This window comes from Monodon monoceros, unplaced genomic scaffold (genome assembly GCF_005190385.1).
Source record: "Monodon monoceros isolate NGI ecotype Baffin Bay Population unplaced genomic scaffold, NGI_Narwhal_1 Super_Scaffold_16, whole genome shotgun sequence".
Classification (NCBI taxonomy): domain Eukaryota; kingdom Metazoa; phylum Chordata; class Mammalia; order Artiodactyla; family Monodontidae; genus Monodon; species Monodon monoceros.
This window is the reverse complement of record NW_021703772.1, coordinates 82,734,490-82,806,578: the sequence shown is the minus strand read 5'-3', so window position 1 is coordinate 82,806,578 and position 72,089 is coordinate 82,734,490.

The window sequence follows — 72,089 nt, the reverse complement described above, 5'->3', positions numbered from 1 at the left end:
ACAGATGTAAGAATAAGCACAAAGTTTGGGTTTCTTGCCATTTAGGAAGCAATCAGCATTTTTTGTTGTGTTATTTTTCATTCCTTCAGATCCATAACACACACACACACACACGTGCACACACACACGCACGCACACACACCTTTAAATCCTAAGTTTGTGTAGCATGGGTATTCTGGGTTCATCTTTCTAAAATTATTTTATCTTTTATTTTTTTCATTTTATAAATACTTGATCATTGTAATTGCATACTCTAGAGCACACACACTTGTTCCAGTCTGAATAACACACGTTCACTTCCAAATAATAAAAGCTGTGAACTTGTCAATATGACAGTAGTACTAATATCAATCCAATAAAAAAGACAATATTTCAAAAAATAAAAATACTTTTAAAGAAATGAGGAAGAAGCAAAAGCCAGGAATACCAATATAATAAGATAAGAAAGGGAAAGTTTGAAATTTAATGATCATTTGGTTTTAGAATCAAACATTCTAATATTTACTTTTAATCATTTAGTTATTTTTTATTCAAATGTGAAAAGAAGGCATTTGGTTGGATCAAAATCAGATATCCCTCTATATCTTCTACTCTAAATTATTTTGCAGATTCTGCTCTTTTTCAATTCTGAGTAGAGAAAATAATTGTGGAGGGAGAATTTTGGGAGAGAAGCTAAACTTTATCTTGAATGGTGAAAGTTTTTCTTGGATGTCACAGGCACTATTATCAACCCAGTTTGAGTTTGATTTATGCTATAGATTGTCTTGTCCAATACTGGCGATAAGTTCAGACTGATGGTGCCATTACTTCTGATCTCAGTTGTGAGCCCAGTGGAAAGGTGAAAAGGAGCTAAACAAACAAAAGCTCAGATTCTCAGGGAAGAGCAAAGTTAACTGGTTCATATAAGGACTGAAAAACCTGACCCTGGAATTAATGACAACATCAGTTTTTCTTTTACTATATTAAAGAAAATCTCTCTGTGTCCCGAGAAACACCTGTGTCATATGAGTTATAAATGGGTGTTCTGGAAGACAGTAAAAGATTCCATGAGTTCAGAAATCTCTGGATACATTATATCTCTCTTTGAAATTCACATTCAATTCTACATTAACACAGCAAGTATCCTAAGAAAAGCTGCTCCAAAGAACCCTGGTTTAGAGAGAGTTTCCAGACTTAATTGGCCAATATCAATATCTAACTGGATATTTGAGCACACTAGCTTGAAGGAGAAGTATTAACAGAAGATGTTAAAATGATAGTATTGAAAGTTAATAATATAAAGAATGGTTTTCAACGCCCCCAGTTGTAAACAGGTTCTAAGGAAAAGACTACTTTCCTTCCACCAGTTCTAATCTTCCATTTGGCATTACATAGGAGAGCATAAGCAGTTACCACAAAATAAGGGAAACCGATACGGCTGTCTCTGCAGGTCCTTGACAAATGATTTCAGATGGAAAAAAACAGCCACAGATCAATTTGTTGTCATAGGCTAAAGTATGAAAAATGATTTTATTATAAAAACTGAAATTTGTATCCAACTTCTTAAATACTCCTATTTCCATACTTTTATATTTCTTCCTGTGGGTTTCCACCATTATACCCATTATTAAGCTTTCTTCACGGGAAAGGAAGGTTTAACTGCCATTAAAATCTTAATGTGAAGAAATCTGCGCTTGTACATTAACCCTTTTACATATTATTGCAAAATAAAATTTTCTATCCATATTAAAGGAATTTTAGGCAGCCATTAAAACTTAGAGAGGGTCTTAAATTAGAAAATTGTAACATGTATGGGTTTACTATAAATCTTATTTATTTTTATTTTATAATTTCCTCTTATAAACTTATTCCTTATGCTTTTATAATCTAAAAGAAATAGATTTATCCCATGGTTAAGGATTTTCACGGTGGGGTGTGTACAGTTCCTATATGTAAAAATACATACTCTCATGAAGTAATATTGACAATAAATGAACAAAGTTTTGTAATAAATAGATTTTACCAAGTGAGAAAACTTGCCTAGACAAGCTTTGGCAGTTCTATTCAAATATGTGTGTGAGTGACACAGATGTCTCCGTTCACCTCACCCGATTACTCCACAGCAAATTGTCAGGTGGATGTGCAACAGGACACCAAGATTACCTTTTGTTTTTATTTTCAGCTAGCACTAGTATACTTGGAATTTTTCATTCACTGTTTTTGCAAAATCCACTCAGAATGTGAGAGGAAGAAATGTATCAGATGTAAAGATGGATGCAGGACAAATGCAAAGGCAGAGGATTAACCGAATAGCCTGGAACATAAAAGACCACAAACAGAAGTATGGCCCCCAGATGAGAAGTCTGCCCAACAGTTTATTCCCTATAATGATTCACCTTCATCTCTCATCGACTTTCTCTGAATAATCACACCAGAACCATAAAGAAAAAAGTACGTTAGAAACAAGAAGCATGATCAAAGGGAGAAGGCAGGTACTAAAAAGAATGAGCAAAAGAAATGTGTTAGATGCTCACTATCCCACAGCATCGTCTGTTTGGGGAAAGCTGCACTCAGGGAAATTACAACTTGGACTCACACCTGGGAGAAGCAGGGTGGTGAAGGCTAAGTGTAGGCCGAGCTAGTCCTGGGCAACATTGTAAAGTGGGAAATGTGTACTTTTTACTCTTGTCTTTCAATGCAAGAAACAGAAAACCCAATCAAGACAGACTCTATTAACAAAAAGGAACTTTACTGGTTCATCTAACCGGAGTTTAGGGCCAGAACATACCTCATTCAGAAGCCAAACAGTGGTCAGGAGGCTATTTCTGTATTTTTGTTGCCTTCACTCCACATCCTTGATGTTGGCTCTCATGTCAGGTATGTTCTCACCTTGTGGTCCCAAGATGGCTGCCAGCAACTGCTGGGGCTGCGTGCTTCCTTGATGGGGTCTGTCAAGGAAGAGAGGAATCTAAGTCCTACCATTCTCAGCAAAATCCTCTGGTTCACTCTGATTGTACCAACTTAGAATACAAACCAGTATCCTTGGATGAGGGCAATATACTGCAATGAGCTGACCGACTTATGTCTGAGTTATATACCTATTCCTAAACCATTTACCATGATCGTAAGAATGGCTTGCTCAGATTATCCTAATGCAATTAAGGTCCACCTCTGGAAATAGGATTGAGTTCAGTCCTACCCAAATGACTAACAGTGAGGGCAATTATGTGTGTGTGTGTGTGTGTGTTGGCGGGGGTGGGTGGAACATTGCTAAGAGAAACATAGACTCTGTGCCAGGAAGGATCAGACCCAGTGTTAGGCAGCAAACCAGGGCTGCCCGTTATAGCACTCCTTTCCTAGATCCTAAGTCCTTGATCCCAGAAGCCCGTTTAATGAGGCCTTACATTTAGTTAGCCCCTTGATGAATATGAATTGACTCAATTCAGAAATAGCTCAGAACTCACTTGAAGGCCTACCTGAAGAAACCTTTTTGAGGGGAGAAAAACTCCTTTGGAAACTTATATGCCTATATATGCATATGTATATATACATCATATATACTTAGGATGTGCTCATCAAAAATGTAGTATATAGTATCTAAAAATAAATAACAAGTTATAACATGATCACTATAAATGTAAAACAATAAATTGGTTAAAATCTGGTTGTACTAGTTCTTTATTGCTGCCTTAACAAGTCACCACAATCTTAGCAGCTTGAAACACCACCCATTCATTAGCACATAGTGTCTACAGGTCAGAATTGCGGCATAGCGCAACTGGATTCTCTGTTTAAGATCTCATCAACATAAAATCAGGGCATCAGCAGGGGTTGTGTTTTTCTTCTGGAGCTCAGGATTGCCTTCCAAGCTCATTGGTCGTTGACAGAATCCAGTTCCTTGTGGCTGTAGGATTGAAGTTGCCATTTCCTTGACACGTGGCTTACTTCATCTTGAAGCTAATGGGGTACACTGAATCCATCTTATGCCTTGAATCTCTGGGCTTTCCTCTTCTGCTCTTAAGGGCTCATGTGATTATGTTGCATCCACTTGGATAATCCAGTATAACCTCGTACTTTAAAGTCAGCTATTTAGTAAACTTAATTACGTTTGCAAACATCCATTTGCCATATAACACAATCACAGGTACGACATCAGAGGGTGAAGATGGGGAGGGGGGCAAAATTCTGTTTCCCACACTGGATGTTTCATTTTCCACACTGGTGGTAAAATTAAGTGAAAGTTGAGGAAGCACACATAGGGAGGAATCTAAGTGTGGGTTCTTCAACTCTCGCAGTTTGGTGAATAACATCCTTACATCTATTGATATATGTAGATATATATGTAAATTACAGAAAGATAAAAGGTGCTGAGACTTTTCATTTGTTCTGATTTAGACTTCTAAAAACTCTGTTCTGCAGACTAGGAATCAGTAATAAGGACACCTTTGAAAGAATCTGCCTGCATTTATCTCGTGTTTCTTTTTTGTCAGACAGTACAAAGAAATTAAGGTTTTTCTTCTTTGCTATACATATAATACTCAGAAGTGAAAGCTTAATTAACTTGTCAGAATTGTGGCATCTCTTTTCTTGAACTGCTGTACCCACCTTCCCAAAAGATTTGAAAAAGGAAGAATAAACCTCCCAAACACCTTAGCGGGAGCACTGCACATCCACAGCAATCTTGCCCTCTAATATGGCTTCCTGTCATTACAAGTGGTGTTTTCATCCATCTGGGTGAACATACACTTTCACATTTGTCAAGAAATGTCTGTGGTGCAAGAACACCAACTGTTTCATAAGGTAGGGCCCATCAGGTTGCAAAGAGGAAGCAAAGCAGAGCAGCTAATTACCATGTACCAAATTCATCTTTTTCAGGAAGACAAAAAAAAAAAAATTAAAAGAAGCAAAGTAGTTGACAATTCCACTGTTGCCTCTGAGTTAATTTTCACTTTCTCACAGTTGGCTTCTTAGTATTCTACTGTCTCAGAAAATTATGTTCCCAGAAGCACCTCAAATATCAGACCAGATTCTCTCAATGTGTAAGCCTTCCTCTGGGCCTAAACAATTTACCTTTGAAAGCTGCATAAACTCCTTCCAGAGGCTAATAGACTGAGTATAAATTGTTTCTTTACCTTACTATGGGTAATTCTAGGGACTTGAGTTACTTCTATAATGAAAAAGATTGACAACCTCTTTTTCAATCTTTGACATTCACTTTCTTAAGCCTCCCATTGACCCACAGCAGAACTTAGCTTTTCTAGGAACTGCTTCTCTGATACAACCAGATACCTCCCTGATTACTGCAGAAAGTAGTAATCAGTGGGGTACGGGAGTCCCACAGATTTGATTTTTCCAGTATTTATGTGCCTGTGTTTCTGAATTATTTGGTATGTCACCTGTGCCAGTGGGTTCCATCTTCCCAAGTGAACCACGATGTGCACAGGAACAGAGACCACACTTTATATTACTGATGATTGTCAATTAATGTTATTGGTTTGATCATGTATGGCATCATTAAAAAAGATTAATAATTCCAACATCTCTGCCATATATGAGTCTAGTTCTGATGCTCGCTCTGTCTTTTCAAACTGTGTTTTTTGCCTTTTGATTTGTTTTATAATTTTTCCTGATAGCTGGGCACAATGCACCAGGTAAAGGGAACTGCTGTAGAAAGGTCTTCAATAATGTAGTGGTGAGGTGTGGGGAAGGGGAAGCATTCTGTAGTCCACAAACAGGCTTCAGTCTTTTGGTGACTCTCCACCTCTGGACTGTGAAGTTCACTTGTGCTTCTCAGTCTACTCTGCCCCCCTCTCCCAGATGGGTCAGGATGGCTAGAGTTGGCTGAAGTTGGGTATTTCTCTCTCCCTGGGTCACTTAGGCTCTGCTAAAACTCCAGCACATTGGGCTCTGGTTAATTAGCTTCTCCTGAGGGCAGGCCTTGTTAAGTAGAACAGACAGAGTATTCTGGAGTATTTCAAAATGGTTCCTTTCCCCTCTCCTCTACAGGAAGCATGAGGGGATTTTTCTCATATTTACTATGAGAACCTGGTCAAGCTTCAGGAGGTAAAATTCACAAAAGTGTGAGAGTCCTCAACGACTGATTCCACCAGGAATCTTTAGCTCTAAGACTTGCCTATTCTGAGCCTCCAGCAATTCATCAATTATAGTTCAGGTTTTTCCTACTCAGGATACTGGATCCTGTTCCAGTAGGTTATGATTCTCTATATTCACCTATCTCTCCAAATTGGGGGGTAAGGCAGGAAGTGGTTTGCCCTGTGACCTCACTTCTCTGATATTTCTAAAGAGAAGTATTTATTTTGCAATTTATCCAGCTTTTTACTTGTTAGGACAGAGTGGCAACTTCCAGCCTCTTACATGCTGGACTAGAAACCAGAAGTCCTCAGCTTCTGGTTTTTAGCTTTCTACTTAACAAACATTTACCACATGTCAGGTGCTGTTCTAAGAGTTTTACAAATATTCAGTCACTTAATCCTCCTACCAACCCTATGAGGCAGGTATTATTATTATCTCCATTTTATAGTTGAGGAAACTAGTCACAGAAGTCATAGGTCTAGTAAGGGTGGAGCTGGGATTTCACATCCTTTACTTGTAAAAGATAAAATCATCAAGTTATAATTTCTCAGGCCCTCTGCAATAAATTAGTGAGAGAACTGAAGAAAAGTACTTCCTCATCATGAATTCATATCTTTTGAGTATCTACTGGGTTTGAGTTATTCCTGTATAATCTCTTGGCTTTTACTTTTGTAACAGAGAAGAACAAACTTGACGCCATATTGGATCTATTTCTTTAGCTCTAACTCTTGTGCTCTGGTGCCTGTGCTTAGTCATGCTGGCTCTGCACCTTTGTAAAAGAATGCTGCCTATGGCCTGAAATATACATGATAACCCATTCTCAAGGCTCTGACCTTTAAATGTACAACACTTTCCCATTCATATAGCAATAAAAAAGCTGCAGAACAGAAAAATAACAATGGTCTTGTTGGAAGTTATAGGAACATTGTGACCAGAACTAAGCAGGCACCTAGCTGTAAGAACAAAGGATTCTTGTACCAAGAAGTTTGCAACAAACAGCCACACCCTCTCCCCTTTTAGTATAAAAGACAGCTGAATTCTAAGATGGTTCTTTGGGACACTGGTTCACCATCTTCTCGGTCTGCTGGCTTTCTGAATAAAGTCACTATTCCTTGCCCCAACAACCCTTCTCTCAATTTATTGGCCTGTCGTGTGGCGAGCAGTATGAGCTTGGACTCAGTAACACTTTTTCCAGCTAAACCACAGTCAACCTTGTTTGGCAAGTTTCATCACTTGTCTTCCAGACTGTTCAGTGAGCCTACACTCTCCTTTAGAAACTAAACTCTCATGTAAAGATGGCTTAGTTACTTGTCTGCCTTTGCACTAGAGGGAAATTTATGGTTTATCAGATGTGTAAGATACCACTTTCCAAAGGATAGCTCCTTAGAGCCAAGTTTTATCATCATTCCAGATGCAGGCGGATAAAATATGCCTTAAAGAGGGAAAGAAAATGAGTGTCAAAAAAACTGGTCAGAGGTAGATGTCTCGGCAGAAAAAAAAATTAGTTAATTGATAAATTAATTTGGGTTTACATTTCAACTGTGGAAAAAGAAAATCTTGGCTAACTTAAAAAGGGCCAACCCTCTGCAGAAGCTCTTCCACTCACAAACAGGTTAGACTGTGAAAGGCTTTCTGTGATTTCATGTGTCAGGTTCCAAGAGCTACCATACACTGGGATAGCTTATTATCTGTTGGTGGAATGCAAAGTTGACACTTTTTTTTCTTTTTAAATTTAGCCTGTCATTTATCTCTGTATAATTTTAAGTGAAAGTTTCATAAGTAGAAAGCTTCAACATAAATAAATATCTATCACTTTTATCATTTACCTTTGCCACAACAATGCTGCATAATAAACAAACAAATCTCAGGGGCATCCAACAGCATTTAGTTTGCTCACAAATCTGTGAGTCATCTGGGTGCTTCTAAATTGGCTTATCGGAGCTGAGTTTGCATGTGACCGTGATCAGCTGAAATCTGGCTAGGAGCTGGCCTGTCTCAAAGGCCTCAGTTTGGATGACTTAACTTTGTTCCACTTGGTCTCTTGTCCTAGAGCAGGCAGGTCTGGGCTGATTCTCAAGGTAAATGCAAAAGTCCAGGAGAAAGAGCAGAAGCATACATGGCTTCTGGAGGCCTGAAGACAGAACTGGCACATTATCATTTCTTCCACATTCTGTTAGTCAGAGCAAACTATACGGCCATCCCAGGTAAGGCCATCCCAGGCTGAAGGGGTAGAGAAGGAGATTCCATCTTCTGACGAGAGGAGCTGCAAAGTCACTTTGCCGGGGGTGAAGGTATGAGAGTGAGGGGAATAATTGTGTCTGTCCGTTGCCAACTCAAGCTTGTACTGCTTGCTGTATGACAGGCCAATAAATTGAGAGAAGAGCTGATGGGGCAAGGAACAGTGACTTTATTTAGAAAGCCAGCAGACAGAGAAGATGGTGAACTAGTTTCCCAAAGAACCATCTTAGAATTCAGACATCTTTTATACTAAAAGGGGAGAGGGTGTGGCTGGCTCCTGAGAACTTCTTGGTGCTGGAACACTTTGTTCTTACAGCTGCCAGCTTAGATCTGGTTCCTATAAACCTCCAACTAGATAAATGTTATTTTCTGTTCTGCAGCTTTTTATTGTTATATGAATGGAAAAGTATGATACCTTTAAAGGTCAGAGCCTTGAGAATGGGCTGTTATGTATATTTCAGGTTATAGGCAACATTCTTTTCCAAAGGTGCAGAGCCAGCATGACTAAGCACAGGCACCAGAGCACAAGGGTTAGAGCTAAAGGAGTAGTTTCAATATGGAGTCTTCCCTGTTACACATTTTTGCAGTTTGTCTGCCATACCAATCTTGTGAGTAATGTTCCAACATGCCTGAAGCAATTCAAAGACATTTACCTTTACCATATCAGATAAAGTAAAACAGATTTAATTCAAGCAAATAATTTCTGGGAACTAGAGAAAAAAAACCATAATAAATACACTAGTATGTCTTGTTCAGTGGACAACACTAGCCTGATTTTCTCTCTTTTCCAAATATAAATAACTTTCAAAAGCTCACGAAGTTCAACCAAGATTTCTTACATAAGAGAAAAATACATCTGTTTGTGCCTTGCTTATTTGTTTTTGAAGGTAATGTAACAATATTATCATGTAGAGAAAAGAAAAAAGATGTTTTCTTAGATGGTACTCATTATTTTTTCTAAGCAAACCTAGTAATACCTAAGCCCATCTCAGCTTTTAGTGAGCCCTGGGACTAAGCACATAGTCCTGTCTGCCTGTAAACTCCAGGGCTACTCTATGGAATTGCAGGCTCACCGACCCCTATTCTTTGTACCCTGTTGAGAAATTCTATTCCCTATTCTCACTCTGAAAGGTGCATAAAAATCTGAAATTACTGAGTCCCACATTTATTTCTACACATGTAACTAATTAGATTTGGCTTAAAGAAAAAAAAATAGTACATCAGGACAATGGGCTGGAAGTATTTTATCCAGACATTTTCTGAAACATGTGAATATTTGGGATCAAGATAGTTTTGAGAAAGCATCCTTTGTTGCTAACAAACATGCTCCCTGAAGAAGAAAACCTTTCACTGGAGACTAAGCATAGTCTCACTTCAATTGTAATTGAGAAAGACATAATCTTTCAAGTCACTGGGGCTCTCATTTAGTACTACAAAGTAATTTATGAAACAAGTTTTGCCTTTAAAATGTCAGCATGGTGCTATATGGTCTTATGCAGAACCCTGTCCTTATAAACAAGAGTGAAATGTGACCTAGCCACACTGGGTGTGGTGTGTTCCTTAAGGACAGTGTTTCATCCCAGATTCCCAATAAAAAGTTCCTTTAGGGAAATGAGTGTGAGCAGAAAGTACCTTTCTTTAAAATATACTATAGTGAAAAGCTTTCTTATGCATGGCAAGTAGAGAGCTATGCCAGTTAGACAAAGACTCTGATTCAGAGAGGGAATTCACATTGCCCCAGGTGGTCTCCTGCTTCCAGTTTACCTACTTTTAACTCCTCAGACATATATTTGAAATAAAGGACAGTGATAAATCACCCACATTAGTATTGACAGAATCCCTCTAGGGAGACTTCTAACTTTTTTCTAAAACTGCAGGAGGAATAAATAACAATTCAAGCGGTGACCAGCACAGTCTAAATGGTTTCTTCCTGTTGCTTTGATAACCATGTCGAAAGCTAACAGTGTGCACTATAAGACAGGGTGGCCTGTTGGTTAAGCACAAGTTGGAGGCTCTTTCAATGACTGGTTTTGAGACTGAACAAGTCACTAACTGCCTCAACTCAGGAATCTCTAAATGGAGGCAATGAGGCCCCCCCTACCTATCCCAGATGAACCATGAAATAAACAAATAAACATTTAAATGTTACTAAAGGTGCTGTGAAAGTTTAAAGATCACTGTAATCATTAGATGAGGGGCAGAACAGCGTGGTAGAGAAAGCACTGGATTAGAAATCAGGTGACCTGGTTTCTAATCCCAGCTCTGCTCCAAATTGGCTGGATATCCTTGGGCAAGTCATTTTCACATTCTGGGCCATAGTATCCTCATTGGGCAACCACATGAGATTGTGGCAAGATCAAAATGAGAAACTGGGAAACAGAGTGAGTAAGGCAGTTTTTGCCCTGGAGGAGTTCACTTCCAGTGGGAGAGATGGAGATGTAAAGAGATGAAGATGATATAAGTGATGGATTATAGGAGAAAATATGCACTCTGCTTGGAGAGCATGGAGGAGGAGTGATTCACGTTGCCTGAGGGACTTAGGTGAGTTCCACAGAGAAGGTGACATTTTAGCTGAGTCTTGAAGGATGAGTAGGTGTTTCCCAGATAGCAAGGAGGGAAGAGACAGGAGGTGGGGAGATGGGGCTGGAAAGGTTGAGCTGTGAAGGACTTTTCATGGCATGCTAATGAGTTTGGACACAATGGGACAGGTGACAGCACAAATGTCTGTTGATTGCATGGAGTAGCTGCCTAAAATTTGATATTGTTAATGGATCATTCTTAAGTCTGCCTTTTTATCAACACATGTGAAGAGTACAAGGAGCGGGCTTCCCTGGTGGCGCAGTGGTTGAGAGTCCGCCTGCCGATGCAGGGGACACGGGTTCGTGCCCCGGTCCCGGAAGATCCCACGTGCCGCGGAGCGGCTGGGCCCATGAGCCGTGGCCGCTGAGCCTGCGCGTCCGGAGCCTATGCTCCGCAACAGGAGAGGCCACAACAGTGAGAGGCCTGCGTACCGCAAAAAAAAAGAAAAAAAAAAGTACAAGGAGCATTTTAGAGCCATCCCGGCTATCAGGTTCTGGAAGCCTTTTCTCCTCTCTTTAATGGATCACCTCTTTTGCCTGCACAGTTTCCATATCCTAACAGCAAAACATAAAACCTTAGGTCTGTATGTATGTGTGAGATCAGGGGGAGATAAGGCAGAGGATGGGCTCTCGAGAGCTCCAACACAGTGCTCAGCATCTTGGGGTTCTTGTTAGTGAATCAGCTCTGACCCTCAGCTCCAGTTATGTCTTGTGTTAAGATCCTACCCCCTCGCCACTCCTTTAATCTGATTTCTCATGACCAGGTTCTCATCCTGACTTTCTGTAGTATGCACTTCACAGCCTTTTGGAATTTGGGTTTTTTTCTCATTCCTTATTAGCTACTCTGGTCCGAGAGCTTGCTTTCTCCTGATAGACACCCTTGAAAATAGCCACTGAGTCATCTGATTAAATGCAGAAATATTAACCTCTCTAAGATTTCTGTTCCTGGTCATTACTGTGCTCCATCCACTTGTCACGTCAATCTCGCACTCCCTGTTGGACCTCTGTGACCTGGGCTGCTAACTGACAGTCTTTTGCTGCACTCCTTAAATATTGTTCTACGTTCTAGACTAGACTTTGTTCTCATACCTCCAGGTGGGTTTATCCCTATAACCTGCTTCACTCCACCAGCTAGGTCTGCTTCCAGGTCTCTCCAGGACCCTGCAGTGGCTACCTTCCTCCATTCCAGCCAGCCATGACCTGCCAGACCAGAGCACAAGATATCTCACACACTGCAGAACAAATACAAACAAAACTATCTCATAATGGTGAGAAGTCTTCCAGACCCAGGCACTCAAGACCCCTAATAAAACTGAAAATATTTCCCAACAGGAAAATTGGTATAAATAATTATTACCACAAATACATCTGCCAATACCCGTGTACCATTTTAGTTTTTCTGTCATAGTTAATCCATCACCTACCAAGGTCTTGAGGGCAAGAAACACAGAATAAGATCTCTTGAGGGGCCTATAATAATCTTGCAAGTTGTATACATGTCATTATATTTATTTCACAAGGGGAGAAACTGAGACAGAAACTAATTTGTCCAAGTAAAGCAACCAGTCAGTAAATGAAAAAGCTTTAATCCATACCCCATTCCTCCATTCATTCTTTGTTTTGTGTGTCTAACAACTTTTACTGATGGCTATATGAAGCCTCACTATAGCACAGTAAAATAAACAACTCAATGTAAGACATCACTGTTCCTATTATCCATGGAGAATTTCTTCCTGATCTTGTCTTTCCATAGTTTCTGGTCTCGTGATGTTTCTTAGGAAGCTCTACTCTCAAAACTCTTCCTCATGCCCTCTCCTTTTCTTTCAGAGTAGCTGGCCCCTCAATCCAATGATACTTTATAAATAGGTTGATTTCAGTAGAAGTGTCAGAAAACATGAGAGGAAAGTGAGAAACGCCTCCAGCGTGGCACATGCTGAGACCATAGGCCACATGTTGTGGGGCATGCGTTAGGAGTATAGGTGAGGACACGGAAAAGTAAACAAACTACTCATGTTTCACAACTATGTTGAGAATCAGTGTCCCACTATCTGGGAGGGTGGATGGATAAATGAATAACAAAACTGACTGTAGCAACACTGTGCAAAAGGAAGGACAGGGTACTAGATTAGATTCTGTCACTAGAATAATCTAGATGGATGGGAACAAAGAATACTGTAAACTGTCTTTCAGTATATCTGCCTGGTTAAACCCTACATTGTTTGAAACTTCTGGTGTTTGAACCACTTTTTGCCTGCCTGGTATCACTGAAGAAAATTACAAAGTCATTCTGTTCGGAGCTGTTACAGTGATGTGAGTCTCATCTTCAGTGCTTTCTTTTCCTAGCCCTTGGTCTTTCACTTTCCTATTACTGTATTGTAGACTATCACCACTCCCTGAAAGCTCCCTTCTGCACTCCTGCCTCATCAGTCTTGGCAGAAGATCTTGTTTTCTACACCAAGTATACAGTGTTATGCGTGAACTGCATCAAAGTTCCTCCATTCACCCCCACTGGATTCAATGGTATATTTGCCACTTCCATCTCAGAGAAAGTCTTGTCTCTGCTCCTTTCCAAGGCTAACACTTCATGTGTACTCAAGATTTCAGTCCCTCCATATCATCTGAAAACTTGATTTTCAATAAGTCCTTCTTTTTGTAGTTTCCCTCTCCACCCATTCATTCTCCTCAACCAACAAACATTTTCAGGTATCCTTCACCCCCAAAACAATTTGCTTATTTCTTGTTTCCCTTTTAGCAGTCATGCTCTCCTTTCACTTTCCTTTAGCACTATTTTTTGAAAGAGAAATTTACATTCTCAGCCTTTAATTCATTATTTTCCATTTGTTCCTCAGCTTGGTTTCTGTTCCCACTATTGTGCCATTAAAGCTGCTCTGATGATGTCATCAAATAATTTAAACTCAGGTAGGATCTGAGGCCTGCTTAGAACTTTTCTTCTTGCTTTAAATCAGTGGTTCACAAATGTAAGAGTGTGCATAAAAATGATTATGGTGCTTATAAAAATAAAGAAAAAGGAAAAAAACAATTCTGGACTTCTCTAGAGAAATTCTCACACTTCATAAGGAGTAATTACAGTGGTTTTATTAATCTCCTATGGATACTAGGAGAAGAGTAAACACAAAATTCCTGAACTATTTCTCTGAACTCTAATCCATATTTCCAGCTGCCAGTTAAACACTGCCACCTGATTATCACTCAGGCATCATGAACTCAAATTCCAAATCTGAACTCATTACCTCCCCTGCTAATCAGATACCTACACTTTTAATCTCTGCCTTCACTGAAAATGTCACTCTCCACCCATTTGCCCCAACAAGAAGCCTTAATCATCCTATACTTCTCCTTTGATTGCAAAACCTCATCTTCTCGCTTCACCATAAGCAGTGTGATATAGGTTATGCTTTGTATCAAATAAAGAATTGAAAGCACCTAACTTAGCACCTGGACTAATGCTAGTTCCGCCTTCTCAACCCAGTCACACTGAGCTACTTGCTACCTGCTTTCCAAGTCCACATCTCTTTGCATATATGGTTCTACCTGTCTAGGGAGTTTTTTCCTAACTGACCTTTAGGTAACTTTTCCAGAAAACCCAACTTAAACACTGTTACGCATTCTAAGATCTCACCATATAATTCTATGATAGTACTTACACTTCACTAAATTATAGCTACTTATTTATCTTTCCACCCTTTGGACCAAGAGAAACAGACTACATACTGTAAGGGCCCAAGTGACATTCATCTCTGTGTAACAGATATTCCCCTAAGCCACTTTAGCCTGGGGCTATGTGCAAGGGTCCAATAATCACAAATCTGACTTTGTAACTAGACTTCGCTGGCACTTCAGACCTTGCCCAAGGCCCCTTGTGTGGCGTTAGGGTGTGTGCATGATCTCAGAAGCAGCCCACAACAGGCAGGTGATATCTATTTTATATTCAGCTTCTTGGCCCACCCAGCTACTGAAGTACTGCCCAGCCATGCCAATGATGTTGCATTTCGATGCTTCTGATGCTGCCCAGGGATGCCACATTCATTAGCCTGCTACCCTGTGCCAATGCCATTTCTCCACAACTGTCTCACTGAAGCAGACATCTGTTGTCTTTATCTGGAAACTTGTCTACTCTTCTGGTAACAGAAACCCTTTTTCTAGCTCAGAACCCATTCTTGTGGTAACCCAAATTTGCTGATCAAAATTCTCTATTCTCATCTCATCCTCAGGAAGTGCTTCAGAAAGGAGTATGTGAACCATGCCAAGCAAATCAGAGCCCTTGCTGGGACTACTCTCAACTGGAAGGCTGTGATTCTGGGACTGGCCACTATCCTACCTGCTACACGGAAGTGACATGCTTGCAATGTGAAGTTTTGCAAATCAGCAGAGCTTAGATAATAAGCTAGAGCCCTTGAAACTTGTCACGTGAGACAGTAAATTTCCTTGTGGTTTAAATTTGAGTAGGATTTCTATCATTTGTAACTACAAGAATTCCAATAACTTCTAATACTATTTTTAGCATGGAACCTAGACTGCTTGTTACTTGAGCAAGTGACATCCATGCATTGCCAGGACTGAGCCCCTGGGATGCTTTATTCCCTTTCCTGCCATTGCCAGCTGTGTCATTCTCCTCCCTTCCCTTCTTACCACCTAAATCCAATCTACAATTCCTGAGCCTTAGCCCCCATCATCCACCACAGCCTGGTGTTCTACAGTGGTTATTTTGTTTCAGTTCCTAAAGAATGAATGAGGATTTCTTTCTTAACCCCTTTTCAGAGACAAGCAAACTTTTTCTGTAAAGGGCAAGATAATAAATATTTTATGCTTTGCAGGCCACACCCATCTCTGTGCACCTACTCTATTCTACCAGTGTGGACATAGGCGATGTAAAATGAACGAGCATTACTGTGTCCCAATAAAACTTTTCTTATGAACACTGAAATATAAATTTCATGTAAGTTTCATGTGTTACAAGTTTTAAAAAAAATTATTCCTCTGATTTTTATCTAACTATGTAAAAATGCAAAACCATTCTTAACTCCCAATCTGTTTACAGACCACAGATTGCCTATCCCTGCTCTAGGTCACAGAGTCCCCCCCACCAGCTCCCCCAAATCATTCTTTCCTCTTCCCATGCCCACCCAACTCTTCACTAGAGTTCAGTCAACAAATTCAAACTATTTGAACTTATTCCCAAATCTGTCTCTCCAATGCACTAGCCCTCTGTTATGTGAGAGAACACTCAACACAAGTCTGTTGGATGACTGGATGAAGAAAAGCTAGTGGAAGAAATGACAAAATTAGAAGGGAAAATTCCTCATTCTTTCTTAAACAATTTTGTAGCATAACATCTTTTTCCTAGCATAATTTCATCAGAAAGTGAAAGGACCATACAGAATGGTACTTCTGGAGGACACCCAAAGCTGTCATCTCAGTCAGGGGAAGGATTCTCCTAGTCAGCCAGTTGAAAGAGCCAAGTGTGAATGCTACAGGAAAAGATTGGCCAGCTGGACCCCTGTACTTTGAATGTGGACTCTGAGAATTCACTGTGGAGAAGGAGAGAAGAGTTCTAAACTGGCAGCATACTCATGGTTGAGTGAATCCAGACACAAGGCTGAAAAATGACTAATTTATCATTTTCAATTAATCTAAAGTTTTCTGATATTCAGACATTGTCATAATTACCAAATCAATTTCCCTATGGAGTTTAAGCATTCTTGTAGAAAATGAAGTAATTTCTCAAATTTAAATTCAAATATCTTGTGTTTTAATGTAATAAAGATAAAGTGATATGTTATTGCCAAGAAAGAGAAAAAACCATGAATTCCATCCCAAGCCTCCCAGTTCCTGGCCACCCTTGTGAACTTGTGGCATCTACGAGAACTCCTATTTCAGGCAGGATACGTGTCGGTGCATACAAGCTAACCTCTAAGGGTATCTGGTTTATTAAACAATCACAGCTCTAAGAGCCTGGAAAACCACATCTGGCACACAAGAGTGAGAGTCTTGGGACTGACAACATTAACAAAGGTGGAAAATCTCTACTTTCACCGTGTGTGAAACAGAAAGTCAGAGGCTCCCAGGGGCATGGCCTTGGGCATTCTCTTACTCTGTCCTCACCTTAATCCCTCCCTGGCTTTCCATCTTTTCCTCTCTCTATCTCTTTCTCTCATTTCCTGATTCTTCCTCCTCAAAATAAACACAAGTGATTTTTTACATTCCAATACACACAAATTGGAAGGATTTGGAAAATTTTCTCCCAAATGCATCAGGCAAATAACCAACTTCCTGCAAATAAAACCTCTAGCTCAGGTGTCCACTGCCACATAATCATTCACCTGTACTATGTGCCAAGAAGACCCAGTTCTTGGTGCTTGTGAAGTGTAGTAGGCAGAAGTTTGGCCCCCATGACCTTTCCTCCCTGTTACTACTCTTGTGAATATGTTACATTACATGGCAAAATGAACTTTGCAGGTACAATTAAGGTTACTAGTCACTTGACCTTAAAATAGGGAGATTATTTTAGATTATCCAAGTGGGCCCTGTGTAATCATATGAGCTCTTAAAAGCAGAAGTAAGGGCAGAAGGGGAAGTCAGAGGGATCTGAAGTATACAAAGGACACAGTGTGCCATTACACGTTGGAAAATGGAAAGCCACATGTGAAAAGAATTGCAGGAGGCCTTTGGGATTTTAGGAGCTGAAAGCAAGGACCCTGGCTAACAGCCAGCAAAGAATGTAGGGTATATTGGAACACTCTGTACTATTTTTGCGATTTTTCTGTAAATCTAAAACTGTTCTAAAAAATAAAGTTTTTTCTTTAATTAAAAATAATAAAATGAACAGAGACCTCAGCCCTTCACCTGCAAGGAACTGAATTCTGCCAACAAGGTGAATGAGCTTGGAAGTGGATTCTTCCCTAGGGCCCCCGGATAAGAGCCCAGGCTGGCCAACACCTTGAGGTCAGCCTTCTGAAACCCTAGGCAGAAAACCCAGTTGAACCATGCCAGACTTCTGACCTACAGAGAACTGTGGGCTGATAAATTTGCATGGTTTTAAGCCACTACATTTGTTAGCAGTTTGTTACTCAGCAATAGAGGAGGCATCAGGGAACAAGATGGGGAGACAGCTCTGCCTGCATGTAGCTTATATTCCATCAAGTAAAGATATATAATAAACAATACATACGACTAAAAAATAAATGATATAGTACACTTATTGTAAAGTACTATACAATTGTAAGTACTAGGAAAGGAAGCAAATGTAGGAGTAACGTAGGTAAGCGGTAACATAAGAAAAAGTAAATGAAGAAGTAATGTAGGAAAATGTAGACAAGAGGAATCAGAATGCTGTTTGGTTGGGGTGGTGCAGATGGCAGTTGGTTTAATAGGTGGTCAGCCTCATTGAGAAAGTAGTATTTGAGTGAAGAGATGAAGGAGGTGAGACACTGAGTCAAACAAATACTTGGAGTAAGAACATGAATGGCAGAACAAACAGCATAAGCAAAGGTCCTAAAGCAGGACAGGGCTGGTCAGGCTCCAGAAATGGCTAAGGAGGTGATGCTTTGGGGCAGACTTGCCAAGGGAAGAGCAGTAGGAGGGGTGTCAAAGAGGTGACAGGAGGCCAAATCACACGGGGCCTTGAAGGTCGGTCCGAGCCTTTGATTTTACTCTGAGAAAAATGGGAGAGTCATTGCAGTGCTTTGAGCAGAACAGTGACATGAAGATCACCATTAGTCTCAAGGTAAAACAAGGATAAAAGACTGCAAACCAATAGAAGGTTAACGTAATATCCAGGTGAATAATGATGATGTCTTGGACCTGGATGGCAGCAATGAAGGTGGTGAGCAATAGTCTGTATATATCTTGAAGGTAGAGCCAACAGGATTTCACATTGGATTGGATGTGTGGTTATGAGAGAAAATAAGATTTTAGAATGACTCCAAGGTTTTTGGACTGAGTACCTGAAAGGATGAGTTGCCATCATCTGAGCTGAGAAAGGCTATAGGTAGAGCAAATTTTATGGGAAAGAAGAGAAGTTCAGTCTTAGACATGTTAAGTTTGAAGTGTCTGTTAAACATACAAGTGGAAAGTTTGATTAAGCAGTTGAAAAAACTCAGTCTGCAGCTCATGAGAGAGCTCTGGTCTGAAGAGGTAATTGGGAAATCACCAGCATATAGATGATGTTTAAAAACACTGGGATGAATGAGGTCATCAAGGCCATAATTCAATAAAAGAAAAGAACCTAGAATGCAATAATGAGATACTCCAACATTACGAGGCCTGTGAGAAGAGAAGAGAAACTTGCAAAGGAGACCTAGAAGAAGCTACCAGTGACATTACAAACTTCATATATTTCCCTTAAACCCTTGGCATGAATTCTTCCTTTCAACCTCACTCCCTCTTCATCCCTTCCCAGAGCCCAAATGCAAATGATGGAAAAGCAACATTTCAAAATCCCCAATATGCAAATTCATGAGTAAGGGACATCTGGAAAAGGTCATTCTTAATTAAGCCCTACTGGCTAAACCAATCAATTTAGTGTCTGCCAGAACATATTATATGTTTTTTGCCATTATTTTGTCTTCATGTTGATCCTGACTTCTTGACTATCTTTACTTTCTACTTCCCAAACTCCAAAAGGGTGTTTGCTTGTACTAACCTTCACATACATTGTCAGATTACCTGCACTCTCTTCATTCATTGAATCTTTCCTTGCCACTAGATTAAACTCCCCTTGAGAATTGAAAGTATGTTGTCTACTTCTTATAACCCCATAGTTGATAACAGCAAGAATTTCACTGTATTTACTGAATACATCAGTATAAGTTTATCTTCTTTACATTTCCACATATCTAATTTGTAGAAATTAATTGAATCAAAGGGTAAACTGGCTGCCAAAGATGGGTTGGAATGATGAAAGTAATTGTGTTTCTCTTGCATCATATTTAAAAACTGAGCTTATATATGAGCCAAATGTTTTCAAACCTGGTTTAAAATGTTTTCATGGGTCTCAGATACCATTAAAATGACTGCAACAGTAGAACTTTTTAATTGGAAGAAAAGGTGTGAGAAAGATTGTAACAGTACTACCCCTCACCTGCATCCCATCTAATGTGTTCTGAGCCTTCATTATGATGTTCACTCATATAGAGGTTTTTTTCTGATTTTCACATATCACAGACAAATATAATAGCCATCCCAATGTAACTATTCAGTCTTCATGAAATTAATTGCAATGAGCAAATTTTACCCAGAAAACTTTGGAATTGACTAGAGATTTCTTATTAGATTTTTTTGGGGGGGAGGGCTGGATTACCCAAGAAACAGACCCCAAGATCAGGAGGTAAGAATAAGTAATTAATGTGAGAGGTTATCCTGGGTAGAGGGAAATGGACAAATGATCCAGTGAAGGGAAAGAAGCCAATAAATGATGTGTTATCAAGTGGGTTACTGCTATGGCACCTAGCAACCAATCTTACTAGGGAATTCTAGGAGACAGTGAAAAACATGCCTCTAAGATATCCCAACAAAGGAGAGAGGAAGCTGAGGTATATATCCACCAGCTCCTCCCCCATCATTGGTCAAGGGATGCATCCAGGGGCGCTAACTCTATCTCACCACCTGCTTTCCCTGTATGTCAGCCGGGCCAAAGAAAACCCTTGGGTGAAGGTAAAGGTACGTGCCATAGGATACTGTCAGCATGTTACTGGAATAGAGAATGCTGAAGGTATGTGAGTGAGGCACAAAGAACATCTGCTACACCGGTCCTAGAATGCTTGTGTTCATGCAACCTCACTTTTTTAGACAAGGTATCTATTGTTTTATAACTGTCCCATATCTTTTTCTCTCTGGAACTAATGGAGCTGTCAATCACAGTCTCTTCCTCTTCCATCAAACCCTGGGCCAGCGAGGCAATCAGAGTGACCCAACATGCTGGGCAGAGTGATTATTTCAAGGCATAAAACTCAAAAAAGGCCAGTAAGAGTCCTTGAGGACTGATACACATGCTGGTAGAGAGGCTCCCACCTAAGGATACTAGTTAAAAGGGCTAGGTTAACCCAGTGCTGCTTTTGGCCTTACCGTCTGTACTTGGAGACAAACAGCCTAAGAATGAAGCCAACACAGAGGGGGAAAAAAAAAAAAAAGAAAGATGGAGAGAGACAGAGCCTTACTGACACTACCTGTGCATCCCCGATCCAGCTGTGTCTGAACTAAATCCTAACCCTGGGACTTTGAAATTTCCTGAGACAAAGAATATTCATTCTCTCTCCCTCTCTCAATTTTTTAAGATTTCTTTTTCTTACACAAATTTGAGTTGGTATTCAGTCACATGCATCCATAAATCCTGACTAATATGAATTTTATAAGCACTTGGGCAAATGGATACTGTTGTTAAATATTGTTTATCTGAGTAATACCCAAGTTATACGCAAGAGTATGAAACAATGGGGGGGGAGCTTAACACAATTTTTGCATCAGTCTTTTCTGTACATTTTTATGTATTCAGAAAATGTTTACTGGAGGTAGAAACAGAAAGCACTAATGTATATTGACGCTCTAGTAAGATTTAATATTCACATTACATTCACATACTGTGTTATATAATCCTCACAGGGACTCAAACCTTGTTTGTCCTGGGTCCCACAGCGAGTAAGTTGCAGGTGGTAAGAACTGAACATAGTTTCCTCGACTTCCTATTTTTTATAGCACCCTTCTACTGGATACCTATGTTTAAGCCAAGTACTATGGGAAAGGGAGCTATAGTGATGTAAATGAAGAAGTTCCTGACTACAAGGTAAATAGAAGGGAACAAACACACTGACAAGTATCCTCAAAAGGTATATAATCCACTCAGTGCCATGTCAGTATATGAAGATCTCCAGAAGAGGGGCAGCTGGGAAAGGTTGTGTGAAGGGAGTTCCATGTAAGCAGGATTTCAGTAAGAAGAAATGGGGCAAGGTAGACATTCTAGATAGAGAAGGCAGCACAGAAGCACAGAGACTATTCAAATTACACATTGTATGGTGACTCTCAGAGAACAGTTGGCAGAGGTATGAAGTAATATAGTCAGATAGTACTTCCTGAACTTTATTCAGTTGAATAACATCCTTACAATTCTTTTCCACATCCATAGACCATGAGTTGTACTATATTTTAAAGAATACTTATTGAAATAAATATATATTACCAAAGTATTTAAAAGTTAGATTAACCATCACCTAAAACTACCTCTCATGCTGGTTTGGTGGCAAATACAAGGGCTTCAGAAGCAACCTGATCTGGTCTCTATCTGAGCTCTGCCCCTTAATTTTGATCTAGGGTACTGAACCTTTCTGGTGCTTTGTTTCCTCATTTGGAGTGTTGTGAAGTTTAAATGAAATGATGCATGTGGGACTCACAATGAAATGATACAATGTTTATACCACTACTCTTACCCCCATCCCTACCCAGCATGGGTGCTTAGGCAGGTGCTTTGTTTTGCTGAGCCAAAGAAAAAAAGTGAGAACGCAATGGGAGAAGAGAAGTTTTCTAACTATTAAAAGGAAAGGGTGAGTTAGTGTCTGGGAAAAGAGGAACTTTGGGACAAGAGCAAAGACACTTAGGAGCATTCCGGGGCCTTTTGACTATGTGCATTCCATGTAACTTCACATCTCTCTCTTTGAACAAAGTTCCAATAAAAGCTGTATTATTTATCAATATTTTTAGAGTCAGTTTATAGGGTGAAAAAAACATAAGAATTGACTGAGATTGGCCTAAGAATAAGAACACACAAGAAGAGGCTGCTGGTGGCATTACTGAAGAAGATCAACATGAAAAGAGAAGCATGCATTGACAGGAGTAATCAGGATGTGTAGGAAGGACAAGATACTTGAAACAAAGAGAAAAGTATGAAATCTATTAGCCCAGGCAATGATAATAGTCTTAGCTATGGATGAGGGAATAGATAAAAACGGGGTGGGGAGGGGGCGAGGTGAGAAAAATGAGAATAACAATTTATTGTCAAGCTTTGTCCATTTGATTATTTTACTCCAGGCTTAGAGTCAAAAAAGAAAAGAGAAGGAAAAAAAAAAAGAAAGAAAAGAATGGTGATGGTTTCATGAGAGTCATGAACACTATTGACCAAACAATCTAAAAAACTGAGTTTCTGTACCTTTTTTGAGAGCTTATTTTATCTGATGCTTGAAAAGTTGAACCAACCCCATTTCTATTTCCTTTAGCTGAATTATTATTGATCCAGATTTCTCATTGGTGATAATGGACATGCCTAAGGGGTCAACTGAGAAACAAGAGTGAAAAATAAATAAACTAAGGTACACCAGCTTTTTACTCTTCCAGCCGTGTTCATGGCTGGTGATGCAGCCAGTGCTGCTTTTAGGATTATTCTTTGAAAAGTAGTTCAGTTTGAGACAAGTCACTTTGGAATCAGGGCTCCATTTGGCTTTCCTGTATTAATGACCCAGCTATAGTTAATTACAATAATGGAAATCCAGCAAAATGTGTTAACAAAACTTTGGTGAATAATTGATGCTAAGCTTGACCTGTCGACATGTAGTGACTCATTATGGATTATGATAAAGTAAGGTGTGTCACATTAGACAACAATATGCATAAAGCAAGTCTGATTAAATTATTGTAAGGACCTTACATTATGACTGGACCTAACTAAGCCATCTGATTCATGGGTGCTAAGGGATACAGCCTCCCACACCAGCAGTCATCAAATACACACTACTCCTGATGTTGGAACCAGTACCAGTGGGGATTCCCCAGACACATGCTAATCTACAGAGTCAAGGGAGGAAAGCGACTTCCTCAGTCATATCTTTTCAATATTATCAACCGTTTAGCATTTCAGCAGTTTACTAGCTGTTTACTTGCAGAGTTGAGAGATTTTTTTGTATACTCTGAGCATTTGTAATCATCCATCCAACTTTCAGATTTGAAAATGCTACATTTTCAAACTCTTTTTGCACGCACTTTACAGAGGTCAAAGAACTGGCATTAGTCGGAAGTGTTAGCTTGTGTTTTTTGGAAATCAGTTGAATTTAATGAACGAAATGTGTATACACATTCTCTCTGAAGAAAGGACAATGGGAATAAAAGGAAAATATCATATTAATTCAAACTCAGGTTCCACTTACTGAAACCCAGGGACTCAAATAAATGCCTATAAGTAATGCATTTCATCAATTAGTGATGATTTCTCCAGTTTCATGGCATAAAAATAGATGCTTATATCATTAAACCAGATCACTGTTATACATAGTGATAAAAACAAAGATATGAATTCACAACTAGCTGATAAAGTTTCCAGTGAGATCTACAAATTTACTAAGAAAGGCACACGTGTTGAATGTTTATGATACCCCATACCCTGTACCATTTCCTTCATGTGCTGTTAATCGTTGCAATAACACTGTTATAAATTATTTTATTGCCTTTTTCATAAAAGAGAAAACTGAGGATCAAAAAGTTAAATAACTTGTAAAGTTTTCACAGACTGTAGCAAAGCTAGGACTGAAGCTCAAGTCTGCCTCCAAAATTCATATTCATTTCATAATTGTCAGAATAGAATACGCAAATCGCACAACAAATAAGTAAGATGAGGCAAACTGGGGGCAAAAAATAACACAGTAAACAAACAAACAAACACTCCATTACCAAATTCATTTTATATACTTGAAACACCTTCCAAAAAATGCACTGTTTCTTCCAACAATGCATTTTAGAACCACTCCATTTTAAATGTGCAATTAGAAATTCAGACTACCAACAAGCAAAGAATGACATCTTTTGAATACGCATATGTAGCATTACCTGAGGTTTGTGAGATGTCACAGAATGACAGAATCCAGTCTAGAACATCTTTGTCTTAATTTTGTTTTTTCAAATGTGAAGCTTAATTTTTCTTAACCTCAGGTTTTATTTAAAGGACAATTAGCCTCTGATAGTGTTCAGCTCCATGCTAAGTAGCATTTATTTTTAATGTCCATTTACAAAGAAGACTACAATCAGAATATTTCTGTGGAAGAAACAAATAACATTTCCCCTTTAGAGAAGGCAAAAAAAAAAAAATGAATTCCACGAGTCTGGAAATAGTTATTGTTGTCTCTAACTGCAAGTGTGGTTTATTATGCACTTCAGGAGGACAAATTCTTAAAAGGCATATGCATAACAGGTGAAACTCTTTAAGTTCATTATTTACTATGGGCTCTTAAAGAAACGTGCAGTTCACGAGGGGTTATTGGAGCCAGTTACAGAATTCCGAACGAAGCTCTACCAACAGCTTTCTAATTGAATCTCAAAAGACTGTAATTGTGTTCCACTCTGTAGTCAGCCTCCATTCCATGTGGCTACAGTCGGTTGTAGGTAATCAGATTACTCATGGGTTACTGCCTGCAGCCTGCAGGAGAGTGCCAAGAGTAAGAAGGCAACGTGTTGTAGGGTTAATGAAGCTTAATATGGTGCCAATATCACACTGAGCCATTGCCTACAGGGTGAGAAAGGATTATATCCCATGTTAATATGCCATTTGACCCGTGCCAGAGAAGCAGTCTAAATCACTGAATAAGTATGTAAGTCATCACTGAGAAGTGTTTGCCATGCCAGCTCTCATTGCTGTGAAAACAAGTTGTTCCTTAGCTTGTGAATTTTAACTTTGGTGCTCTTTAAAGTACAGTTTCAACATTGGCTCCCAACATCCCTGGAAAGGCCATACAGACATAAGATTCTCTAAACTGGAGCCAAAGCAAGGAAATGCACATGCTTTTCTTCAGTTTGAACTAAACTTCTCTGGAGAATAAGGTCAGTGTAGTGCAATTTCCCAACATCCATCAATGATTTCATTTCTCTAAACTTGCCTCTTACAAAGATGTTTAGGCCCTCATGAGCCTTGGGATTCTCGCTGCTAATTAAATTTTTGGTCAAATGATATCCCAATTTGTGAAGGAGTGAAGAAAGCTCAAAGAATTGATAGGGAAAACAGCAAAAGTTAGTCCAATTTGTACTGTGAAAGCTCAACCTCATGACAATAGGACAGTACAATCAACGCTCTAAAGTTTCCTTATTTCCACTCTGCTCTTGACATGGTAGGATGAGAATGAAGCAATTCTCAATGGTGTAATTAACACACTGAGAATTCTATCAGAGAATTTCGGTTGTATTCTTAAATTCATAAATATTTAAGATTAAAAACCAACTTCTAACATCAGAAAATTGTGTATGATTTTCTACATATTAACTCATTTAAAAATTATTTTAATTATTTCAGCTTGTAGGTTAGAGAAGCAAAAGATTAACGCAAGTTAAGAAGACTCCGGGGCAGAGATTTAATATTTTGTTAATATTTTCTTCTTGCACTCCCTTTATTTATTGTTTAGAACAGAAAATTCATGTAAAGGGTGTAAAGTCCAAAAGATACAAAAGCAAATACAGCTCCCATTTCTTACTGTAACCGGGTGGTTGTGTATCTTTTCAGAAATATTCCATTAGTACAACCCGCATATATCCACCTTTGTATTTAGTATCTATGAGTCTACCTATATATGCCGTATGCCCGTGTATCTGAATGTATATATCTAAATTCAGATTTTTGAGGAGTTTACGTTTGTAGGGATTTACATACAATTAGTTTTAAAAAACGAGATATAACTTAAAGGACAAAAACCTTAAATGTACAATTTGATGATATTTTACATAATATGCTGTCACGTAACTAGATTATTTCCACAACCTCACGAGGTCCCTTTTGTAGCCTCTAATCAATAGATATCAAAAACTTCATATTTGTAGAATATTGCATGCACATTTTTTGTATCCATATTCTTTTTTTCAACATTATTCCTGTGAAATTTATCTTTGCTGTTGTGTGGACAATAGTTCATTCTTTTTGGAGACTTTAATTTTTAGAGCAGTTTTAGGTTCACAGCAAAATTTAAGGGAAGGTACAGAGGTTTCCCACGTACTTCCTGCCCCCATGCATGCATAGCCTGCCCTATTATCAGTATCCCCCACCAGAGGGGTACCTTTGTTACAGCTGATGAATCTGCATTGACACATCAATCATAATTACCCAAAGTCTATAGTTTACATTAGGGAGTTCATTCATTTTTATCATCTGATATTCCATTGTACCTAAAGTGAGTATCACAGTAAAGCAAGTCACAGAAATTTTTTGGCTTTCCAGTGCATATAAAAGTCATGTTTGCACTATAGTATAGTCTGTTAAGTGTATAATAGCATTATATCTAAAAAATGTACATTCCTTAATTAAAAAATGCTTCATTGTTAAAAAATGCTAACCATCATCTGAGTCTCCAGTGAGCTGTAAGTTCTTTGCTGGTGAAGGGTCTTGCCTCAATGTTGATGTCTGTAGACTGATCAGAGTGGTGACTAGTGAAGGTTGGGGTTGGTGTGGCAGTTTCTTAAAATAAGACAATGATTCACAAAAATGTTCCTATAAAAGGGTTTCACCTTCAAGGAATTCATGGAAAAGACTGTGACAAGTACAGGTTTCTGGTAACTGACTACACTGCTGAACTGAATGAATAAGCATTTTCAGAACTCTAATGGAAAACTGATGAATTCCTAAAAGTGCTAACAAAAGATCAAGATGAAAAAAAATTAATGACATGGGACTGAGTGAACTGATGAGGATGATTATAATTTTTGTGACTTTCTGTTTGAATAATAATAATAAAAAAATCAATCCCACAAGGGCTCAGAGGCAAAAAATATACAAATCAATTTTCACTGCAAAGTAAAGGAGCTGTTACAGTGGAGGATTCCTGGACTGAATGTCAATATTATGACATAGTGTGAGTGTGTTTCATGTTTGGTAATTGCAATCATTGTTGCTCTTGTTGTGGTCATCCATTTACAATGCTTGGTGTCAGTTTATTTATCTCTTGTAAAAATAAAATACAGTGTGTGTGTGTGAGAAAAAAAAAAAAAAGGCAATGAAGTATGCTGCATTGACTTACTCTGCCTTTTAGGAACAATTTCTCTGTAGCATACAATGCTGTTTGACAGCATTTTACCCCACTGTAGGACTCCTTTCAAAATTGGAGTCAATCCTCTCAAACCTTGCTGCTGCTTTATCAACTAAGTTTATGTGATATTCTAAGTCCTTCAACAATCTTTACAGCATCTTCACCAGGAGTAGATCCCAACTCAAGAAACCACTGTTCTTTGCTCATCCATAAGGAGCAATCCTCCTCTGTAAAGTTTTATCATGACATTACAGCAGTTCAGTCACATCTTCAGGCTCTGCTTCTAATTCTAGTTCTCTTGCTATTTCCACCACATCTGCAATTATTTCCTCCACTGAAGTCTCAACCCCCTCAAAGTCATCTAAGAGGGTCAGAATCAACTTCTTCTAAACTCTTGTTAAAGTTGCTATTTTGACCTCTTTTCATGAATCATGAAAGCTCTTAATGGCATCTAGAATGGTGAATCCTTTTCAATGATCTGATCATTGGGCATTTGGTTGTTTCCAAACTAGGGCTATGATGAGTAAGACTATGAACATTATTTTACGTTTCTTGTTAGACATCAACACTCACTTCTATTGGTTAATATCCAAGATTGAAATTATTGGGTCATAGGGTATATATATGTATGTTTAGCTTTAGTAGATACCCCTAGTTTTCCAAAGTAATTATAACAATAAATATCAAATTAGCATTGTATAAGGGTTCCAATTGTCCCACATTCTTGTCAAGACTTGGTACAGTCAGTTCTTTAGTTTTAGCTGTCTTGATGGGTCACTACTCGATGGTACTTTTAATGTGCATTTCTCTAATAACTAATAATACTGTGAAACCTTTTAATGTTGATTGATAATTTAAGTATCTTCTTTTGTGCAGTGCCTATTTAAATATCTGCCCATAAAAAATGAGTTGCCTTGGATATTGGGATTGACATATATACACTAATATGTATAAAATAGGTAACTAATAAGAACCTGCTGTATAAAAGTAAATAAAATTCAAAAAAAATGAGTTGCCTGCATTTTTTTCTTATTTATTTTTAGAAAAACATTACATATTCTAAGTCCATAGTAAAGTACATGTGTAGCAAATACATTCACCCATTCTGTAGCTTTCCTTTAACTCTCTTAATGTTGTCCTTTGACAAACAAAGCTTAGTAATTTCGTTTTACAAATTTATTTTGGTATAATAATCTATATATCTAAAATGTTCAATTTGATAGGCTTTGGCATGTGTTAACAATTATGAAGCCGTTACTACAATGTAGATAACAAACATATCCGTCACCCCCAAAAGTTTCCTCATACTCATGTAATCTATCCTTCCCTCTCTTCACCCACATCCACAGGCAGCCACTGATGTGCTTTCTCTCACTATAGATTAGTTTGCAATTTCTAGAATTTTATATACATGGAACTATAGAATATGTACTCTTTCATGTTTGGCTTCTTTCACTTAACACAGTTAAGATTCTTCCATGTTACTACATGTAACAATATTTCCTTTCTTTTTATTTCTGAGCAGTATTCCACAGTATTCTGTAATTTGTTTAACCATTCACCTGTTGATGGACATTTGGGTTATTTCCAGTATTATTATAAATAAATAAAGGTGCTATAAACAACTACAAACAAGTCTTTGTGTGGATATAAACTCATATTTAACATGGGTAAACACCTTAGAGTAGAATGGCTGCATTGTATGGTAGGTATAATTTTTCATTAAAAAAAAAACTATCAATATGTTTTTTCAAAGTGTTTGTACCATTTTATATTCCAAGATGTATTTTATGAGCTTTCTAGTGGCACAATGGTGCCAACGCTTAACATGATCAGTCTTTTTATAATTTTATCCATTCTAATGGGTATTAAGGAATATCTCAGTGGGACTTGATTTGCACTCCCTAATTTCAACTGGTGTTGAACATATTTTCGTGTGCTCATTTGCCATATGTATATTTTCTTTTGGTAAAATGTCTATTCAACCATTTTGTCAATTTTCATTTGGGCTATTTGTTGTCTTACAAGAATTCTTTGCAAATTCTACAGACAAGTCCTTTGTCAGATATACAATTTGTAAATATTTTATCCTAAGTCAGCTGCCTGCTCTTTCATTTTCTTAACAGTGGCTTTAGAAGAACAAAAGTTTTACTCTTGTTAAAGAGCAATTTATTGATTTTATTCTTTAATAGTCCATGCTTTTAGTGTTCTATTTAAGAAATCTTTGCCAAATCCAAGATTTCTAAATTATTCTCCAATGTTTTATTTTAGAAATTTTATAAACTTAGCTCTTAGATTTAGGTATATGATCCATTTCAAACTAAGTATATGATACTCCTTTGAAATAAAGGTCAAGGGTTTTTTGCCTGTTTGGCTATTCCTACAAGTCTTGCAGTTTATTGAAAATAACAATAATTTCCCCAATTAAATTGCTTTGGCATCTCTATAAAAAAATCAATTGACTGTATATGTGTGTTTACTTTGGACATCCCATTCAGTTCCAATAATCCATACTTGGTCACTGTAGCTTTATAAGCCTTCAAATCGGATATTTCATGTTTTCTGACTTTGTTCTTTTTCAAAGTCCTTTTGGCTATTTTAGGTCTTTTGTACTTCTATATAAATTTTAGAATCAGTTTGATGATTTCTACAAAAAAGAGCCTTATTTGATTTTGTTTGGGATTACATTGAATCTACAGAAATTGTCAGGATAACAATATTGACTTTTCATCACTGAACAAAGGTGTATCTCTATACTAATTTAGGTCATCTTTAATTCTTTCAGAAACATTTTGTAATTCTTAGTGTAGAGATATTTTACCTCTTTTGACAAATTTATACCTAAGTATTTCATATTCTTGATGCTAGTATCAGTGGTATTGTTTATTTCAATTTCTGACTGCTTGTCAACGGTATAAAGAAAACTAATTGATTTTTCCATAATAGTCTAGTATTCTATAACTCTGCTAACCTTATTCATTTCCTAGCATTTTAGGCACATTCCATCAGATTTCATTCATAGACTACTATGTCATCTGAGAATAAAGGCTGCTTTACCACCTCCTTTTCGATCTGGGTGTCTTTTATTTCTTTTTCTTGCCTTATTATACCAGAGAAAACCTCCAGCACAGTATTGAACAGAAGTGGCGAGAGTGGACAGGCTTGCCTTGTTCTTGATCTTAGGAGGAAGACATTGTTTGCAACACTAATAATGATGTTAGTGTAGATTTTTCATAGATGTTCTTTACCAGGTTGAGGAGGTTCCTTACTATTCCTACTTTTCTGATATATTTTTTAAATGAATGGATGTTGGATATTCGTTAACGCTTTTCTGCAACTATTTAGATGATCACGTTTTATTTTTTTCCTTTTTAGTCTGTTAATGTGGTAAAGTACATAGATTGATTTTTCAAACATTAAACCATTCATGGGATAAATCACATTTGGTTATGATATATTATCATTTGTATGTATTGTGGGATCTGACTGGCTAAAATTCTAAGAATTTATTCATCTAAAAAAAAGAATTTATTCATCTATGCCAATGAGAAATATTGGTCTGAAGTTTTCTTCTCTTGTACGTCTTCTCTTTTTTGTTGTTTGTTGGTTTGTTTGTTTTTATCAAGATAATGCTGAATTCATAAAATAGTTGGGAAGAATTTCTTCTTCAATTTTCTGAAAGTGTTTGTACAGAATTGGCATTATTTCTTTATTAAATATTCAGTATTATTCACTAGTGAAGTAATCTACGCTTGGATTATTATTTATGAAAATATTTTTACCTAAAAATTTATTTATTTTAATAGGTATAGAGCTATTCAGATTTCCTATTTCTTTTTGAGTGAGCTTTGGTAATATGTGTCTTTCAAGATACACATCCATTTCATCTAAGTTACTGAATTTATGAGCATAAATTTCTTTATAATATTTTCTTATATTTTAAATTTCTGTAGGATGTGTAGAGGCTATCATTTTCTTATCTGTGATACTGGCAATTTTTGTCTTTTCTCTTTTTTTCCTGATCAGTGTGGCTAGGGGGTTATCAATTTTTGGGTCCTTAGCTTGTGATATTTTTGCTTTTAATCTTTTGTTTTTGTCTGTTTTCTATTTTACTGATTTCTGCTCTTCTTAAAATTTCCTTTCTGGGCTTCCCTGGTGGCGCAGTGGTTGAGAGTCCACCTGCCGATGTAGGGAACGCGGGTTCGTGCCCCGGTCTGGGAGGATCCCACATGCCGCAGAGCGGCTGGGCCCGTGAGCCATGGCCGCTGGACCTGCGTGTCCGGAGCCTGTGCTCCGCGATGGGAGGGGCCACAGCGGTGAGAGGCCCGCATAGGGCAAAAAAAAAAAAAAAAAAAAATTTCCTTTCTTATGTTTACTTTGGGTTTAATTGTTCTTTTTTTCTAGCTTCTATGGTACAAGCTTATGTCTCTGAGTTAAGACCATTCTTTTCTTCTAACATAGGCATTTAGTGCTATAAAATTTTCCTCAAAGTACTATTTTATCTACATCCCACAAATTTTGATATGTCATGTTTTCACTTTCATTCAGTTTAAAATAGTTTCTAATTTCCTCTAGATTTTTCTCAATTTCAGGGGGTTATTTAGAAGTGTGATATTTAGTTTCCAAATCCTTAGGGAATTTTTCAGATATTCTTTTGTTGATTTTAGAATTTAATTCCATTGTGATCAGAGAGTACACTTTGTACTAGTTAAATTTTTTTAGCATATACTGACACTTGTTTTATGGCCCAGAACATGGCATACCTATCTTTAAAAAAGTTTGTCTGCACTTTGAAAAAATGTATATTCTGATGCTGTTGAATGGGGTGTTCCATAAATGTTACTAGATCAGGTTGATTGATAGTGCTGTTCATGTTTTCAACATCTTTACTAATTTTCTGTCTATATATTCTATCAGATATTGAGAGAGATTTTTAAATTTTCAACTAATTGCAGACTTGTCTATTTTGCTTTGTTGTTCTATCAGATTTTCTTTACGTATTTTGAAACTTTGTTATATACATACTCTATTAGGATTTTTATGTACTCTTGATAAATTGACCAATTTATCATTATTAAATGGCCTTTCTTATCTCTAACAATATTCTTTTCCCTGAAACATATTATGTCTGATATTAACATAACTATTCCAATTTTCTTTTCATTAGTGGTAGCACTGTATATCAATTTTTTTACACCCAGGATCAACAAACTTTTTCTGTAGAGGGCTAATAATAAATATTTTTGGCTATTTCTTTTTTTTGGTTGTTTTAACATCTTTATTGGAGTATAATTGCTTTACAATGGTGTGTTAGTTTCTGCTGTATAACAATTTTTGCCTATTTCTGCTTCTCTGGTTTCACTGACAGTCTAAGACACCTGTATGGAAAATACATTTGCCAATAGTTCTTTTGCTGGGTACATTGTGTGTGTTGTGTGTGTGTGTCTGTGTGTGTGTGTGTGTGTGCATACACCCGTGCTAAAGAAATTGACTGTCTACCTCTCACACACTGAAAATACAGCATAAGACAGATGCTCTTGTATAGGGAGGGAAAAAAGGAAAGAAAGGGAAAGAAAAATGGAAGATATACAGTAGTCACTGGTCTATTTTAATTCTGGAATCCAGACAAGGACATATTCCCACTTCCTTGATTAGGGTTTAGTCCTGTGGTCTGACAATAATTCTCCATGGCTCTTGGTTCTTCCCTTTGAATTGTCTTTGCTTTTGCCTAAATGTAACACATGACTACAGCTGAATGCTCTTCTCTGCCTGCTTCCTTCCCATAAAAGTGTGGGCATACCAAGACCACTTTTCATTTCATAGTGTTGCTTTCCCTTTTAGTCCAAGCTGGCAGTATTTCTGTTAATACAGTTATCTTAAAATTTTTATGGATTTTCAATGAATCTTTTAGGGTTCAGTTCATTAAACAAAAAAATCCCACTCACATAAAGTGTCTTAAGGTAAACTTTCTCTATCTTCACTTCCCTGTCAAGTTTCTGTAGGATAATGCCCTAAAAATTATTAGAAGCCCGAATTTTTAATTGAGAGGATATGTGAAGCATGCTCTTAAGATTCTCAGATGGCCTTTTTGTCTGTTAAGGTATATGAGGCACCACCTTAAATACTTCTGAAGTCTTAGAAACTGCTTTAAAGTCATTTTTTAGGCCATGTTTTCCTAACAGTGCCCTGGATTTGATCTTTGCCTGAAAGCTATTTCCTAATTTGAGAATAGTTTACCATCTGGAGAGGTTGGGAATGAGAAACTGTTTTATTTTTGAACCCAAGTCCTGGATTCTTTATATTTAACAGCTTTTTTTAAAGCTCTTATTTCTTTAGTTCTTCTCTCATTTCATTACAAGCAGCTGAAGAAATCAGGTTGAATCTTCAACACTGTGCTTGGAAATTTCCTTAGGCAGATCATCCAGTTCATTAGGTATATTTATTTTCCACATTTCAATAACTGACAGTGCTGCTAAATGTCTCACAACTACATTACAAGGGTCTCCTTTCCTCCAGCTTTTAATAACGCTTTACTCATGTGTGTTTAAGTTCTCATTGACAAAGTCCTCAAGACCCTATAAACTTTGCTAAAAAACTTCAGCTACTAGCTACAGCTCTTCTAGCTACTGTCCACATCTCAAAGTCAATGCCCCACATTTTAAGTTTGGCTATGGCAGCCCCCCATGTGGCAATAAACTATTTTCTTATCTCTGGTGGTAAAACAAACCATCTCAAACTTGGCATCATACGAAAGCAACAGCAGTTTACTAGTATTATCTCCCAGAGTTCTGAGAGTCAACTGGTCTCAGTCAGTTCTCACTGGGGGTTTCTCATGAGATTGCAGTCAGATGGTGCCTGGGGCTGCAGCCATCTCAAAAGCTTCCTCACATTTTGGTGGTTAATGCTGGTTGCTGCCTCAGACCTCAGCTAGGAGCTTTATCTATGATACCTCTCTGTGTGGCCAGCACTTTCTTCCTCACAGTATGGTGTCAGAGTCCCAAGAGCAAATGTCCCGGCAGAGAGTCAGGCTGAAGTAACACTGCTTTTAGGACACAGTCTCAGAATTCATGAAGCATCACTTCTGCTGCATTCTACTTCCAGTCAAAGGAAAAGAAACCAGACTCCACCTCTTTTTTTTTTTCCTGTACGCAGTCCTCTCACTGTTGTGGCCTCTCCCGTTGCGGAGCACAGGCTCCGGACGCGCAGACTCAGCGGCCATGGCTCACGGGCGCAGCCGCTCTGCTTCATGTGGGATCTTCCCGGACCTGGGCACAAACCCGTGTCCCCTGCATCGGCAGGCAGACTCTCAACCACTGCGCCACCAGGGAAGCCCCAGACTCCACCTCTTGATGAGAGTGGTATCAAATACTCTGGAGACATGTTTTTATTATATTTATTTTTTTGGATAATAAAATAAAAAATTTTAATTTTATTTTAATTACTTTAAATTTAAAAACTAATACTTCATCCAGTTATTAGAAAACTTTTCAGTGTGTTTGGAAAAAATGGGGTCTGTGAATATTCGTTTTCAACTATAAGTTTTATGAAATCAAAAATACAGATCAAGGATTTCCCATGAAAATTTAGCATTCAAATTGAGATGTTCTATAAGTGTGAAATACTCAGTTTTGAAACGGCACAAAATGAGACAGAATGTAAACCTTTTCATTAATATTTTCTATTTGATTACATACTGAAATGATAATATTTTGGATATACAGGGTTAAATAAAATATAGATATAGCTTGTTATATTGTGTTTCATTTTACTGTGCTTTGCAGATATTCCATGTTTTACAAATTGAAGGTTTGTGGCAACGCTGCACTGAGCAAATCTATCAGCACAATTTTCCAATAGCATTTGTTCACTTTGGGTCTCTGTGTCACATTTTGGTAATTCTTTTTTTTTTTTTAACATCTTTATTGGAATATAATTGCTTTACAATGTTGTGTTAGTTTCTGCTGTATAACAAAGTGAATTAGCTGTATGTATACATATATCCCCATATCCCCTCCCACTTGCATCTCCCTCATAGAGCACCAAGCTGATCTCCCTGTGCAATGCAGCTGCTTCCCACTAGCTATCTATTTTACATTTGGTAGTGTATATATGTCCATGACACTCTCTCACTTCGTCCCAGCTTACTCTTCCCCCTGCTTGTGTCCTCAAGTCCATTCGCTACATCTGTGTCTTTATTCCTGTCCTGGCCCTACGTTTGTCAGAACCATGTTTTTTTTAGATTCCATATATATGTGTTAGTGTACGGTATTTGTTCTTCTCTTTCTGACTTATTTCACTCTGTATGACAGACTCTAGGTCCATCCACCTCACTACAAATAACTCAATTTCATTTCTTTTTATGGCTGAGTAATATTCCACTGTATATATGTGCCACACCTTCTTTATCCATTCATCTGTCGATGGACACTTAGGTTGCTTCCATGTCCTGGCTATTGTAAATAGAGCTGCAATGAACATTGTGGTACATGACTCTTTTTGAATTATGGTTTCCTCAGGGTATATGCTCAGTAATGGGATTGCTGGGTCATATGGTAGTTCTATTTTTAGTTTCTTAAGGAACCTCCATACTGTTCTCCATAGTGGCTGTATCAATTTACATTCCCACCAACAGTGCAAGAGGGTTCCCTTTTCTCCACATCCTCTCCAGCATCTATTGTTTGTAGACTTTTTGATGATGGCCATTCTGACCAGTGTGAGGTGATACCTAATTGTGGTTTTGATTTGCATTTCTCTAATGATTAGTGATGCTGAGCATCCTTTCATGTGTTTGTTGGCAATCTGTATGTCTTCTTTGGAGAAATGTCATTTAGGTCTTCTGCCCGTTTTTGGATTGGGTTTTTTGGTTTTTTGATATTGAGCTTCATGAGCTGCCTGTATATTTTGGAGATTAATCCTTTGTCAGTTGCTTCATTTGCAAATATTTTCTCCCATTCTGAGGGTTGTCTTTTCGTCTTGTTTATGGTTTCCTTTGCTGTGCAAAAGCTTTTACGTTTCATTAGGTCCCATTTGCTTATTTTCGTTTTTATTTCCCTTTCTCTAGGAGGTGGGTCAAAAAGGATCTTGCTGTGATTTATGTCATAGAGTGTTCTGCCTGTGTTTTCCTCTAAGAGTTTTATAGTGTCTGGCCTTACATTTAGGCCTTTAATCCATTTTGAGTTTATTTTTGTATACAGGGTTAAGGAGTGTTCTAATTTCATTCTTTTACATGTAGCTCTCCAGTTTTCCCAGCACCACTTATTGAAGAGGCTGTCTTTTCTCCATTGTATATTCTTGCCTCCTTTATCAAAGATAAGGTGACCATGTGCATGGGTTTATCTCTGGGCTTTCTATCCTGTTCCATTGATTTATATTTCTGTTTTTGTGCCAGTACCATACTGTCTTGATTACTGTAGCTTTGTAATATAGTCTGAAGTCAGGGAACCTCATTCCTCCAGCTGTTTTTCTTTCTCAAGATTGCTTTGGCTATTCAGGGTCTTTTGTGTTTCCATGCAAATTGTGAAATTTTTTGTTCTAGTTCTGTGAAAAATGCCATTGGTAGTTTGATAGGGATTGCACTGAATCTGTAGATTGCTTTCAGTAGTAGAGTCATTTTCACAATTTTGATTCTTCCAATCCAAGAGCATGATATATCTTTCCATCTGTTTGTATCATCTTTAATTTCTTTCATCACTGTCTTATAGTTTTCTGCATACAGGTCTTTTGTCTCCTTAGGTAGGTTTATTCCTAGGTATTTTATTCTTTTTGTTGCAGTGGTAAATGGGAGTGTTTTCTTAATTTCTCTTTCAGATTTTTCATCATTAGTGTATAGGAATGCAAGAGATTTCTGTGCATTAATTTTGTATCCTGCTACTTTACCAAATTCATTGATTAGCTCTAGTACTTTTCTGGTAGCATCTTTAGGGTTCTCTATGTATATTATCATGGCATCTGCAAACAGTGACAATTTTACTTCTTCTTTTCCAATTTGGTTTCCGTTTATTTCTTTTTCTTCTCTGAGTGCTGTCACTAAAACTTCCAAAACTATGTTGAATAATAGCAGTGAGAGTTGGCAACCTTGTCTTGTTCCTGATCTTAGTGGAAAAGGTTTCAGTTTTTCACCATTGAGAATGACGTTGGCTCTGGGTTTGTCATATATGGCCTTTATTATCCTAAGGTAGGTTCCCTCTATACCTCCTTTCTGTAGAGTTTTTGTCATAAATTGGTGTTGAATTTTGTCAAAAGCTTTTTCTGCACCTATTGAGATTATCATATGGTTTTTATCCTTTAATTTGTTAATATGGTATATCACATTGATTGATTTGCATATATTGAAGAATGGAGACATGTTTTTAAACCTCTACAGTACATTTCTCTTTAATGACTGTATGCATACTTAATAATGCTACACTTAATATTTTTATAAATTTTAATAAAGTTTAAAAAAAGAGGATAAAGAGGAAAACTGGAATGTTCTCTCTTAAATATCTTAGGAAGATCTTTTCAGTAAAGTATCAGTAAAATACCAAGGGAGTGTGCCAACATTCACACAACCGCAATAGAACACTAATTAGGAGATGGAATGTCACTGACCTAATGATGTGAAAACACAAGAAAATGTCAGTTCATATCACTGTATATGAAAAAGATCCAAACAGGGTGATGATGTTTTACAAAATTGCAGAGACAAGGAAAAGGGTTATCACTTGTTTCTGTGCCATGCTTATTATAGCAAGTCACATATTATTTTTAAGACATTTAAGAAAGATGTAAGAAAATGTATGTTATATTTGCATGACTTCAGGGAGGAAACCAAGGTGTGGGAATTATGGAGAGATCAGTTTGGGCACCAAATAGTTGCTTTATGTTGAAGTGGATTTTCCATCATTAAAAGTCACTTCAACATAAAGTATTTATGCAGAATATAGAGAAAGCTATTGAGAGAGGTTCCTTTATCACGGACACTTTATTTGTAATTCAGAGATTCCATGGTAATATGGTTATAAAAGGATAAAGAGAAAAGTTAAGGAATTATACATGTTTATCACAAAAAGTTTGTCCTTTTTTTTTCTACACAAACTGTCTTCAAAATATGTCTGACTGAGATTCAGGAGAGTCTGGGAAATCCTACTGTTCGCCCACATGGGACCTTAATTATGTTAGTTACAAAGTGACACAGAAGGACTTTTATCCAAAGTCACAGAAACTAACAGAATTAACTCTGACCAACTGAGAAAAGAGGTAGACAATGACAGAAATGTCAGTGATTTCAATTAACTGCTTTACCAGTCGCCTAACATACATTTCTATCAGGAATATAGCCAGGAAATAGTTGGGAGAAATGATCCTACTGAATACAGTCTGGAATAATAGTGCATCTTTTATGCTAATAAATTGGTGCGGCAGTTTTAAATACTATGATTGAAAAAAGGTAGCATTTTGAAATTAAGCTCATCTTCCTTAATGTTAGAACCTGTTTTTTTTTTTTTTTTTGGCTATTACCTGTTTCTTCAATACAAATTTACTGAGTACCTAGTGAATAAAAAGATGAGTGAAACTTTGTCCCTGTCCTTACGGAAACTAGAGGAGAACATGAAAAGCAAAATATTTACATTGACAACAAATTATGATACAATAGAAAAGTAGTAACCACTACCTGCAATAGTTGAGTAACTGTATCTCACTGTAATACAAATTATAATGTGATATTATGATACTTCCAAATTTTATAATAGAATGTTGTTTTGTATATACTTCAAATTAATGGGTATTTTCTTTTTTGCTTTATTTTATTTTATTTTTTTTGCGGTACGCGGGCCTCTCACTGTTGTGGCCTCTCCCGTTGCGGAGCACAGGCTCCGGACGCGCAGGCTCAGCGGCCATGGCTCACGGGCCCAGCTGCTCCGCGGAATGTGGAATCCTCCAGGACCGGGGCACGAACCCGTGTCCCCTGCATCGGCAGGCGGACTCTCAACAACTGCACCACCAGGGAAGCCCAGTATTTTTTTAAACTAAAAATCAGGCACCACAGTCCAAAAAATCTGTCAGAGGTGTAAGAGCATCTGGAAAATGTAGTTTAGATTCTCAAAAACTGAAAATTTTAGGATAGTTTGCTGGCTTAGGAGAAAATGAGAATGATTATTTGAAAATGGGAACAATTTTTTGAAATTGGGATGAAATGATCCAGAAAATCTAGTATGCTATGGTACCAATAACTGACAAAACTATACAGTAGAGTATTTCAGAGAAGACATTCAAGTTAAAACATCATTTGTTGAATGTCCAAAAGCTACTAGGAGTCATACTACATGCTTTCTGTTGTATTATATATAAATTAGCATTCATAATAACAGTATGGGGTAGGTATTGTCATAAATGGAACCAGGAATTTGGAAAAAAGAGAAGTCATTACTTCTGAGGACTAAACTTCGAAATTATTTTAGAGTAAAAATAGGCAGGATCATGTAAAAAAGAAGAAATAGATTCCTGTCCTTGGAGATAAGGCTGCAACTTGAATAAATGCTTTATCATAGCTAAACAAGAAAAAGTCAAATGTAAAGAGAATGAGTGGCTACTGAATATGGAAGTTGAAGATTCACATGGTATATTGGCAGATTTCATTGTTTCTGGGAGAGGATAACCAAAACCTTAGCTGCAGCTTAGTCCTCCTGTCAAAGCCATTTTTAATATAAAGATGACCACAAAGGATTGTGACCAGTGTATCTGCAAAATTCCTGTCCCAATAATAAAATTATCACTATTTTGAGATGGATACATTAGGCCATCTTAGAGTTATGCCATTAAATTTTCACATCATCCAATTCCCCTTATTTCAGTCTCAAGATCCTTAGGCAATTTTCTCATTAAGACTTAATTCTCTTTATAAGGCTTGACCTTTCAAAGGGAGAATGGACTACCAGTGTTCCTGTTCTTGTGAAAGTTTTTTCTCATTATGAATCTATTCACCACCATCCCTTATTTGCAAATACATAGGGTTTGGTCGATGTAAGTACTGCTCTGAGAGATGAAGTCTTTCTCCCTATGTCAAAAAATCAGGCTTCTGAGACTCATACACCCAGCCCTCACTGTGGTGTATTTACTGGCTTCTCCCTGGGGGGGCACATAACCCAATGTCTTATGATACAATAGTACTCAGGTATAAGCATGCATTGTCTTGTAGCCATCATTATTCCCATTTTACAGATGAGGAACTGAGGTTTGGAGAGATTACACTCCTTTTGAAAGTCATATAGTTAAGTAGAAGCAGAAGATCTGAGAGCAGTTTCTCCAACAACAGTCCAGGACTTCTTCCAATTACCCGAGGAGTCTCACAAATGCTTCAAGCAAAAGTCCTAAATTTGCTAGAACCCATTACCTTTATTAGTAATTGACAGTTCAACTTAACGCTCATAATTGCAGAAAAAATGAAGGATATTAGTCCTTTCCCCCAACTCCTCATCAAAAAAAAATATTCCACAAGTGATGATAGAAGTAAGTCATGGAGGGATGAATGTGGAAAGTATATTATATAGTTACTGAGATAATTTTAAAGGTTCTAGGTATGCCTTTTGCTTCTAGGATACAGTTTCTATTAAAAAATAAATACACTTACAAAAGGATAACTTTATAAGCTCCTGTCACCTAAAGCTAATATGAAATACTAATGATACCACTACCAAGTACTGTAACACTACAACCACCTTCCTTCTTTTGCTACTGCCACTTGTTTTCAACTGAAAGTGGGATGTGCGCTTGCAAGAAAGGAATGTGTGTCGAGGACGGGTGCAGTATACAAGTTCCATTTGTATAATTCTGGTGGAGACTGGTATTATTTACATATTTTAAAATTCTATATGGTCTCTGCTATTCACAAAATGAACCTGGCATACTCCAAGATAGCAATCGTGAGAGAGGAGCGTCAAAAAGTTTCATGGTAACATCATCATATTGAAGCAAAGAGTACAATAGATAATCTCAAATTTTTCAGAAGATTCAATGAACAAGCACTTCATCCCTCAAGCCTTCTAGTCAATTGAAATGTTGCTATTTGGAAGTACTGTAATTGAGTAGTACAGTCTCTATCTTTGAGTTAAAAATTTTCACAGCCTTAGCCCTTTTATTACACATCCAAATTAGCAGCTGGATTTACAAACCTGTTGCTAAATTCCCAATTTATTCCCTTGTAATCCAGTTCATAATTTAGTGCTATTTTCCATCACACCTTCAGGAAAACTGAGGGGATGGAGGAGCTTCTAAGATGCACCAATTTCATGCTTTAAAATAAAGATACATGTGGACCTATTTCTTTCCATCCCCCCCACCCCGGCCATGAAATACCTACTTGGGACGGATTAGATTATGACTTTTAAAAACCAGGAAAGGAACAGCTACTTAAGGGAATGAATATTTGTAATTAAGAACTATGCAAATTAGCTGCTCTGAGTGGGACTAAGTAGCTATACTTATCAAATGAAAGTACCAGAGCTTCCCTGGTGGCGCAGTGGTTGAGAGTCCGCCTGCCGATGCAGGGGACACGGGTTCGTGCCCCGGTCCGGGAAGATCCCACATGCCGCAGAGTGGCTGGGCCCGTGAGCCATGGCCGCTGAGCCTGCGCGTCTGGAGCCTCTGCTCCGCAACGAGAGAAGCCACAACAGTTAGAGGCCGGCGTACCGCAAAAAAATATAATAAATAAATAAATAAATAAATAAAAAAGTACCAATGAATGATAAAGCACATCAGGTTCTTAACACATGTTTCTAAGCCTTATTTTTTGCTCAGTTTCCTCCTCCTTCAATATAATAAGGCATGAACCAAGAATCGGCAAGTTAGAGAATGAAGCTGAATAGCACGGGGGAAAGTAGGCAAAGGAGGGGAATGGTACCTCATTTCCTATTTCTTAAGAAGCCAAAGCTGAGAAGAATTAGATTAAATGTAGATTAGTTAATCTAGACAGGGGTACATTTTAGAGGCAACCTGTGGCATTACAGTGCAATAATTAAGGGTATGATTAAAAGCAGCAGCTTTGGAGCCAGACTGAGTTCAAATTCTTGCTTTACCACATTAGCTCTGTAACCACAGGAAAGTTATTTAACCTCTCTGATCCTCAGTTTTCTAATTATGAAAATGAAGCTAAGAAGAGGCCCCACAGAAATTTGTAAGAATTAACTTAAATAATGTATACAAAATACCTAGCAGATTGCAAGTAGATGACAATTATAGTTATTGAATTATCATTATTAATTCTCCTCCTGCTTGAAGAGGTCCACAAAGGATCCAGGAGGCAATGTACTTTACTTTTCAATACCTTAAGCTCTTATTCTGGCCTGGGTTTCACTCAATTCCTTATAAAAATAAAATTTCCCAAGAAACTTAAGAAGAGAATTTTTGGATACAACTAAATTGAAAATATTCCATATTTTTAAAAATGCTTTTTATTAAGACTAACTCAGCCTTCATTTCAGATTTTTTGGCCCATTTTCTCTTATACTTCCTTCAGTAAAAATGAAAGACAGGGATCATAATAATTTAAAACAAGGTCCACATGAAATGGATAAATCATGGGAGGATTCAATTGAGAAAAAAAATCCAGGCTTGCCAGGTGCAACCCAGGAAGAGTGGCTTTCACAGTGCTCCCACCTCTTGTGGAGTCCCAGGCCAACCTAGGGTTTAAATCCCATATTGGAAGACTCAAGCCTTGCTATCCTTTCAGTACCATGTGTCCGTGAGGGTATTTTAAATGTAAGCAGCAGAAGCGTTGTTATACTAACTGCTGTCATTCAAATAAAACTTCAGCTATCCGCATCATCGACACCAGCTGTTTCTATTAAGGAAAAATGTGTAATCATTTTCTTGTAAGGATTCTTGCATGAACTCATGACTCTGATATGTCAATTTTGTCTCTACTCAACCTAGCTGATCCTAATCATGGCATCAGAAAACAACAACAAGAAATATATGGAGTCAGTTCTGTGTTTTGTATAACTTGACCATTCTCAAGAAACATTTAGGCTCAGCCTGAGGAAGCCTGAAGGTGTTTTGTAAAATTCAGTGAACCAAAAACTAATCAATCAAAACATATTTAAGAAGCACTGATAGGCCCCGAGGGGGAAAAAAAAAAACAGTGTACAGGAAGACTCTCTGTGTGAATAGGTTATAATTAATATTTATTTCTATTTTTCTATTGTTTGCAAACAAATATACTGCATTATTGTGGCAAATACTCAGCCTGGCCAAGAAAGCCATTTTAACCAACTACATATCTGAAATAGAAAACTGAGAGTTGAAAAGAAACTGATCATGACACAGAAAGATGTTTCTATGTTGAAAGTGACATAGAAAGATGTTGCTATGTTGAAAGTGATTTCCAGTTCCAACTTTGGTTGCACGACTCTGACCCACACATCGGTGACTCCCTTATACCTCTAGTCATCTGCTTCTTCCTTCATCATTCGACAGGAGCTGACCCACCTCCCCCCGCCCCCCCGCCCCAACACTGCAGGAGCTAGAATTTCAGGGACTTGAGGGCTGTTAGGAGCTGAGACCATAGCACCGGATCCAAAGAGGAAGAAAACCTAGGGATCCAGGGATCGTGCCGCAGCCATTCTTGGAGATCCCTCTCAGTCTTCTGATGTTACAAGCTGAATTGTGTGCCCGCCTCCCAATTCATATGTTGAATTTCTAACCCCCAGTACCTCAGAGTGTGACTATATTTGGAGATAGGTCCTTTAAAGAGGTAAGGTCCTTTAAAGAGGTAATTAGGTAAAATGAGGTCATATGTGTGGGTCCTATTTCAATATGGCTGGCATCCTTATAAAAAGAGATTAGGACACAGCCAGCACAGAATGAGGAGTGGCCATGTAAAGACACAGTGAGACGATTCTACCAGCCAAGAAGAGAGGCCTCAGAAGAAACTAACCCTGCCAACACTTTGATCTTGGACTTCTAGCCTCCACAATTGTGAGACAATAAATTTCTGTTGTTTGGGCCACCCAGTCTGTGGTATTTCTTATGGTAGCCCTAAAAATCTAATACACCTGGCTACCTGACATCTCTTTTTATTCTTCCAAGGCCTTTAAAGACTAGAAAGTTCCCACTGATGGTTTCAAATAGGATTTCTCCCTTCCCCAGGTGTGAAATGCACACTAGACCTTTCCTTAATGACTGTCCCTGGATCTAAGCACAGCCTTTTTTGATGTTTGTTAAGAGTTTTGATCAGCAGGAACAAGGGGGTAAGCTCATAGGAAACTCAAGAGTTTTCTTTCCCCTCAATTAAGCAATTATTTTTAAGAATGGGAATTCCTTTTTGATATTGAATAACTTCCCAAACTCCCACATAGTATCTGCCAATTAATGAAATAAAAAACATTAAAAGACTACTATGTATTCATAATGCATACATGGGAAGCATGGTAATATCCATATGCAAGTAGTATGACCCACTTTACAAGCTTGGTATACAAATGTAGTCACATATTTCTTTTGCTTTTTCAATTATCCATCAAATTCCCATAGACTTCCATTAGCAAACCTCTCCTGAATCCTATTAAGTAATGCTGGGGCTTACTTGGAAAAGATACCAATTCCTTATTCTAAACACCAGGTGGAAAGAAAATTGTAAAATCCTATCAGTTCCCTGGAGTCAGAGAATAGTGGGGTCTATCAAAAAGAGGGAAAGGATGGCAGAATATGAGGAAAATCTGAAGAGAGGCTTTTTTGACTCTGGGGTTACCACACTGAGTCACCATCCTAGGGTGTTCATTCCTTTATAATCTCAAGGTCACCAGTGTAGTCTCTGTTTCCTGTCCCCAAAGAGCTTTACCAGTCAAATGAATAACAAAAACACACATAGGAAAGAGACGAATTAGGTACTATTCTCTGTTCTTATCAGAAGTTTAATAGAGAATGGAGAAATGTGTTTTGTTACTTTTCTCTCCTATAATTTGCTGTTTCTCTCAGATATTTCTTCCCCTTGCAAGATTCCCAGTATTTTAAAGAAAAAGGTAGCATTCTATCTGAAAGCATTTGTCAAGTGTTCTTTGAGTCTAGGAGGTGGCAATTTAACAAATGGCTTCTTCACACAAACTATAAGCATGATACAGAATGACTGACAACTATGCCCACATTTGAAAAGTAACTAAGAGCTTTAAAGCATACAGTAGCCAAGACCAGGAGCAGAGTTTATTATCAGCCTTGGAGACTGTGGTTTATGTTGGCAATATAAAATAGCTGTCATTTTAATACAGCTCTTACAAAGATTTTTAAACATGTCATTAAAAAAACATACCAGAAGGATGGCCCCAGAAGTAACCAGTTTTAAGATAGCAACAATGGAATCAAGATACATTATCACCAGATAATGGTCTCCTACTGTTTGATAAAGGAGTCCGCTTCTAAAGCCAAACCAAACACAGAGGCACAGCGAAGATGTTTGGTTTAGAAGTGGGAGACATTGATCTTAGGAACCATTGTTTCTATTACAATGGTTTTATTTCTGTTACAGTCAGAGCAGGCTAAACTTACAATTATTCTGTCTGACTTCAGACGTGTTCAGTGGAAGGAAAGTCACCCAGTGCATCTGAGCATATTTATCACCTGTCTACAGACCTAGTGAAGTCCACCCTCTTCCCCTCCACTCATTATCCCTTCCCAGCATCCCCCAACACATGGTCTGCACCACAGTAAGACTAAAACAACAGGAACCTGGGGAAATAAATAGGGGAGATGTGTGAGAGGTGGTATCATGATCAGAAGTATTAATTTTCACTACAGCATTTTGTGAGCACGACTCACATTCAAAGCTGAGATCCTATACCTATCTCTTCAGCACAGCTCAGGACTTGCTTGGAGATGTCATTAAAAGTGACTAAAAGCCACCTTCAATTCCATTGCTTTAGGTGTCTGCAGTATGGAAGAGGCCTGGCCTGCGCTGTTGGGGTTTAGGGATAAGAATAATGCATGGTTTAAACCTTGGGCTCGGGAGTTACATTCTTTCTCTAATATTAGAATGCCTCTCTCCTCTTATTCCCACACTTTACCTAATGTCATGACGGAGATGCCACCCCTCTCTTTCAGCCAAAACATCATTCTGGTCCTTGCATCAAGTTGTACTTTCGTGTTCTTAATTCTTGTAATCAGAGCCAATCTGAAGAGTGGGCAGGTAGCATTATTGAAGAGCTGCTAAAAGAACCTGCTAAAGTACCTCCCCCAATCTGATACTCCCACTGCCTGTCATGCTTTCGCACATATTTTATTTTCTCCTGCTACGTGACCAGCACTGGGCCTCCCAAATCATCCAGCGTTTCAATAAATTCAGGGAGTAAGTGCATCTGTGGTCAGCGTACTCATGGGCTAAGCACTGTAAAAGACAACTATGATATGAGAATGAATGAGGCAGAGATTCATACAAAGAGATGCTCACCATCAAGGTGGGGAGACAGATAAACAAACAAATTAAAAACTGTGACAAATGCCGTAGCACCACTCTCCTAGAGAGTACTGAATTAAATTGAAGTCCCTCGGACTGACAATTAGAACTTAAAGATGGTGACCTTAAAGAGAGCAGTTTCAGGTGAGAAGATGAAAGCCAGATTACATTGTAGTTGTAGTAGTCCAGAGGTTAGTAGAAGAGACAAAGAAATGTTCTATTGAAAATTTTGCATAAAAATTGATAAATGCTGGACGGTAGTAATGGGTACTCAGGGGTCAAGAGACCATTTGTTTATTTGCTTCAAGGATGGGAGAGTGGTGATCATATTTTTGGGCTATCATGAAGAAACTTTATGCTTTGAATCTTAGAAGGTTTTCCTTTTCTTTTAGTTTTAAAGTCAACACTTAAAATGAAAATACTACTGAGAAGAGTAGGCTCTTAGTGAAATCTGTCAGTTGTCAGTTAACACCTTAGCAGGGCACAGGATGCTGCGGGGTGCCAAGAGCAGACAGGAGAAGCGCTGCTCCTGACGAGGTGGGAGAGCACCCAGGATCCGTGTCGTCACAGTTGCGCCTGGGAGTCAGCCAGAGAATCCCAGCTGGTCCTGCTTTGACAAACAACCCTCATTCTCACCCGATAGCCCAGAATATAAGAACACAAACAGGGCCCCAATTAATGCTTTTGTAAATTGCTCTTCCTTGCTGAGATAAGTTTTTAAGCAAATGAGGATATAGGTTACAGAAGCAAACTGGAGATTATATAAGCATAATTTTGCTTACTTAAAATAGTACCAAAATAATGCATGTTTATGAAAAGTTAAAAGAATATAATAGGTGCAATAAAAATGCAGGCCAACTTCATCCCCTCCATACTCCATGAACCCCCAGTGGTAATCACAGTTACCAGCCTGGTGAGTGACCTTCTACACTTGTGCTGTGCAGTTAAATCCATACATGTACACGTAACGTGTATATGTCATCTTGTTGCCTGGCCCTCTTGCCAAGCACCTGGCCCACTGTGCCAAGACCACAGTTTTCCCTGGTCTAATTTACATGCATCTGGAGGAATCTGATTTGAAAAGTCTCACCTGTCCTTAATAATAATAATAACTGCTAACGCTTACTAAGTGCTCACTATATTCCAGATCTGATACTAAGCACTTTATCATTTTTTAGTTTTATAAATGCTAATTACTTGGATGTATTCTCATAAATAGCAAAAACCACAAATAAAGCAAAATTCTCCATAATTAATCCTCCTAATCCTATACTAAACCTTTCCTCTGACATGACCACTGTTGCCAGTTAGGTGGGTATCCTCCTAGCCACTTTTAAAATTCGTATACACATTTATATGTATGCACAGAAATGTAATTTGTTGACTTTTTTGGTAACTATTATCATTCTACAGATATTGTTCAGAACTCACATTTCCCATTTTGGTCATGCAGATATTTCCATTTCAAACCATGTAAATATAATTAATTCTTTGAAACATTTGCATAGAAGGCATGCTAATCCATTCCGTGCTTTTATCACAGATTAGCCGGTCATTATTTTACTGGCAGGCATTGAGATTGATTCCAATTTTTCACTATAACAAAGATGGCATAATAAAAAGCTCATATGGGCCCTTTGGACACACATGTCAGTATTTCCTTCAGTTAGTGAGAAGACTAGTTGCAGGTCAAAGAACAGAGAAGACATTTACCTGGCATCCAGTCCTAGCTCCCCCATTTGCAGTAGCCTCATATTACGTTCAAGCTCTTTTGGTGCTGGGGCAGCAGGCTTCAGTAGAAGTGGAGCTTAGGACTTAGCTAAGGCAATGAACCCATTTAACACCTCTGATCACAACAATGATGCAGTTAGAGGATGGCACATGTCTTAGAACCCTTCTAATTCAAATGAAACTCAGGTATTTTGATGGGAATTCTGAGATACTTATTCTTTCTTACTGTACATGTACAGGAAAAATGTAGCCCTGGGAAATGTTGGATGTCATCTGTATTAGTTTTCCAGGGCTGCTGTAATGAAGTAGCACAGACTGGATGACTTAAACAACAGAAATTTAATTTCTCATGGTTCTGGAGGCTAGAAGTCCAAGACCAAGGTGCCTGCAATGTTGATTCCTTCTGAGGGCCTTGCAGGAAGGATCTGTTCCAAGTCTTTCTCCTTGACTTATAGATGGCCATCTTCTCCCTGGGTCTTCACATTGTCTTCCCTGTGTGTGCCTGTGTTCAAATTTCCTCTTCTTATAAATATACTAGTCACACTGGGTTAGGGCACACCCTGAGAACCTCATTTAAATTAATTCTTCAAAATTCTATCTCCAAATCAGGCTCCCTGACTTCAGACTACACTACAAAGCTATAGTAATCAAGAGAGTATGGTACTGGCACAAAAACAGAAATATAGATCAGTGAAACAGGATAGAAAACCTGTTTTCATATGGTCACCTTATCCTTGACAAAGGAGTCAAGAATATACAATGGGGAAAAGACAGCCTCTTCAATAACTGGTGCTGGGAAAACTACACGTAAAAGAATGAAATTAGAACACTTCCTAACACCATACACAAAAATAAACTCAAAATGAATTAAAGACCTAAACTTAAGGCCACACACTATAAAACTCTTAGAGGAAAACATAGGGAGAACACTCTATGACATAAATCACAGCAAGATCCTTTTTGACCCACCTCCTACAGTAATGTAAATAAAAACAAAAATAAACAAATGGGACCTAAAGAAACTTAAAAGCTTTTGCACAGCAAAGGAAATCATAAACAAGATGAAAAGACAACCTTCAGAATGGGAGAAAATATTTGCAAATGAAGCAACTGACAAAGGATTAATCTCCAAAATATAAAAGCAACTCATGCAGCTCAATATAAAAAACAAAACAAAACAAAAAACCCAATCAAAAATTGGGCAGAGGGGCTTCCTTGGTTGTGCAGTGGTTGAGAGTCTGCCTGACGATGCAGGGGACATGGGTTCGTGCCCCGGTCCGGGAAGATCCCACATGCCACGGAGCGGCTGGGCCTGTGAGCCATGGCCGCTGAGACTGCACATCTGGAGCCTGTGCTCTGCAACGGGAGAGGCCACAACAGTGAGAGGTCCGCATACCGAAAAAAAAAAATGGGCAGAAGACCTAAATAGACATTTCTCCAAAGAAGATATCCAGATTGCCAAAAAACACATGAAAGGATGTTCAAAATCACTAATCATTAGAGAAATGCAAATCAAAACTACAATGAGGTATCACCTCACACCTGTTAGAATGGCCATCATCAAAAAATCTACGAACAATAAATGCTGGAGAGGGTGTGGAGAAAAGAGAACTCTTTTGCACTGTTGGTGGGAATGTAAATTGATACAGCCGCTATGGAGAACAGTATGGAGGTTCCTTCAAAAACTAAAAATAGGGGCTTCCCTGGTGGCACAGTGGTTGAGAGTTTGCCTGCCGAAGCAGGGGACACAGGTTTGTGCCCCGGTCTGGGAAGATCCCACATGCCGCGGAGCGGCTGGGCCTGTGAGCCATGGCCACTGAGCCTGCACGTCCGGAGCCTGTGCTCCGCAACGGGAGAGGCCACAACAGTGAGAGGCCCGCGTACCGCAAAAAAAAAAAAAAAACAAAAAAACTAAAAATAGAACTACCATATGACTGAGCAATCCCACTACTGGGCATATACCCTGAGAAAACCATAATTCAAAAAGAGACAGTGCCACAGTGTTCACTGCAGCACTGTTTACAATAGCCAGGACATGGAAGCAAACTAAGTGTCCATCGACAGATGAATGGATAAAGAAGATGTGGCACATATATACAATGGAATATTACTCAGCCATAAAAAGAAATGAAATTGAATTATTTGTAGTGAGGTGGATGGACCTAGATTCTGTCATTCAGAGTGAAGTAAGTCAGAAAGAGAAAATCAAATACCGTATGCTAACACACATATATATATATGAAATCTAACAAAAACTGGTTCTGACAAACCTAGGGCCAGGACAGGAATAAAGACACAGAGGTAGAGAATGTACTTGAGGACACAGGGGCGGGGGGGAGGGTAAGCTGAGACGAAGTGAGAGAGTGGTGTTGACATATATATACTACCAAATGTAAAATAGATAGCTAGTGGGAAGCAGCCACATAACACAGAGAGATCAGCTTGGTGCTTGTGACCACCTAGAGGGGTGGGATAGGGAGGGTGAGAGGGAGACACAAGAAGGAGGAGATATGGGGACATATGTATACATATACCTGATTCACTTTGTTATACAGCAGACACTAACACAACATCGTAAAGCAATTATACTCCATAAAGATGTAAAAAAAAAAAAAAAAAGGATGTTAATTAAAAAAAAAATCCTACCTCCAAATACTGTTATATTCTGAGGTACTAAGGGTTAGGACTTCAACATATGAATTTTTAGTACATGATTCAGTTCTCATAACACCATCTCATTATCACAGGGGGAGGCAACTACAGGACAGAAGGGAGAATTGAGAATCAGTAGGAAATAGGTGCTTACTGATCCAGCCTCAATTAAAGCTAATGTTTACTTGCTGAGTTCCTTTCAGTTGAATTTTTCAGTTGGAAGAGTCAATAATTTTCTTAAGTCGAATAAGCAAGCTTAAAGAGGATTTGTTTCCTGTGATCAAGAAATCGGACTTTTTTTAAACATGCTAAAGTTCAAAAGATACTGTTCAGTTAGCCCACTTAAAGGCACTTTAAACATATTTTCTCATCAATAGTATATAAAAGTTCTCAGTTCCTTTCACTGTTATCAATAAAAATTGATTATAAGCTTGCTTAAAAATTGCCATTCTTATGAGTGAAAACTGATATCTCGTTGTTGTTGTTGTTTTCTGATTGCTAGGAAGTTGAGCATCTTATCTTTTGTTTATTGGCCATTTCAGTTCTGTGAATTGTAAATTTTAATCTTTTGCCAATAACTTTATTTAGCTATTTAATAATGTTCATGTTGATTATAGAGTCCTATAGAGAAAGCAAATATAAGCAAATATTTTCTCCTGTCCTATCACTCTTTTTTAAACTCTAGTTATGATGTTTTATGTTATTCAGATATTTTAATAAATATTTATTTTTAGTTGATTAAAATTTTCATTCTTTTTGTTTGTAGTGTCTGGGTTCTATGTCTTCCTTAGTGTTCTCATGCCAAGATTATAAAAACATTCTATAATTTCATACTTATAATATCCTTATTGTTAGTTTTCCTTATATTTAGATCTTTAGTATATTTGGACACTATTGTTGTGAAAGTTATGATACAGAAAATTAAATTATTGTTCTAATGGATAGCCAATTGTCCCTAAATCTTTTAGTAAGTAATGCGTGTCTCTAGAGATTTGAATTATGTCCTTTATTATTAGCATATTTATGGACTCTGTTTCTGGAAAATCAATTCTGTTCCATTGATCTGTTGTGCTTATTTCTCTACCAGAATCTCATTGTTTTGATTCAGGGAGCTGTATAATATAGTAAACTATTATTTAAAATATAATAAGGTAACTTTATAATATAATGTTTAGAAGGAAAATCTTGCCTTATAGCTACTTTTAAAAAATATTTTTTGGATAGTATTTTTCATTTACTGGAAATCAGCTATTCTGATTTCTTAAAAACTCTAAAATTGGGTAATTTCAGCTTTCACCTAAGACATAGAGGTGATAGGAGATCATGCCCACCCTTGCAATGAAAAAGAGCCAGCTAACTTCAAGTTTATTAGTCTTTTTTAACCCATCAAAGAGCTGAGTCCCAACAAATACTCCCAAACATCTAAGGAGAGATGGTGCCTGCAGGGAGACAGGAGATTTGATCATTCACTCACCTAAGGTAGACAGAAACCAGATACAGTAAGAAAAGTTAAACTAGAAGAGTCAAAATATTAGGCTGAGTGTGGCCTGGCAGGACAGAGTGAAGCCTTGGAGGCCATAGAAACTGTCCACATACTCTTGTAGTCTGTTTCTCCACGAACCCCACATGGTGCACTCAGAAAAGACTGGAAAAAGCCCTAAGAAGTGTGTATTGTAGGGAAAAGCAGCTGTGTGAGAGGGCAAAGAAACTCTGTCTGATCATCTTCCCTATGTTCACTGAGAAACCAGAATAATCAAGAATATTGGAGAAAGTCTGCATGACATTGTGTTAGGCAAAGAGATTATGGACATAATACCAAAATTATGACCATGAAACAAAATAAATGATAAATTTGACTTCTTTAAAATTAAAAACTTTTTCTGCATGAAAGATCATGTTAAGAGAATGAAATGACAAGCCATAGACTGGGAGCATATATATGCATATCACAATTCTGAAAAAGGACTTGTGTCTAAAATATATAAATCTCTCAAAACCCAATAATTAAAAAATGAACAATCTAGGGGCTTCCCTGGTGGCGCAGTGGCTGAGAGTCTGCCTGCCGATGCAGGGGACGCGGGTTCGTGCCCTGGTCCGGGAGGATCCCACATGCCGCGGAGCGGCTGGGCCTGTGAGCCATGGCCTCTGAGCCTGCGCATCTGGAGCCTGTGCTCCTCAATGGGAGAGGCTACAACAGTGAGAGGCCCGCATACCGCCAAAAAAAAAAAAAAAAGAACAATCTAATAAAAAATAGGTAAAAGATCCAAAAAAAAACCTTCAGTAAGATGACAACTGGATGACAATTAAGCATATGAAAAGATGTTCAATATTATTAGTAATTAGGGGAATTCAAATTGATACCACAATGTGATACCATTACACACTTATTAGGATGTCTCAAAAAAATAAAAAAGCAACAAAAATGACAACAACAACAAAAACTTGCGAAGGTAATTACCGACAACAAAATGAAGCAACTGAAACTTTCATAAGTTCTTGGTGGGAATTCAAAATGCTAGAGTCACTTTGCAAACAATACGGCAGTTTCTTATGAACTTAAATATGCAACTATACTACCCTTGGGCATCTATCACGAAGAAATAAAAACTATTTACATATAAAATCTACATACAAATATTTACAGGAATTTTATTCATAAACACCAAAAATTAGGGGTGGGACACCTCTTTCAATGGTGAATAAACAACCTGCAGAATATCCATGTAATAGAATATTACTCAGTAGTAAAAACAATAGCAAACTATTGATTCACACAACTTGCATGAATCATAAATACATGTTACTAAGTTAAAGAACTCAAACCAAAAAGGCAACATAGTACATGATTCCATTTATGTGTCACTCTGGAAAGGCAGATGTAGTTGCTCAGTTGGGGGTTGGGGAGAGGGGTATCTGCACAAGAGAATTTTGGGAGAACTGTGGTGGTGAATACAGGACTCTGTACATTTGTCAGAAAACTATAAACCACAAAGTGTGGAACTCACTGCATATGAATTTTTAAAAAATACGTCAATCAGAATGTGTGTGGGAGGGAGGAGAAAGATGGAATAAAAACTGTGACAAATGCATCTAACTATATTACAAATAATTCACACAATAATATTAAAAGAAATGGGAAGAAAAAGATGATTAAGTAAGTTTAGAAAACAGTACTTTGGATACAATGAAGCTAAAGAGGAAAAAACTGTACTCAAATACTGCACTGTACTTGGTAAATTGTTTTTCATGGGGATATGGGTTAGAAATTCTGATTCTACTTTGCTTTTATACCTTAGGTGAACAAATAAGTAAATGGACTGTAGATAACTAGAGTCAGAGTAAGGAGTTAAAATTAAGAAAAGAAAGAAGACTAGAACGAACTTGTGGTGCTAGATATGAGGCAGAGGTATCAATACAAATGTGCAGTTAAAAACATGGATAGCTAGATAGATGGAAAAGTAGGTAGGTAGATAGGTTGACAGATAGATAGATAAGGGTGTGTACACAAGTTCGTGTCTGTGTATGAGTGTGTGTGTGTACTAGCTCTATCCACTGAGAGGGGTTAGAAGCAGTGACACCCCAATGGCAATGAGCATATTTGGCACTCAGATCTTGGTTTCTAAATACCATTTTCTAAAACAAAAGCCCAAAACAAACAAACAAAACTAGGGTTCTCTGGAGAATTGGCTTAATCATCCAAAACTGAGGCAGTTTTAAAATACAATATAAACCTGAAGCATCTTGTGGTGCCAGGAAATAAGAAACTGATACACACACAAAAAAAGATAGTAACATTTCAAAAGGCCCTAAGAACCAATCTGAAAGCTTCCAATGGTCAACGGTGGAACACCTTGATCAACAAAATAAATAATGGTAATACTGTATTATAACCCAAAGAATGAAATAAATACCCATTAACCCATACTATACTGATATAAATTTAAACAAACAAACAAACTTGTCAAATAAATAAATCAGAGTGACAACTCTTCTTTACAGAAGAATACCAATTAATAAATGTAAAAAGAATAAAGGAAAATTAAAATCACTGTTAGAATGCCACAGTAATAATTACTGCAGTCAGGGTCTACCAAAAGATGCTAAAATTAATGGATGAGAGTTTAAGCATAAACAAATTAAATTAAATGCCTTGATGAAGAAAAATATGAATCACATGATCATAATTAAATAACTTTAAAGAACTGATTAAGTAATTTTAGAAAACAATGTTTTTAGTAGGTACTGTAAAGCTTAACATACAATAACCACTCAAACACTGTACTCTATAAATTTGTAATTACAAAGGCCTAAATAGTTATAGTGCAGAATCCTAGAAGATGCCACTTTAATCAAGTGATCAAGGTTAACATCACCAGTGGTACATATCAACCTCATGTACCCCCGAGATGATGCACTGAGAAAGGCACATCTCAGATACTTCTGTGGTATCCTTCCCAATAATGCAGAACCACATCTGATGAAGAGAAAATTTCACATGGACACAGACTGAGAGACAGTCTACTAAATAAGTGACTCTTCAAAAGTGTCAAGGTCGTGAAAGACAAGGAAAGAATAAGAGTTTTTCACAGATAAGAGGAGACTAAGGAGAAATGAAAACTAAATGCCGTGTGCTATCCTGTATTGAATCCTGGAAGAGAATAAATATAATAGTGGAAAGATCAGTAAAATCTAAGTTCTTGATTTAAGTTAGTAGTATTTACCAAGGTTAATTTCTTACTTTTGATAAAAGCTCTAAGGTTATGTAAGATGTTAACGTAAGAGGCAGCTGAGTGAAAAATATATGGGAATTCTGCACTATTTTTGTAAACTTTTCCGTTGGCTTAAAATTATCTCAACATAAAAATTTACTTCTAAAAAAAAGAAAACTTCCAATGCCAGTAGCATGTTGATTGAAGCTGAACTGAAATCACAGATTAGTTTGAAAACTGATATTTCTATAATATTGAATCCTACAGACAGATACCATTACTTTCCATTTACTCAGGGGTTTTTGTTTGCTTCATGTTTTAATCAAGTTTTATCAGTGATTTTAATATAATACTTTATTATCAGTTCTTATATAATTTAAAGTTTATTACTATTAGTAAAATGATATTTTTCTATTAGTTTCTAACTGGTAATTACTCAAGCTGTTGATTTTTGTCAATGTGTATAATATGTGGGAGTTTTAGTAAACTCTTATGGGAGTCTTAATGTTTTTCAATTATTTCATCAGGATTTTCTAAGTGAACAATAATAAACTTTGCAAATATTAACAGTTTTTTGTTTTTCTTAATATTCATGTTATATAAACTTATTATATTGGTTAAGTTCTACAGAGTAAATTAGAACAATAACAGTGTTACATACTAATGTCTTATCTCTGACTTGAATGTGGAGTGCCTTACTACAACCTGGTTGTTTCCAATGTCCTTTTTTCCTTGATAACCATGAGTTATAAAACCCATTCTTTTTATCAAGTGCTATCATTTTCACTTTAAAACATATTTGAGAGGAGCTTCAAGATGGTGGAAGAGTAAGACGCAGAGATCACCTTCCTCTCCACAAATACATCAGAAATACATCTACATGTGGAACAGCTCCTATAGAACACCTACTGAATGTTGGCAGAAGACCTCAGACCTCCCAAAAGGCAAGAAACTCTCCATGTACCTGGCTGTGCAGATGAAAAGCTCTTGGTGCTACAGCCAGGCATCAGGGCCGTGCCTCTGATGTGGGAGAGCCAACTTCAAGACACTGGTCCACAAGAGACCTCCCAGCTCCACGTAATAACAAATGGCGAAAACCTCCCAGAGATCTCCACCTCAACGCCAAGACCCAGCTTCACTCAACGACCAGCAAAGCTACAGTGCTGGACAACCTATGCCAAACAACTAGCAAGACAGGAACACAACCCCATCCATTAGCTTAGAGGCTGCCTAAAATCATACTGAGGCCACAGACACCCCAAAACACACCACCAGATGTGGACTGGTGCATCAGAAAGAAAAGATCCAGCCTCATCCAACAGAACACAGGCACTAGTCCCATCCACAAGGAAGCCTACACAACCCACTGAACCAACCTTAGCCACTGGGGACAGACACCAAAAACAATGGGAACTACGAACCTGAAGCCTGTGAAAAGGAGACCCCAAACACAGTAAGTTAAGCAAAATGAGAAGACAGAAAAACACACAGCAGATGAAGGAGCAAGATAAAAACCCACCAGACCTAACAAATGAAGAGGAGATAGGCAGTCTACCTGAAAAAGAATTCAGAATAATGATAGTAAAGATGATCCAAAATCTTGGAAATAGAATAAATACAAGAAACTTTTAATAAGGACCTAGAATAACTAAAGAGCAAACAAACAATGATGAACAACACAATAAATAAAATTAAAAATTCTCTAGAAGGGATCAATAGCAGAATAACTGAGGCAGAAGAACGGATAAGTGACCTGGAAGATAAAATAGTGGAAGTAACTACTGCAGAGCAGAATAAAGAAAAAAGAATGAAAGCAACTGAGGACAGTCTCAGAGACATCTGGGACAATATTAAACACAACAACATTCAAATTATAGGGGTCCAAGAAGAAAAGAAAAAGAAAGGGACTGAGAAAATATCTGAAGAGATTATAGTTGAAAACTTCCCTTATATGGGAAAGGAAATAGTTAATCAAGTCCAGGAAGCACAGAGAGTCCCATACAGGATAAATCCAAGGAGAAACATGCCAAGACACATATTAATCAAACTATCAAAAATTAAATACAAAGAAAACATATTAAAAGCAGCAAGGGAAAAACAACAAATAACACAAGGGAATCCCCATAAGGTTAACAGCTGATCTTTCAGCAGAAACTCTGCAAGCCAGAAGGCAGTGGCAGGACATATTGAAAGTGATGAAGGAGAAAAACCTACAACCAAGATTACTCTAACCAGCAAGGATCTCATTCAGATTTGATGGAGAAATTAAAACCTTTACAGACAAGTAAAAGCTAAGAGAATTCAGCGCCACCCAACCAGCTTTACAACAAATGCTAAAGGGACTTCTCTAGGCAGGAAACACAAGAGAAGGAAAAGACCTACAATAACAAACCCAAAACAATTAAGAAAATGGGAACAGGAACATACATATCAATGATTACCTTAAATGTGAATGGTTTAAATGCTCCAACCAAAAGACATAGACTGTCTGAATGGATACAAAAACAAGACCCATATATATGCTGTCAACAAGAGACCCACTTCAGACCTAGGGACACATACAGACTGAAAGGAATTAATATCAGAATAACTGAGGCAGAAGAACAGATAAGTGACCTGGAAGACAGAATGGTGGATTTTACTGCCATGGAATAGAATAAAGAAAAAAGAATGAAAACAGCCTAAGAGACCTCTGGGACAACATTAAACATACCAACATTCGCACTATAGGGGGTCCTAAAAGGAGGAGAGAGAGAGAAAGGACCAGTGGAAATATTTGAAGAGATTATAGTCGAAAACTTCCCTAACATGGGAAAGGAAATAGCTACCCAAGTCCAGGAAGCACAGCGAGTCCCATACAGGATAAACCCAAGGAGCAACACACTGAGACACATAGTAATCAAACTGGCAAAAATTAAAGACAAAGAAAAATTATTAAAAGCAACAAGGGAGAAATGATAAAAAACATACGAGGGAACTCTCATAAGGTTACCAGCTGATTTCTCAGCCTGAACTCTACAAGCAAGAAGGGAGTGGCATGATATATTTAAAGTGATGAAAGGGAAGAACCTACAAGCAAGATTACTCTACCCAGCAAGGATCTCATTCAGATTTGATGGAGAAATCAAAAGCTTTACAGACAAGCAAAAGCTAAGAGAATTCAGCACCACCAAACCAGGTCTACATCAAATGTTAAAGGAACTCCTCTAAGTGGGAAACACAAGAGAAGAAAAGGACCTACAGAAACAAACACAAAACAATTAAGAAAATTGTAATAGGAACATACATATTGATAATTACCTTAAATGTGAATAAATTAAATGTCCAACCAAAAGACACAGGCTTGCTGAATGGATACAATAGCAAGACCCATATATATGCTGTCTACAAGAGACCCACTTCAGACCTAGGGACACATACAAACCAAAAGTGAGGGGATGGAAAAAGATATTCCATGCAAATGGAAATCAAAAGAAAGCTGGAGTAGTAATACTCATATCAGACAAAATAGATTTTAAAATAAAGAATGTTACAAGAGACAAGGAAGGACACTATATAATGATCAAGGGATCAATCCAAGAAGCAGATATAACAATTATAAATATATATGCACCCAACCTAGGAGCACCTCAATACATATGGCAAATGCTAACAGCTATGAAAGAGGAAATCAACAGTAACACAATAATAGTGGGGGACCTTAACACCTCACTTACACTGATAGATCATCGAGACAGAAAATTCATAAGGAAACACAAGCTTTAAATGACACAATAGACCAGATAGATTTAATTAATATTTATAGGACATTCGATCCAAAAACAGATTAAACTTTCTTCTCAAGTGCACATGGAACATTCTCCAGGATAGATCTGATCTTGGATCACAAATCAAGCCTTGGTAAATTTAAGAATATTTAAATTCTATCAAATATCTTTTCTGACCACAATGCTATGAGATTAGAAATCAATTACAGGGAATAAAACATAAAAAAACATAAACACATGGACGCTAAACAATACGCTACTAAATAACCAAGAGATCACTGAAGAAATCAAAGAGGAAATCAAAAAATACCTAGAGACAAATGATAACGAAAACACAATGATCCAAAGCCTATGGGATGCTGCAAAAGCAGTTCTAAGAGGGAAGTTTATAGCAATACAATCCTACCTCAAGAAACAAGAAAAATCTCAAATAAACAATCTAACCTTATACCAAAAGGAATTAGAAAAAGAAGAACAAACAAAACCCAAAGTTAGAAGAAGGAAAGAAATCATGAAGATCAGAGCAGAAATAAATGAAAAGGAAACAAAGAAAACAATAGCAAAGATCAATAAAACTAAAAGCTGGTTGTTTGAGAAGATAAACAAAATTGATAAACCTTTAGCCAGATTCATCATGAAAAAGAGGGAGAGGACTTGTATCAGTAAAAATTAGAAGTGAAGAAGAAGTTACAATGGACACTGCAGAAATAAAAAGCATCATAAGAGACTATTACAAGAAACTCTATGCCAATAAAATGGACAAGCTGGAAAAAATGGACAAATTCTTAGAAGGGTATAATCTTCCAATACTGAATCAGGAAGAAATAGAAAATATGAACAGACCAATCACAAGTAATGAAATTAAAATTGTGATTAAAAATCTTCCAACAAACAACAGTCCAGGACCAGATGGTTTCACAGGTGAATTATATCAAACATTTAGAGAAGAGCTAACACCCATCCTTCTCAAACTCTTCCAAAATTGGCAGAGGAAAGAACACTTCCAAACTCATGCTATGAGGCCAGCATTACCCTGATACCAAAACCAGACAAAGATACTACAAAAAAAGAAAATTACCGACGAATATCACTGAGGAATATAGATGCAAAAATCCTCAACAAAATACTAGCAAACAGAATCCAACAGCACATTAAAAGAATAACACACCATGATCAAGTGGGACTTATTCCAGTGATGCAAGGATTCTTCAATATATGCAAAGCAATCAATGTGATACACCATATTAACAAATTGAAGAAGAAAAGCCATATGATGACCTCAACAGATGCAGAAAAAGCTTTTGACAAAATTCAACACCTATTTATGATAAAAACTCTCCAGGGAGTGGGTATAGAGGGAACATACCTCAACATAATAAAGGCCATATACAATAAACCCACAGCAAACATCATTCTCAATAGTGAAAAACTGAAAGCATTTCCTCTGAGATCAGGAACAAGACAAGGATGTCCACTCTGGCCACTACCATTCAAAATCGTTTTGGAAGTCCTAGCCATGGAAATCAGAGAAGGAAAAGAAATAAGAGGAATCCAAATTGCAAAAGAAGTAAAACTGTCACTATTTGCAGATGACATGACACTATACATAAAGAATCCTAAAGATGCCACCAGAAAACTACTAGAGCTAATCAATGAATTTGGTAAAGTTGCAGGATACAAAATTAATGCACAGAAATCTTTTGCATTCCTCTACACTAACAATGAAAGATCAGAAAGAGAAATTAAGGAAACAATCCCATTCACCATTGCAACAAAAAGAATAAAATACCTAGGAATAAACCTACTTAAGGAGGTAAGAGACCTGTACTCAGAAAACTATAAGACACTGATGAAAGAAATCAAAGATGACACAGATGGAGAGATATACCATGTTCTTTGATTGGAAGAATCAATATTGTGAAAATGACTATACTACCCAAAGCAATCTCCAGATTCAATGCAATCCCTATCAAATTACCAGTGGCATTTTTTACAGAACTAGAACAAAAAAAATCTTAAAATTTGTATGGAGATACAAAAGACCCCAAATAGCCAAAGCAGTCTTGAGGGAAAAAAACGGAGCTGGAGGAATCAGACTCCCTGACTTCAGACAATACTACAAAGCTACAGTAATCAAGACAATATGGTACTGGCACAAAAACAAAAATATAGATCAATGGAACAGGATAGAAAGCCCAGAGATAAACCCATGTACCTATGGTCAACTAATCTATGACAAAGGAGGCAAGGATATACAATGGACAAAAGACAGTCTCTTCAATTAGTGGTGCTGGGAAAACTGGACAGCTACATGTAAAAGAATGAAATCAGAACACTCCCTAACACCACACACAAAATTAAACCCCAAATGGATTAAAGACCTAAATGTAAGACCGGACACTATAAAACTCTTAGAGGAAAACATAGGAAGAACACTCTTTGACATAAATCACAGCAAGATCTTTTTTGGCCCACCTCCTAAAGAAATGGAAATAAAACCAAAAATAAATAAATGGGACCTAATGAAACTTCAAAGCTTTTGCACGGCAAAGGAAACCATAAACAAGATGAAAAGACAACCCTCAGATTGGGAAAAAAATATTTGTAAACAAAGTAATGGACAAAGGATTAATCTCCAAAATATACAAACAGCTCATGCAGCTCAATATTAAAAAAGAAAGAACCCAATCAAAAAATGGGCCGAGTATCTAAATAGATATTTCTCCAAAGAAGACATACAAATGGCCAAGAGGCACATGAAAAGCTGCTCAACATGACTAATTATTAGAGAAATGCAAATCAAAACTACAATGAGGTATCACCTCACACCAGTCAGAATGGCTATCATCAAAAAATCTACAATCAATCAATGCTGGAGAAGGTGTGGAGAAAACGGAACCCTCTTGCACTGTTGGTGGGAATGTAAGTTGGTACAGCCACTATGGAGAACAGTATGGAGATTCCTTAAGAAACTAAAAACAGAAGTACCATACAACCCAGCAATCCCACTACTGGGCATATACCCTGAGAAAACCATAATTCAAAGAGTCATGTACCACAATATTCATTTCAGCTCTGTTTACAATAGCCAGGACATGGAAGCAATCTAGGTGTCCATCAACAGATGAATGGATAAAGAAGATATGGCACATATATACAATGGGAAATTACTCAGCCATAAAAAGAAATGAAATCGAGTTATTTGTAGTGAGGTGGATGGACCTAGAGTCTGTCATACAGAGTGAAGGAAGTCAGAAAGATAAAAACAAATATCGTATATTAACGCATATATGTGGAATTTAGAAAAATGGTACAGATGAACCAGTTTGCAAGACAGAAATAGAGACACAGATGTAGAGAACAAATGTATGGACACCAAGGGGGAAAGCGGGGGTGGGTGGTGGTGGTGGGATGAATTGGGAGATTGGGCTTGACATATATACACTAATATGTATAAAATAGGTAACTAATAAGAAACTGCTGTGTAAAAAATAAATAAATAAAATTCAAAAAAAAAAAAAAGAAGAAGAAGAAGAAAAAAGAGCAGTTAAAGGGGAGAAAAATGAATATACAGGTCCAATCTGTAAAAGCCTTAGGATAATGTGTCATGATGAACTGATCAGAGGATCAAGGTCAAACTCCAGCTCTCACATACACCCTCCTCAGTCTCTGTGAAAATGTTCAACTATAAATTCCAGAAGTACATCTCTTCCTGCTCCCCTTGGTGCCTCCAAATATTTTCCTCCCACTCTCTCTTAAATCTACTCCAGTTAGGCCTTGTTTCCCCAAAGATTTCCATACAAGCTCAGTTTGTCAAACAGTTCCTTTCAAGACCACCAATGAACTCTATGTTGTTAAGTCTAAATGGTCAACTCTCACTCTTCATCTTGATGGATGGCAGCATTTGGACATTGAATCCCTCGCTTCTCTTTAATACACTTTTTGCACTTGGCTTTGAGGCCACCACAATCTTTTTTTCGTCTCCTGTTCCAGTGGATATTTTTTTCTCATTGTCCTTTGCTGACGCCTCCTCTTCCCACCAATTTCTAAGAGGTATGGGCCACCATACACTCTGTCTTGTGTCCTCTTTTCTCTTCTATCTACACTCATGCTTAGAGTAATTTCTTAAAGGCTTGTATCTTTAAAAATATCTATAATTCAACCATAAATAAAAAAGAATGAAATAATGCCATATGCAGAAACATGGAGGGACCTAGAGATTATCATACTAACTGAAGTAAGTCAGACAGGGAAAGACAAATATCATATGATATCACTCATATGTGGAATTTAAAAAATGATACAAATGAACTTATTTACATGACAGAAACAGACTCACAGACATAGAAAACAAAATTATGGTTACCAAAGGGAAAGGGTGGGGGGGGAAGGGATAAATTAGGAATTTGGGATTAACAGATACACACTACTATATATAAAATAGATAAGCAACAAGGACATACTGTATAGCACAGGGAACTGTATTCAATATCTTATAGTAAACTGTAATGGAAAGGAATCTGAAAAAGAATATATATACATATATATATATATATATATATATATATATATATATATATATATAGAACTGAGTCAGTTTGCTGTATACCTGAAACTAACATGACATTGTAAATCAACTATGCTTCAAAAAAAAAAAATCTATGGGCCAGAATCCTACATTTCTATCTCCACCCAAGACTTCTCTCCTGAACTTCAGACTGTTTACTTGACATCTCCATTTGGATATTTACTAGACATCTCAAACTTAACAGATCCCCAACTGAACTCCTGTTCTTGATCTCTAAACCTGTTTCCCCTTCCGTCTTTCCCACCTAGGTTGTGACAACTTCAACTATTTCCTCAGGCCAACAAACTTAGATTCCCTCTTGATTTCTCAGCTTCTCTCCTTACCCACATTCATTCTGTCAAATTCCTGTTCATTATACCTTCAAAATGTATCCAGGATCTGACAGTTTCCCACCATCTCCAGCCTTTCCACTTTGGTCTAAGCCTCCATCATGTCTCATCTAGACTGCTGCTGTAGTCTTCTAATTGATCCCACTGACTTCATTCTTGCCTCCTACTTACCTCAAAATGCCCCTTTCTAACCTAAGTCAGTTTAGGATATCATGCAGCAAATAACAGAATCTCTCTGAGCAGTACATCAGTCATATGAAAAAAATAAATGTAATAATATGTAACTTTTATTGGGTTCATGTAAGGACCAATGAGATGATAGACACAAAGTGCTGAAGACTCAGCACATAGTATGCATTAGATTACAGTAGCGTGGGCAGGAAATGAATTTTTACGTCATTTCTGAAATCTATTGTCTCCATGAATTAACAGCTATTTATTATTTTCCAAGTATTAGAGAATATGGCTTAAAGTTCTCCATATCTGTAACCGCTAAGCTACTGTTTGAAGAAGTCCTAGACAGCCCCACCCCCACCATGAGCACCATGACCAACTTAGAACCTGATTTTTGTGGTTATAGAAATAGCAAAGGGAAATTATTTCCTGTCTCGGGAATACATTAGAATGTGCCAAGATTTTCCAGTAGGTTAACAAGTTGTCAAACTTAACCTAATAGGGAAAAGAACGGGTGGTTCATCATGACTGCTCTGGCCCTTCTCATTTCAATGTAGCCAACTCACTCATGCCACATCAAGAATTCTCCTGGGACTAGCTCCTGTTGTCATCCTATAATTCTCTACAATGCATATGACTCTTTTCTCACCTCCAGCACCTTTCCCACACCAGTTTTATATATCATACACCAAACTTGTTTTTGTGACTTGTGTGAATCCTTTTCTTCAACATCCCAGTGACTTTTCAGCATGTCAACGTGCCTTGTATCCAGCAAACCCACAGCTCTGTGTACAAAAAGAGTCCCCTGTCCTCAGCTCTAACCTCCAGTCCTACTTGCCTTCAGGGGGATCCATCAGACAGTCCTCTTTGAGGTTGTATACCTGAATACTAGGAGGACAATGATAGAGTTTGATTAGTGCTCCTTCCAGAAAAGGGGGGACCAGCCTATTTTATATGCATGACAATAATGACAACAGTTGTAGCACTTACTATGCAAGGATTGTGTTTTAGTGTTTAGAACCTGAACAGTCTGCTCCAGTGTTTGTGCTCTTAATCATGATAATGTGCCATACATATCCTCATAAAAATAGGTAGTTGTTAGTAAGATGCATCATCTCACAATTAAAATCCTTGATCTATATACTAGGAAATTTAGAGACTAGGAGCCAATTAATTAATTCAGGATTGGAAATGACCTTAGTTGGTGCTTAAAATTGGACAATTAAAGTTCACAGTTGGGAAAGTAAGAAACCAGTCAGAATGGCCATCATCAAAAAATCTACATACAATAAATGCTGGAGAGGGTGTGAAGTAAAGGGAACCCTCTTGCACTGTTGGTGGGAATGTAAATTGATACAGCCACTACGGAGAACAGTTGGGAGGTTCATGAAGCTGATAAATAATGTTATAACACCAATGTCAGTAAACACTTAAAGCAACTTAAGATATATTCAAATGGCAAAAAAGAAAGTTCTTTATAGTGGTACACAGGGCATGTGGTAACATGTAGTTCCAAGTCTGACAGACATATGTGGGTGTATCTGTTAAGTTATCCATACCAAATTGAGGCAAAGAGAGTGGGTAACTCCACATTTTACAGTGAGGCACTGGCACCAACCATGAGGGGTTCAAAGGCAATGTTTTAATAAGGCCTTGCTGTTTCCTTAGATCATTTGCCAATGCTGGTGTCTAGTATTCACTAGGAAGCAAGCCCTGGCTCAGTGTTTCTATGCAGGTTCCCATCAATCAAAAGCTCTATAAAAGTCTGGATAAGACTGAGAAGGAAGACAGGCAGGCCCTAGGTAAGACAATACATTCCAAGTGGAATTTTACTACAAACTGCTATTTATTGGACAATCACCAAACCATGGACTGTCCTCAGTGCTTCACTTCAGTGTACTTAATCCTCCCAAGAAACATGCAAGGGAGATTTGATTATCCCTGTTACACGTGAGGAGACGCAGGCTCTTAAGGGACTAACTGAGCCAAGACCCCATAGCTAGTAAGTATTCAGGTTTGGATTCAAATCCAATTTTCTTATGACACCAAAACTCATGCTCCTTACCACAAAGCTTGAGAAATAACCATTGACGCTGAGTGTAATTCTTTTGCCTTATTTGTCTAGAATGCTGAGGCAAACGGACTGAAAATTCTCTTTTAAAATATCCAGATCATTGTCTCCATTCACCACCACTCGGCAGTAATTTTGTACAATCTTTAAAAATAATCGTATCTTTTTACTTCTACCCCAGCCGGTTTACGCTACTGTCTATAAGATAGGCCATGGAGGTTAGATGGACCCTGAGGAGGATTCCTGGAATGTCATTGGCTTAAGCTACTGTGAACTGGCTCTATGTTTCTCTGGCCAAAACAGATGTAGGCTCTGTGCTCTTTCATGCCATTGACATGTTTCTCCTAGGCTAGAGAACAGAAAAATTGACTGGTCTGGAATAACCAGGGCTTGGGGGCAAAGGGGACCCTTTGGCAGTCTGTGATTTTACATTTACATTTTACATTGACGTCACGCCTCCCACCCTATGCACCCTGAATAACACTTTCCCAAGCTAGGTACCATGGGAAGAAACTATGCTTTGATAGGTGACATTTAAAAGTGTCCTAAAAACTATTCAGACAGAAAATGGCTTCTCTGACAGCTCCAGTGTCTCTGTACACCACCCTCAGAACAGGCGTGAGAGTCCAAGGTCATGGCAGGCTTATTATGCAATGTGGAACAAGGCTGTGATTATGTGGGTATCACCCACTACGATTCATATCAAAGGCAGCATATGGATGAGTCCAGGCAGGGTTTGACAACTGTTTCTGAGCTTTCCAGATCAGAGATAGAAACAGATATGATCTGCATAGCCTCCTTTCTACTTTACATTTTCAGATGGGTGAGCTGTTTTTCATGTTACACAATCAATCCCAAGTTACCCAGCCTCCCACCTCACTCACGCTTGCCCAGCCCCACCTTGCTAACCACTGCCATCTTTTCATGACCATTTCCAAGACGCTCAAAATCATGTCAACACCCTGAAGACCTGCTAGGCCCCAGGCTGTGTTGCAGAATCACTAATACAAATATCAGTTACAGATGAGCACTGGAAGGGACCTAGGCTCCTAGAAACTGAACACCACTGTGTTTTAACAAATTCAAAGAATTCCCTGGTTATCTTGGAGGCCAACAACTCATTTCAATAATATGTGCTGAAGACCTTTGAGCTGGCTAGATGGATGCCTGGGATGTCACATTAAGGAATCAAAGCCCATTCCACAGAGAACTTGCAGCCTAGTGATGGTTACACACTTATACTGAGGCAACCTCAGTAGAATGTAATGAGAGTTAAGCAAGGAATGCAGCTAAGAAATAACTATGGGCCTAAAAATAACAAGTGAGGCACATGTATAATAATATTCCTCTACACGGGCTAAAGTAGACAAGAAAAATAAATACTGAATGGGTTTACCAAAAGCAAGAGAGTTAAAGGCTTCCCCATCCCTCCCACATCCACATGACTTTTACAGCACATGAGCCCACCTCCCAGGCAACAGGTTGTACCGGGGGATGGCGTCTGCTAGAAAGACGACTTTGTAGTTCACATACACTAGAAAGGAAAACAATGTTTTATAAGATGTGACATCAAGAGATTATCTTGGCCAATCCAATTCTCTCCCCCTCTCCCGAATTTTAACTGAGAAAATTGAGAAGAATTTGTCACTTGGTAGTGGGACAGTTATGGAAGGCACCACAGGGAGTGTGGCTGTGAGGTGTCAACAGGGAACACAGAGTCAATCTCAGGCAGTTTTTCTGAAGTTCCAAAAGTCTTCGTGAATTCAGAGTTCACCCTCTGGGTAAATTTCCCAGGAAACCAGGCTTCCTCTCCTGTCCCTGGGTCCTATGCAGTCATGGCTCACTTACCAACACAGCAAATCTCATTTACTTGTGCTAGCCTGAGTCATCTCTTTCTTACAATAAAAAAGCTGAATAGATGGGCCTGAGTGAAAATAATGTGTTCAGATGTTAAGTTCAGTCAGTCAGAATTCTTCTTTGTTTTTTTTTTTTTGCGGTAAGCGGGCCTCTCACTGCCATGGCCTTTCCCGTTGTGGAGCACAGGCTCTGGACGCGCAGGCTCAGCGGCCATGGCTCACGGACCCAGCCACTCCGCGGCATGTGCGATCCTCCCGGACCAGGGCACGAATCCATGTCCCCTGCATCGGCAGGTGGACTCTCAACCACTGCGCCACCAGGGAAGCCCAGTCAGTCAGAATTCTTAAAAATGTTTATTAATTTTTGTGGGAAACCACATAAATATGAATAAAAAATTTAATAATCTCCAACTAAAATTCCCTCCAATCCCACCACTCTCCTTCCAAGGTAGAAAATAGAAAGTGATCTTCCATATATTTCTTCACAGTCATAAAACATACATAAAGTTATATACACACACAAAAGGTCTTTTTGGTTTGGCTGTGGACATTGCTTTTTAAAGCATTTGTATTTGTAGCATTGATATTCATAATATATTTGTTTTAAGCTCTTTCTAAGACTATGCAGGGGATGGTTCAATGCTGTTAGGGCTAAAAAACCAAAACCAAAACCAAAAAAACTCACCTAGATTCAAATGTGTTCTAATTTTGTCACTAGTTCCCTATAAGATTGTATAGAAATCAATTTAGCTCCTCCTGGATTAGAGTTCCAATCTTTTCATCAAAGAAAAAAGGCAATAAAGTAGCCTTGTGCTTGGTGCCATGCAAAGTAAATTTTTAAAATTCCATCCTCACTCTGTAGGTGCCCACACAGCAAAAAAACAACCCTGGAGAATGACATGAGAGTGATAACGGCGTGCTCAGAGGAGCATGGTTAGAAAGTAACACCTCCTCAAATACCTCGTACAAAGAGAAAGAGACTAACACTTACCCCAGATGAGGGCCACAATTCTGTAGTATAAATTATGAGTAGGAGAAATCTTTCCTGAGCAAATTGCTTAACATTTTGGCACTTAGTTTAGTCATATATGAAATTCAATTCAATAAATTTTGGTTAACTACACTCCTTCTGTATTAGGTAATGGGTACTGAGGAAAAAAAAGGGTTAGGGTGAACTTCCGACCTTAGATCACTTGCAAGCCCAATAACGATGGGAGAGGAGATAAAGCTGTGAACAATAACGCACAACAAAATACAGCCAGTGTTCTCGTAGCCATAGGGAAAAATGTTGTGGAACTCCAAAGAAAGGGAAACTCCCTCTGCTTGGGGGCCTCAGAGTTGGGAAAGGTTGGCAGAAGTTTCTGTTGGCACTGGAATTGAGTTGGGAGGTCATGTAATCCAGCAAGAAAGTTGGGCTGGGGAATCTCTGAGGACGCTGCCAGCTCTACTCTCTGAGTTATGAGACATAGGTAAAAATATTTCCCCTCTCCACATACATACACTCAGGATACGGGTGTATGGGCAGCATCTTAAGTTGGCTATGATATCTAATGAGCAGGACAAGCTCTGCTTGCACTTTATAGTGGGTCAATCTCTTCCCTGCAACCTCTTACCCCTTCATCTATAAACTGCAATCCATGACTACCTGAGACAAGGGTAAGGTAAGCTTCTCTTAGGTTTTATGCAGCTCTCATACTAATAGGAAAGAGATGCTATTAGAGACAGAGTGTCTGGTTTTTAAAAACACAGACTGTGGAGTAGGTATTGAATGCCAGCTTTCTTTACTTACTGCCTACATGCCTTTGATCAAGGTATCTAACTTTTCTGAGCATTAGTTGTTTTGCTGTTGTTGTTAACATGAAAATGAGATAATAAAATTAAGAGTATAGAACTGTATATTAAACAATATACGTAAATTCTTAGCTCCTGGAATGTAAAATAAGACACCTATAAACAGGGAGACTATGCTCATGGCAGTGATGGTGATGTTGATGATGGTAATGCTGATGGTGATAACAGCCTTGATTCTCACACTCAATCTCATAGATTCCCATAAAAACAGGGACAGATCTCAGTGGCTATAGCCAATTGTCCCTCTCCCTTATATGTTGTATCTGTCCTCTCAGAATCTGCTTCTAGGCTTTGCTGACCTATAACAACCATGCCTAGGTTTTGATCTAGCTTTGCTTGCAAGTTAACATCTGATTATACTTTGCTTCTTCACTTCTATTTCTCAGCCCTTAGTCTATTCTCCACCAGCATTGCATAGGGCTCATCCTGGATTTCTGTTAGTAGATTCAGGCTTCTGTCTTGAGCTTTCCCTCCTCATGGATTCCTGACCTTACCCAAGATCATGTCTAGTTTAGCTTCAGTCTCTCCTCTTGCATACCTTCCTAATCCATACTCATTCATCCATGCTTATATTATGGCTGCTATATTCACCTGCCGCTATCGGCCTGGTAATGTCAGCCTTTAAGATCTTATATGTATCTATATGGCACCCCTTTCAAGAAGTCCAGTAGTTTTAACTCTGGAAGTAGTAGTCTAGGGCTTAAGATCTCTAACTCTGGCTATAATTATCTCCCCAGGTTATGGAACCTTATATCATTGACTCTAATCTCACAGGAAAATCAATGGGAATGGCAGAATTTTGATCACAGTGTTGAGCCAGTACATACAAACTCCATAATGACCTGACTCTACCCAGCCCTCTGAATTTGAATGTCAATTTTATATTTTAGAAGACACAGAAAATACTAATTATCTAATACTAATACTATTAAAATCAGGAACTGGGATCAATTTGAAAAGAACTTTTGAGCCCAACAGCATAAAAATTCTTTTCAAATTGATACCCATCTCCTGATTTTCTTTACGTACATAAACAAAAAACTAGAAAAAACTTCACT